The sequence below is a fragment of the Triticum urartu genome, chromosome 3A, assembly GCF_056163025.1.
Source record: "Triticum urartu cultivar PI428250 chromosome 3A, HENAU_Tu73, whole genome shotgun sequence".
NCBI classification, from domain to species: domain Eukaryota; kingdom Viridiplantae; phylum Streptophyta; class Magnoliopsida; order Poales; family Poaceae; genus Triticum; species Triticum urartu.
This window is the reverse complement of record NC_141875.1, coordinates 464,289,096-464,361,184: the sequence shown is the minus strand read 5'-3', so window position 1 is coordinate 464,361,184 and position 72,089 is coordinate 464,289,096. Positions and strand designations below refer to the sequence as shown.

Genomic DNA, 72,089 nt, shown 5'->3' with positions numbered 1-72,089 from the left:
CTCCATAAAGGACTGGAAGTCGTGCCTTTTGGTGTTGGCAACCTTGATCGCCGCCAGCTTGTCTTCACGAGCTTCCTTGTAGTGGACCCTTACCAAGGACAACGCCACGTCAGCACCACACCGGGCAGATGACTTCTTCCAATCTTGCACTCGACCAGGAATCTCATTGAGCCAAGTCATCAGAGATTCCAGGTCATTTTGAAGCGTCGCCCTTGGCCAGAGTGATGAGTCGATCCGTGAAACTGCCACCTTCAGACGTGCGAGGTAACTTGTGACGCTAGCGACATGAGACTCCAGTCGAAGCACGTTCATGGCAGCTTCATCGCCGACCGGAGAAACGATAGGGTCTAAACCCGTCTCGATCCTTCCAGTTTCCTCGTCAAAGTTTTGGCAGAATTCTGTAGTCAAAGAGTTAGTGAGTCGACTGGACAGGATTAACTTGCAAGCAGCAAAGTAGTCGGATTAAAAGGAGTACCTTCCAGCATAAGATAGAGCTTCTTAGCAAGAGTTCTCAGATAGGCTTCCGTGTCATTTCTCTTACGGACCGCGGACTCCAGCTTCTCATTCAGGGCAATCTTATCCTTCTTCAGACGACTTACCTCTCGGTTGGACTCATTGAGACAGGACTTCAGCTTGTTCACCGCCCCTTCCAACGCTCCGACCGAAGCCAACTTCTGTCTGCAAGGGCAGTCTTATCTTGAGCGTCCTTCTGCGCAGCTGCAAGGTCCAAGTCCTTTTTCTCTAGAGCCAACCTCATTTTCTCTACAAAAGAAGCAATCGGATCAAACAAGAGATCGAAGAAGTATCTTAAAAGACGATCGACGTGAACAGTCGACAGGCAGTTACCTTCCATACCAGCAGCTTCATCTTGAGCTTTCTTCAACTTTTGTTGGGCCAGCTCCAAGTCGAGGTTGAGTTGCCTCTGCTTCTCATCAAATTTGGCAAACTTAGAAATGAGAGTACAAGATTTCTGCATAAGGTAAAAGACGTGTCAATCGACAAGATCAAAGGTTATTTACTTCCGAGTGAATGAAACTTAAAAGTTTACTCAGACCCCAGCCGACTGCCTGCAGTCGACTGCGGTCTCAGGGACTACACCTAGTGGTTGCACTCGGCGTGCCCCCACTGGTTCAGATCCCACTCGACCAAGCCGAGTGGAAGAGAGCAAATACCAAAGACAACAAAACACCTAGTGGGTGTACAGATTCGACGCAAACGATAAGAGATTGTATGAAAGAAATATTTCAGGTAGCATATCCTAATAGAACAAGGTCAGTCGAAAGTCTACTTACCTGGACATTGGCCCGGAGAGCCGCGCTGGCATCGTAAGCAACCTGGCTGTTCTCGTGCACCGTCTTCATCCACTCCATCATCACGTTAGCCTGACGGATGGCTTCCGCAGCCGCGTCCGACTGGTTTTCCGGAACATGGTATTTGGTGAAGAAGGGAGCAGACGACCCAGGTGTGGCAGATTGGAGCTCCGAAGCGTGAGGTTGGACGACCGAAGGAAACACCGGTACAATCGACGGGGCAGGGCGCTCACTCGACAATGGGACAGCAAAAGTTACAGCGGCCCCACCTGCGTCTTCAGATTGCTGGACGGTTGGTGTTGTCACCGGCCCCTGCTGAGACGTCTTGCCAGCTGCTACTTTTTTGTTCTTTCTGGGCCTAGGGGCTACATCTTCATCATCATTCGGAAGCTCGATGACGTTGGGTGGGGCTGCGAATAAATCAGTCGACCCCAAGTGAATCGCCAGAATTTAATCGACCAAATAATCAAGAACAAGATCATGAGAGTTTTACCTGGGTTGGAGGTAACCACGTCTTCCATTTCCTCGTCTCGGTATTGGAAGGAAGAATTTCCAGATGTAGCAGCACTGAAAATGTCAACATTCAGTCGGTTATGTTCTGTTGCTCGAGTCGACCAAAAGATCGGGTCAGATGATTACCCGGAGATGGTGGGGATGGTCACTTTGATTCTGGGCAAAGCCTTTGGTGGTTTGGAGGAGGTGGCCTTCAATGCTTTCGACGCAGGAGGCGGCGCAGTCTTGAGCTGTTTCGATACCTTCTCAGTATGCACCGGAGAAGACGTCGGGCGCTTCGAAGATTGCCCAGTCGGTGCGGCCGCCGGGTCAGGGGTTCTCACCGGGTCATGGGCGTGCTTGGACCTCCTCTCCCTGCGAGGAGGCGAGTCGACCTCTTCTTCACCACTTGAGTCATCGCTCTTCTCGTCCTCCTCTGCATCCGAGTGCCACTCACCACTCTCGCCCCCGCTCGCCCCCCTCCTTGACATTCTGCTCCTGCACTCCATTGGGCATCGAGTACATATCAATAAGAGCCTGAAAAGACAATGAACAAAAGAAATACAGTTGACTGTTAAACAGGATGTTACACAGTAAATCAAGAAGATACTTGACAATGCATAATCATACCTGTTCCGGCTGGCGCAAATGGTCGAATGGAATCACCCTCCTAGACCCCCGGGGATTATCTTTGTTGCTGGTGATTCCTCTCAGCTACTTCTCCATCGTGTCTTTGCTAACGTCCTCCGGGTGGATCCGAGTGGAGTCCTCGAGTCCTGAGTACATCCACATCGGATGGTCACGGGCTTGGAGTGGTTGGATGCGTCGACTGAGAAAGACCTCCAGCAGGTCCATTCCAGTCACTCCGTCGCGGACAAGTTGGACGACCCGCTCGACCAACGCCTTCACCCGCGCCTTCTCTTCTGGGATCACCCTCAAGGAGGAGGGTTTCTCCACTCGAGCCAATGAAAAGGGGGGAAGTCCAGTTGACTGACCCGGGGTTGGCTGGTCCTTGCAGTAAAACCAGGTCGACTGCCAGCCCCGGATCGAGTCAGGAAGGATCATAGCTGGGAAGGTGCTCTTGTTCCTCATTTGGATTCCAAGGCCCCCGCACATCTGTATCATGTGCGTCCTCTCGTCACTCAGGTTGGCCTTCTTGACCGACTGAGAGCGACAGGTGAATATGTGCTTGAAGAGACCCCAGTGCGGTCGGCAACCCAAGAAATTTTCACACATTGACACAAAGGCAGCAAGGTACACTATGGTGTTTGGAGTAAAGTGGTGGAGTTGAGCCCCGAAGAAGTTCAAAAAACCACGAAAGAAAGTGTGGGGAGGCAAAGAAAACCCGCGGTCGACATGAGTGGCGAGGAGAACGCACTCACCCTCCAGCGGCCGCGGCTCGGTCTCGTTCCCCGGGAGCCGTGCCGATTTGTGGGGGATCAGTCCCCCCTCAACCAGATCATCGAGGTCGTCCTGGCTGATCGTCGAGCGGATCCAGTCGCCCTGGATCCAGCCCGGCGGCAGGCCGGACCTTGACGAGGATCCACCCCGGCTGGTCCCCTTTCCTTTTGCCTTCGCCGTCGCCTTCTTTGCGCGCTCCAACGCCACCGTCTTCTTTTCCCATGGCAGCGAATCGAGTCCGAGTGGGGCTACGACGCCGAGAGCAGAAGCGGGCGCAGTGGAGAAATCTGAGGAAGAAGAAGGAGAGTGAGGGCGCACTGTTCAAAAGCCCGGTCCGGTGCCTTTTATAAGGACACTTCCGAGTGACTGACTTGTAGGCCCGGACGATCTTATCAAATCCCGCAACAGTCGCGCGCGTGATACGTGGAAAAAAAGGTGGCACGGGAATCGAGGTGACCTGCCTAATCCGTCCCGATTACCACGGCTTCGCACGTCCGGCGCGCTTCCCAAAATTCGAATCCCGCGAAATCTGCGGACAGCAGAACAACTTGTCAGACGAAAGACGCCCTCTGCATCATCACTCGGAACTCTTCTATAAAAGTTCACTCGACAAAAACTAAGAATGGAGCAAGGCGACTGAAAAATAAGTTGGTGTTGTCCCCTCAGTTCATTGATCCAGAGCAAGATATACTCATAGCACGAAAAATGAGTCGGAAGTGTTCTCAACTCCTTCGTCACTCAAACCCTGATCCATTCAGGGGCTAATGATGAAGCTATGTACCTAGGGTAGGGTCATGGATCTGTCCAAGATACCCTCCCCAAGGACATCCCTAAAGGAACCAGGAGCATTCGAAGAAAAATCATCATCCACTCGACTACGAAGTTATGTTCCACTCGACAATCCTGAAGACACTCGACCGTATAGATAATCACTCGACTACTAGAAGATCTAGAGCCACTCCACTCTGCAACGGTCGGGAATTAAGTCATAGCTTTAATGGTCATTATGTATCTTTATTGCATGCGTTACCAGTAACGTCTCCATCTTTATGTACCTTAAACTCTCTGTGACGTGGGCTGGCTGGGGTCCTGGCGCACTCTATATAAGCCACCCCTCCATCGGCACAAGGGTTCACACCTTCTGTAACACATGCGCATATAATCCAGTCGACCGCCTCCGCACTCCGAGACGTAGGGCTGTTACTTCCTCCGAGAAGGGCCTGAACTCGTAAAACTCGCGTGTACAACTCCTCCATAGCTAGGATCTTGCCTCTACATTCCTACCCCCCATTCTACTGTCAGACTTAGAACCATGACATCCACTACTCACCAGGTGCATGATACGGTGCACAAAGCCCCCATCAAAGCCCTTTTTGATGAGGACCTCACACACGAACTCCCAGTTCACTCGGTCGTAGGCCTTCTCAAAATATAACTTGAGAAGAATGCCTCTCGACTTGGTTCGTTTAAGCTCATGAATGATTTCAAGAAGCGCTAGAGGGCCTTCTAGAATGTTACGATGCTTCAAAAACCCGGTCTGACTAGGGCTAATCACCCGTTGTGCGACAGGCACCAAGCGGGATGCGTAGGCTTTCGCGCAAATCTTGAAAGGGACATAAGAGTTTTATGTCGTCAGCCCCTTTCACTTTGGGGATCAAGCTGATCGCCCCATAGTTTAATCTAGCGAGGTTGACGGTGCCTAACGCAAAACCATTCACAATGGCATAGAAAAGGTGCTTAAGGTTAGGCCAAAATTTCTTGAAAAACTCGACCGGCCATCCATCCGGCCCTGGCGCCGTGTCTGATTTCATATCGAGCATAGCTCTATCGATCTCCTCCGACAGGAAAGAGAGAGTGAGCCCTTCGTTCTCCTCTGGTGAGACCCTTTCGGTTGGGTCCCAAATGTCATCGTGGAGGCAAAGAATTTTGTCCTCGGCCGTCCCCAAGAGGCCGATGAAAAATTCATAAATATGGGCCATAATTAAGTAGGAGACCATGGTCAGATTGTAACCGCAGAATAGTACTTTTACGTTTCCTACCATTGGCGTACGCATGAAAATATCCGGTGTTAGCGTCGCCTTTGGTGACCCACTTGATACTACCCCTACGACGCCAATATTCCTCTTCAGCTCGGAGGATGTCAAGGAATTTGCGTTCGAGATTGTACTGAATGGCCCATTCTCCCTCCGAGAAAGGACGATGATCGGCTTCCAAGACAAGCGCGGCTATTGTCTCTACAATTCTAGCCCGCTTCCTCTTGGATTCACTGCCGTGGTTAGCCCCCCACCCACGCAGGAATGCCCTAAGTTTGCTAGCCGCCGCGGTTCAGCACTCTGCCGGTCCGTGTTGCTGCCCTAGTTGAGCGCAAATCGAAACCCACCGATCCGCAACCATCTGAACAAACCCCTCAGACTCGAACCATGCCGTTTCGGAGTAGAAATGAGAGTTACGTCTAATATATTCCTCCCCAGAGGAAAATATCAATGACAGATGGTCCGAGCCAATTCTAGTCTCGGCAACAAGTGTACATAAGGGGAAAAGAACCTCCCATTCCAGAGTAAAAAACACTCTATCTAACACGCTCCACACCGGTTGTAATTGCTTGTTAGTCCAAGTAAATCTAGCTCCGGTCCGAGCCGCCTCACGCAAAGCCGTTGCCGCAATGGCCCCATTGAACATGGACACCCGAGTCCAATCAATGTTGGCGTTGTTTTTGTCCGTCCCCGAACGGATTAAGTTGAAATCACCACCCACCACTAGTGGCAAGTTGATAGCACATTTGGCCCCTACCAAATTGCTTAACTCAAGTAAGAAATCCGCATAACGCGAGTGATCTGCAGGCCCGTACATGCACGCAACTACCCACGTGAGACCAGAGACACGGTGTCGAATGGTAGCCGCAAGAAAAAATACACCATCATCTCATTGCAATACATCACAGATATCATCGTTACAACCCAATAAAATGCCACCCGAGTGGCCCACCGAGGGCACCCAACGCCAAGAGAATCGTTGCAAAGGGTCAAAAGCAAGTAGATCGCGATACAAGAAGTCAGATTTGATCGTTTCCTGAAGCCCTACCACGTCAATCCTTTCCTTGGCTATATACTCCTTAAGTTGAGTATGCCACCCATCGTGGCCACAACCATGAATGTTCCAAAATAGGTATCGCATCTAAATGATTCGATTTCTAAGGCGCACCCCCTTGGATGTCACCGCTTTCGCCACACGCTTCCATACCGTAATCCGGCTGGAAGAAGGTAGATCAGAGGCATCCCTCGCCTCTGTCTCCTCGTCGGGCCCTGCCTCGCTACCAGTCTCTACTAGAACGATGGCCATTTGGTTCAATTCGGCACAGCGCGCGGCCGCAGCCGCCAGCATGGCCTGCGCATCCTCCCTCACACGAACCAGCGAAATGATCTCGCCAAAAGGAGCACTAATCGCCACACCACTATCGTCTAAGATGCTAGCCAGATGATCGTTCGAAAATGCGTTCAAAATGCAATAAGCAGGCAAGGCATTACCTGACGCTTCCAGGTTTTTGTCGGTGAGCCGGAGCTTGGCGCTCTCCAGCGAAGTCAGCTCCCCAAGCTTGGCCTTGGCACGGACGCTGGGAGCCCGCTGCACCACCGGAGTTGCCTTGGAGCGCCTGGTCTTGCTGCCCACTTCTGCCGTACCCAGCACCGGCCCCAACTCGCCACCAAGCGTCGCTGCCACCCCCGCCTCCGATGACACCTACTTGTTGGCCGACTTTCTGCCAGCGGTCTTCTTCGCCTGACGACCTGCGTTGTTGGAACCACGCTTGGTAGCAGGGGTCATGTCGCAGTCCACAACGCACCCTGCATCCGTCCCCATTGCCACCGCAAGAGTTGGCATCAGGATCATAGCGGTAGTGGCCCCAACCCCCTCATGAGAAGGCTACGCCAGAGGCGGGGCCGAGATGTTGGATCCATACTCATCAAATGTCACTGCCAGGGAGCGCACAAGCGGTGGAAGGCTCATCGCCGTGTCCTGGGTCGCCACCCCCATGGCACCCGCATCATTGGAGAGAGCACCCAGCTTGTCCCAAGTCTTAGAGTCGATTTCTGTGTCAATTGAGGTGTCTTGTTGACTATCTTCAACTTCCTCACCCTTGTCCTGCATCTTGGTGTCGCCGTCAGCCGCCTTGGAAGGAGCCCTCACCTCTCCTGAGGTGCTGGTCCATGTCCCGCCCCGTTGGGCCGAGCACTACCCGAAGGACGGGCAGCACCATTGGCATCAGGGTCCTCGGGCGGGGGGGTTTGAAGGACCAGAGACGGTTGCCACGCGATCTCCTCCACGCTTGGGTAACACTTCTCGTTCCACCTTAATCTGATAACCTTCATGATTGAACCACACTTCCACAAAACCATTAAGCTTCTCTGAAGCTTAACACGCTAGCTTCATCCTCACCGGCCCCAACCTGATGAGGGACAGTTCGTCCACCACGATCGGGTGCCCGAGCATCTGGAACCCTTCCTTGATGTGGTCCTCACGCCTGTGTTTCTTCGGGATGCCATGGAGCTGCACCCAAGTCTCGGGCATGGCCATCAGCTGAACCTCCTCGTGCAGCATATCCCAGACCGAGGCCGTGATGTCATTGATGGACAGAAACAGTTTCCCACTTGTCTTCGCCATGTGAAGAAGATCTGCCGACGGGAATACCACCAAGAAATCATTGTCACCTACCTGAGTCACTTGCCAGTCCCAAGATCCAGTCACCATGTGTTGAAGTTCTTGTTTGAGGATGCGCAAGTTGAGACGCCCTGACTCAGCAGAAAGAATGGCCGCGTTCTCGATCCGTGCATCCACTAGCAGCTCGGCCTTGGCGTCCTCGTCAAATTCTAGGCAGAAAAAGCCCTCGCCGAAGATGGCGCTTCCCATGATCTGCAGATGAAGTTGACGCCCCCGCGTCGGGCAGTGAGCAGATGCGTGGCCCTGCTCCTTGCAAAGAACGCACAAAGGTTGGAACTTGCACTTGGATTGGTAATGGCCGAGGCGGCCGCACTTGAAGAACTCCACATCTGGCACTTCTTCCACCGGGATGGGCTCCTCAGCCGTGCCCTTGGAGAGAGAGGGAAGCGCCACCGCAAGTGGATCTGCCGACGCCCGAGGTTTCTTGGCCATCGGATCACCATGGACCACACCACAGTTCAGGTGCGCCCCTGGCTTCCTCTCGAGCTCGCGCCGCCTCTGATTCACCTTCTTCTTCTTCTTCTTCTTCTTCTTCTTCTTCTTCTTCTTCTTCTTCTTCTTTCTCTCTTGTTGTTGGATCCACCACGGGGGAGCAGGACCCCAATCCCCCTCGCGCCCGCCCTGGTCACGAGAACCGCCACGCTCGGCTCTGCCCTCGCGACCATCGGAGCGCTCCCGCATTGAGCGCTTCGCCTTGTCACGCAGCTCTCGCTCCCGGCGCCGTTCCGCCTCCGGATCTGAAACCTCCATGGGGCGCTTGTCAGGTCGCCGGTCTCCTATCACCACCGCTACGAAGGATTTGAGAAGGGGAGGAGGAGGAGGCAAGATCTTGAGAGTGCAGGCGGAGAAAGCAAGGCGCCGCACCTCGCTAGAAGTGGCTGGAACCCCTAAATGAGGGTCCAGGCATCCATGCCTCATCCAGTGACCGGCCGTGCTGCAGGCCGAGCCTCTACGGGCCGTGTAGACCCATGTGGCCTCTCTCCCAGATCAGACCCCAGCCTCGGCCCAACAGTTGGGCGCGGCCCGCGACTAGAGATGCCAACTGGCCCCGGCCCAACAGCTACGTTCGGCCCACTTGGTCCAACCCTAGCCACCGAGGGGGACTGTCGGTGTCAAAACCGGCGGATCTCGGGTAGGGGGTCCCGAACTGTGCGTCTAGGCCGGATGGTAACAGGAGGCAGGGGACACGAAGTTTTACCCAGGTTCGGGCCCTCTCAATGGAGGTAAAACCCTACGTCTTGCTTGATTAATATTGATGATATGGGTAGTACAAGAGTTGATCTACCACGAGATCAGAGAGGCTAAACCCTAGAAGCTAGCCTATGGTATGATTGTCGATGTGTATCTTGTCCTACGGACTAGAACCCTCCGGTTTATATAGACACCGGAGAGGGTTAGGGTTACATAGAGTCGGTTACAATGGTAGGAGATCTGAACATCCGTATCGCCAAGCTTGCCTTCCACGCCAAGGAAAGTCCCTTCCGGACACAGGACGGAGTCTTCAATCTTGTATCTTCATAGTCCAGGAGTCTGGCTGAAGGTACAGTCCGGCTACCCGAACACCCCCTAATCCAGGACTCCGTCAGTAGCCCTCTTGATCACGTGTAACACGTTTACTGTTTTAACTTCGGGTGGAAATTTATTTTATTCCCCCTTGTCTTGCTTGGGAGGTTCGTCCTCGTCTTCACTTGGTGTATCGTCCCCCTTGTGTATGGCGTTAAGCCTGCCGGACTGCTTGAAGACCCAACATTCTCTGTGGGTATGATTAGCAGGTTTGCTAGGGGTACTATGGATCTGACATACTTGGTCCAGAATTTTGTTGAGGCTGGACAGTTCATCCCTGGTGCCTTTGGAGGGCGGCTTTTGGTTTGGCCGAGGGATTTGAATCCGGCATTTACTGTCGTGCCCTTCCTGCTATCTTCTTTATTCCGGCGTTTGTTATTGCTGTTGCGCCGTGATTTCCCATTTCCATCTCTAGCTTCAGATGTACTGGGGTCGCTGGTGCTGCATCTGGCTAGCCAGCTATCCTCACCCACGCAAAAGCGGGTCATGAGGTTTGTTAATGCGGCCATCGTTCTCGGCTTGTTTTGGCCGAGGTGTCTGGCGAGCCATTCGTCGCGGACGCTGTGTGAGGGAGTCCTGGATTAGGGGGTGTTCGGGTAGCCGGACTATACCTTCAGCTGGACTCCTGGACTATGAAGATACAAGATTGAAGACTTCGTCCCGTATCTGGATGGGACTTTCCTTGGCGTGGAAGGCAAGCTTGGCGATGCGATATTCAAGATCTCCTACCATTGTAACCGACTCTGTGTAACCCTAACCCTATCCGGTGTCTATATAAACCGGAGGGTTGTAGTCCGTAGGCAATCAACTCCATACACAACAATCATACCATAGGCTAGCTTCTAGGGTTTAGCCTCCTTGATCTCGTGGTAGATCTACTCTTGTACTACCCATATCATCAATATTAATCAAGCAGGAGTAGGGTATTACTTCCATCGAGAGGGCCCGAACCTGGGTAAAACAAAGTCTTCCCTGTCTCCTGTTACCATCCAGCCTAGACGCACAGTTCGGGACCCCCTACCCGAGATCCGCCGGTTTTGACACCGACATTGGTGCTTTCATTGAGAGTTCCTCTGTGTCGTCGCCTTTAGGACCGATGGCTCCTTCGATCATCAACAACGATACGGTCCAGGGGGAGACTTTTCTCCCCGGACAGATCTTCGTCTTCAGCGGCTTCGCTCTGCGGGCCAATTCGGTCGGCCACCGGGAGCAGATCGAAAGCCACACCCCTGGCCATCAAGTCAGGTTTGGAAGCCTAAACTATACGGCTGACGTCCCCGGAGACTTGATCTTCGACAGATCCGAGCCACAGCCAAGCGCGCCGCACTGTCTCGATGGGCATGATATAGCTCTGCCGCCAAACAGCGCCTTGGAGGTCGCACACACATCGACTTCGACCATTGATTCGGAGCCTACTACGCCGACCGAGGATCAGCGGTTGGACGCTGCCTTAGGGGCTGCGATCTCAGAGGCGATCGAGCCGAGCTCCAGCCCCGCACTCCACATGGCCCGTGACTCCGAGGAGCCGGATTCCTCTCCGAACTCCGAGCCCCCCGCGCCCCTGCCGATCGAATCCGATTGGGCGCCGATCATGGAGTTCACCGCCGCGGACATCTTTCAGCACTCGCCCTTTGGCGATATCCTGAACTCTCTCAAGTCTCTCTCCTTGTCAGGAGAGCCCTGGCCGAACTACGGCCAGCAAGGATGGGATACGGACGATGAAGAAATTCAAGGCCCACCCACCACCCACTTGATAGCCACTATCGACAATTTAAACGACGTGCTCAACTTCGACTCCGGAGACATCGATAGCATGGATGACGATGCAGGAGATACCGACGAACCAACGCCCATAAGGCATTGGACAGCCACCTCACCTCACGATGTGTACATGGTGGACACCCCTAAAGGAAGCGACAACGAGGAAAAAGGGGATGGGACGAGAGATCGACCCCCCGAAAAGCAATCAAAGCATCGGCGTAAACGCCGACCCAAGCCCCGCCTCGACAAAAACCCAGCCATAGAGCAGGACGAGCCGGTAGACGACGAGCAGGCCTTAGAGCAACCGTCCGAGCAGGGCAACACGGATAGAGAAACCAAACATCCCTCCCCTGGCGAAAACGGCATTCCGGACGACCTCACGCCGAATAAACCTACGAAGCAGAAGAATCTCCACGAAAGGCTCGTTGCAACTGCACGCAGCCTAAAGAAGCAGAAGCGGAAGCTAAAAACAGCGGAAGACGCACTCCGGATTAGATGGAGCAAAGTAATCAATACCACAGATAAGTACGGCGATAGTCGCCGCACTAAAAGCTATCCGAAAAGAAAGCTACTGCCCGAATTCGACGAAGAGGCCCTAGAGCCCTCGCATTCAAAAAATGAAAAAGCCACACGGTCGGATAGACGACCCCATAAAGCGGCAAGCGACGCCGCACCTAAATCGGCATGCGACCCACTTAAGGATTCACATCATGGCCCAGTCAGGTCCATTTATGGGCCAAGAAAGCAGGCTCTCGTAAGCCATGCTATGAAGCCATCATCGGAATCTGGCACACCCAAATACAGGGGTGCCGCACACCCCCTGTGTTTCACCGATGAGGTCCTGGACTATGAATTCCCAGAGGGATTCAAACCCGTAAACATAGAGGCATATGATGGAACAACAGACCCTAGAGTCTGGATCGAGGATTATATCCTCCACATACACATGGCTAGAGGAGATGATCTCCACACCATAAAATATCTACCCCTTAAGCTTAAAGGGCCAGCCGGCATTGGCTTAAAAGCCTTCCAGAAAACACAATTGGAAGCTGGGAAGAGGTCGAGGATGCTTTCCGAGCAAACTTTCAAGGGACCTATGTTCGTCCCCCGGATGCAGATGATCTTAGTCACATAAATCAACAACCCGAAGAATCAGCTCGGCAGTTCTGGAATAGATTCCTCACTAAAAAGAATCAAATAGTCGACTGTCCGGACGCCGAAGCCTTAGCAGCTTTCAGGCATAATGTCCGAGACGAATGGCTCGCCACACACCTCGGCCAAGAAAAGCCAAGAACAATGGCCGCACTAACAAGCCTCATGACCCGCTTTTGTGCAGGGGAGGACAGCTGGTTGGCAAGGTGCAGCCCCAGCAACCCAAGTACATCCAAAACCAGGGATGGAAACGAAAAACCACGACGCGACAAGGACCGTCGCTGGACTAAGGACAAAAGTCCGAAGAGCACGACAGTCAATGCCGGATTCAAAGGCTCACGACAAAATCAGGCAAAATCGCCCCCCAGGATAACAGGGACGATCCATCCAACCTGAATAAAATCCTGGACAGGATATGTCAGATACACAGTACTCCCGGGAAGCCTGCTAACCATACCCACAGAGACTGTTGGGTTTTCAAACAATCCGGCAGACTCAATGCCGAACACAAGGGGCTCGACACACCAAGCGAAGATGAGGACGAACCCCAAAAGCAGAGCACCAGGAAACAAAAGAACTTCCCACAAGAAGTAAAAACAGTGAACTCACTTCACATTACAAAACGTGCGGCGCCCGTAAAGGTACGCACCACACGGCCCAAAGGGTCCTGCCACTGGTTGTCAAAACCGACCATCTTCGATCAGGTAGATTATTCTAGGAATATCAAGAATGTAGGCTGGACTGCCTTGATACTCGATCCAATAATTGGCGGACTCCAGTTTTCAAAAGTCCTTATGGACGGCGGCAGTGGACTAAACCTGATATATCAGGATACAATCCAGCACATGGGGATAAACCCAGCAAGAATCCACCACAGCAAAACCTCCTTTCAAGGGGTAACACCTGGTCCGGACACCCATTGTACGGGTTTTCTCTGGCTCACAGTCACATTCGGCTCTGCCGATAACCTCCGCCGCGAAAAGCTGACCTTCTATATCGTCCGGTTTTCAAGTCGCTATCAAGCACTACTGGACGCGAAGCTTTCGCCCACTTTAACGCAATACTGCATTATGCATCTCTTACGCTTAAGATGCCCGGTCCACGAGGCATCATCTCTTTGAAGGGGAAGCACTAAAGTGCGCCTCCCCAAGCGGAGGGCTGTGCGGCCGCTTTGACAGCCCCACAGCAAAATGGCCTCACCGGCCAAAAAAAACTTCGAAATAAGTCATTCAAGACCATGAACGCGGATTGACGAGTTCGGTGCAAAATCATCATTGATGCAGGCCTAGAAGCCATATACCCCCGCACTAGGGGCTCCACGCATATACAATAAGAGACAATAAAGCTCAAACTTATATATCTTACTTTATACTTTGCTTATTTTAAACTTTTTCGGCACGACCCATTTTAAACTCAGTTCCTCTCTTTTACAGATGAACATCGTGCGACGCCCGTCCAGGATACGGCACAACGGAGACACAGGCGCAGACGTGCAGTGGGGACCCGTCCTAAAGGATTCTTTTTAGATTAAGACCCTGCGTAAACCTTTTTTACTGTCTCTTGTTGCTACACATCCCCTGGTTTTTTCTTTCTAGTATAACCAAGGAGGAGGCTGGCGTCTTGGCATGTGGCCACGTCAGAATTTTTGCACGTACGTGGACACTAGGGGATTTTTTTAATAAAGAGTGTTGTTTTGCCCGCACTCATAAAGACCGAACACCTTAGGGAGTGTTCGGCGTCGCGAGTTTTGGAATTATATGCATCAGCTCCGAATCATGTCTTTGGTCAAATGTTGGGTTGCCCGGCTCCTGAATTCAGCTACCTTACGTTCCGCTCTATCGGCTAAGGTAGCACCAGGAGAACTACTGCGATTGTGCCCCCGGTTCGGCCAGGGCGAGCACCTCAGTAGAGAAAGCCGAAAACTGACTGTCATGATGTAGCCCGAGACTGGTCAGCCACTCGATGACCTATCGGAATCTATCGGATTCCTCCGCTTTAACGAAGGGCCGCTTCCCGATCAGGCACATACGCGCCCCGAATTCGGACAAGCGCAGTTGCCACCAAGGAGCTACCTAAAGAGTCTCATTGTCAAACACCTATGGCTAAGTGAAAGTGTTAAAGCATTATAGTCCGGTTGCCTGGCCCGCTGCGCTATCACCTCCTTTGTAGGACCAAGACGTTGGGTTAAGTGTGAAAATGCGTCTTCTGCGAGCACCCCCGCACTACGTGCATGGGGGCTGAAGCCAACGACTGCCATCTTTCAGATTCTATATATATATATATATATATCTTAAAACGGCCGCATAGAAGGTGTTCCCAATACTTGGAGGCACAAGTATAAAAAAGGCCACTACAGGTAATCAAAATATTACTTATAATTACATATGCTATCATAACATAGCATCTTTCGAGCACTGCGTCTCTATTACACGAGCGCCTTCAAGAACTTCCTGAAAATAGTGCTCGGAGGGTACTCGGCTTTTGTCCGAATCTCGGGACGCAACAACGGTGGTATCCATCTCTGCCTAGTATGTCTTAACACGGGCAAGAGCCATCCTAGCACCCTCTATGCATGCCGACCTCTTCATTGCAGTTATACGCGGCACCGCGTCAAGGAATTGCTGCACCAAGCTGAAATAACTCTTCGGCTCCGGTCTCCCAGGCCACAGATGACCCATGACGTACTTCATGGCGAGTCTGGACAATCTATTCAGCTCGGCCCATTGCGCTAGGCGATCGTCCACTGCCAGTGGACGCTCTGGATTATGAAACTGTGACCAGAAAAGCTTTTCCACTTCGCGATCTTCCAGATCTCGAAAGTGTTCGGTCGCATCAGCAGCACTTGCTGCCAAATCCAGATAGGTGTCCTCCACACTCCACATCCGGTCCAACAGCAAACTTCGGATCACAAACCTTCCTCCGCAGCATAAAGGGCTTTCTAGCCGCAATCTGTTCGGCCTGACGTAGCTCCTCTTTCGCAGCTCTCATCACAGAGCGAGCGTCCTTGGCATCGGCAACGGCCTTCTCTAAGTCCGTCTATCTCGCCCGGTCTTCTTTCTCAAGAAGTTTGCAACGGTCTGCAGTGCTCTTTAACTTCTCGGCCATCTCGGCCATCTCTTCTTTGCTTCGGCAGTGAGCAGCCCGTTCGGCTCTCAGCTCTTCAAGGGCCTTCTTGGCAGCCGCATCGCTTTTTCTGGCTTGCTCCTTATCTCGGGCAAGTTCTGCCCTAAGATTCTCCACGGCAGCCGTACCATCTGCGTCAAGCACACACATTGTAAGACACTGGCATGAAGCTCCTTTTACCCAATGCCGCCCGAAGAATTACATACCTTGAGCCTCATCAAGCCGCTTGTTGACAAGCGCAATGTCAGCATCTGCCACGTCCAGTTGCCGCTTTAGTTCGGCCACATCATTAGTTCGGCTTGATTCCGGACACCTCGCCACCTACATTCAAAGGTGATATCTTAGACCTGGGATTATGATCCTCTGCGTGCCGTCATTTCTTGACAACGCGCAGAGTCTCAGGGGCTACTATCTACACAGGGCGCATCTTATTTACGCGCAACTGGCAAAAGTGTACATTATCTAACGTACCTCAAAACCCGCCAGTAAAAGTTTGAGGGCCTCATGCAATCCGCTTTCGGCGGATGAAATCCTTTCAATCACCGTGCCCATCAATGCACAGTGCTCTTCTGAGATAGAAGCTCGCCCCAGCAGAATCTTTAGTTCCTCCGGCCGAGCACCAGACGGTGCCGGACTTGCTCTATGACCTCTTTCGAAGGCCGGACATGGAGACCCTCGGGGGGGGGGGGGCACATAGCTATCTTCCGCCCCTGCCGGATTCGGAGAAATCCTCCGCGACGACACCTCAGGGTCACCCACCTCGTTGGGCGGCACGGCAGGGAGAGGCGTCCCGCTCTCCATCATCTCCGGAAGAAGATCCCCCGAAGACGAGCTCTGCTGTGAAGGGCTGAGGTCCGAGCTACAAGGTAAAATTTCGGTTAATCTTCTCAGAAATAAAACCAAGGATTTCTCTCATCCCTCAAAAGGAGAATCTTTTCTCCACTTACGGCTCGCTATAGGGCTGATCCCCTTGAGGGCGTAGTCCGGCCGAGGAACTCCCCGGCGTCGGACCCTCTGACGAGGATTTTCTCCCCCGTTTTGAGGCCATGGTTTCCGGGTCGTCAGAGGCGGCTCTCTTCTTCCCCTTAGGAGAGGAATTGTCGGTTCCTCCCTTCGGAGCAGCCTCCTTCGAGGAGGCCATAGTTTCCCTGTCCTCCCCCTCCAAAGGCATTATCTCCAGCATCCTGACTAGCACAGGATCCGGCCTAGTTTCAGGAACGGGAGCCGGACACCTGATCAGCTTCGCCTTCGCTATCCACTCCTGTTTAAAAGGACGGCTCTTTTAGGGGCAAGTTTATGATTATACGGATAGAAGGTCCGGGCACAGGGTTGCTTACTTGAGTATCCGGGCGATTGCAGCTTAGGCCTGCGTCCTCGGTCAAATCCGGACACATCCCTTGTGATCCGAAGAACATTCTATACATCTCCGCGGGCGTTGCGCCCATAAAATTCTAGAGAGCTCGCGGTCCCTCTGGATTAAACTCCCACAGGCGAAGGGGGTGACGTTTGCCGGGCAATATTCGGCGAATCAGCATGACCTGCGTCACCTTGACCAAACTGAGGTCTCCTTCCAAGAGATCCTTAATTTGGCCCTGTAACAGGGGCACGTCTTTGGGAAAACCCCAATCCAATCCTTTGTTGACCCATGACGCTAGTCGTGATGGGGGACCCGAGCGAAAGGTAGGAGGCGCCGCCCACTTGGCGCTCCTGGGAGCGGTGATATAGAACCATTCTCGTTGCCACAAGCCGAGCTCCTCTTGAAAGAAGCCCTCGGGCCATGGAGCATCAGCATTCTTACTTATGACGGCACCTCCGCACTCTGCGTGCCGTCCCTCGATCATCTTCGGCTCCACTCCAAAAGTCTTGAGCCATAATCCGAAGTGAGGAGTAACGCGGAGGAATGCTTCGCACACAATGATGAATGAGGAAATGTGGAGGATGGACTCCGAAGCTAAGTCATGAAATTCCAGCCCGTAATAAAACAGCAGCCCCCTCACGAAGGGATCCATCGGGAAGCCTAACCCACGAAGGAAGTGGGACATGAACACTACGCTCTCACCGGGCTGGGGATTGGGAATAGCCTGCCCTTGAGCAGGCAACCTATGCGGAATTTCGGCGGTCAAGAACTTAGCCTCTCTCAACTTTAGCACATCCTCCTCCGTGACGGAAGAGGGCATCCATCGACCTTGAAAGTCGGAACCAGACATTGTCGAAGGTCCGAAGCGCCTGGAATCTGAAGCCTAGGGTGTTGGAACTCGAGGCGATGGGCGAACTCGTTTGAGATTGAAAAAAGGAGTAAGGCCTTGGTCTCTTTATAAGAGGTTGAATACCAGGAGCCCTCCCCGTAACCGTTTGGGACTCGCCTTTAATCGAGAAAACATGCTAACGGGCACGATTGGGTTACCCACGTCCGTATTGATGAGAATCCCGTAAAAGGGGGGTACACGATCTCTGCTTTGACAAGACGTGCCAAGAAAACCACCTCGCAAAACATGCTGAGGTGGATAAGTAAAAATGATTCGAGTAAAGGACTTGGCCGTAGTGTGATAGCGCACTACGGAATGCGTCAGCAGATTTGATTTGTGTTAATATTATTCTCTCTATGGCAATATGTGGAAGCTTATTTTGCAGAACCGGACACTACTCTTGGTGTTTACAAATCTTCTATGAAGGACATGGAGGAGGAACCCGCCTTGCAATGCCGAAGACAATTTGTGCGCCGGACTCGTCGTCATTGAAGCCTGGTTCAGGGGCTACTGAGGGAGTCCTGGATTAGGGGGTGTTCGGGTAGCCGGACTATACCTTCAGCCGGACTCCTGGACTATGAAGATACAAGATTGAAGACTTCGTCCCGTATCCGGATGGGACTTTCCTTGGCGTGGAAGGCAAGCTTGGAGATGCGATATTCAAGATCTCCTACCATTGTAACCGACTCTGTGTAACCCTAACCCTATCCGGTGTCTATATAAACCGGAGGGTTGTAGTCCGTAGGCAATCAACTCCATACACAACAATCATACCATAGGCTAGCTTCTAGGGTTTAGCCTCCTTGATCTCGTGGTAGATCTACTCTTGTACTACCCATATAATCAATATTAATCAAGCAGGAGTAGGGTATTACCTCCATCGAGAGGGCCCGAACCTGGGTAAAACAAAGTGTCCCCTGTCTCCTGTTACCATCCGGCCTAGACGCACAGTTCGGGACCCCCTACCCGAGATCCGCCGGTTTTGACACCGACACTGTGCTTGAAAGCCGCTAAGGCTTCGGTGTCCGGACAGTCGACAATCTGGTTCTTTTTAGTAAGAAACCTATTCCAAAGCTTTCGGGCTCACTCTCCGGGCTGTTGAGTTATGTGACTCAGGTCGTCCGCATCCGGAGGTCGGACATAAGTCCCTTAAAAGTTTGCCCAAAAGGCGTCGTCGAGCTCTTCCCAACTTCCAGTGGAGCTTTCAGGGAGGCATTTGAGCCAGTGACGAGCTGGCCCTTTGAGTTTGAGAGGTAAGTACATGGTCCAGCACCTCATCGGTGAAACATAGGGGGTGTGCGGCACCCCTGTAGCTGGGTGTGTCGCGTTGTTCGGATGTTTGTTGTGTTGCATTGTATGCTGAGGCGCCCTTGCGTGGTCCATAGATGGATCTTGTTGCACCGTCCTTTGGGTGCGAGCCCTCGCATGGGTCACGTGTTGCATTGTGAGCGGCATTGAATGCCATTCTGTGGTGGTAGAGGGGTCGTCTATCCGACCAGGTGGCTGCTTTGATATTTGGTTGTGGGGGGTCTGAGGCCTCCTCATCGAATTCGGGTAGCAGCTTCCGCTTTGGGTAGCTCTTGGAGGGGCGATTGTCGCCGTACCTTGCTACAGTGTTGAGTATTTTGCTCCATCTGAATTGGAGCGTGATTTGCGCGGCCTTGAGCCTCCGCTTCTGCTTTTTGAGGCTCCTTGCGGTGGCAACGAGCCTTTTACGGGCATTCTCCTGCTCCGAGTGCCTGTCCGGCGTTATGTCGTCCGGACCATTATCATTGATAGGATTTGTTTGTTCGGTTTGATTATCCGGATTGCCATTATCTGGCAGCGGTTCGCCCTGCTCCAGCGCTGGATCAGTGTGATCGCTATTTCTGTCGAGGCGGGATTTGGGGCGGCGCTTGCGTCGCTGCTTTGACTGCTTTTCGAGCGAACAATCCTTCGGTGCGTCCTTCCGCTCCTCGCCGTCATCTTTGGGTGCGTCCACCATGTATTCATCATATGACGAGGTGGCGTTCCAGGGCTTGATAGGCGCTGATTCTTCATCGTCTCCTTCATCGGCGTCCATACCGTCAATGTCGTCGGAGTTGAAGTCGAGCATGTCGGTTAAATCGTCGACAGTGGCTACCAAGTGGGTGGTGGGTGGGCTTTGAATTTCTTCATCGTCCGAATCCCAACCTTTCTGACCGTAGTCCGGCCAGGGTTCTCCTGATAAAGAGAGAGACTTCACTGACTTCAGGATATCACCGAAAGGTGAGTGCTGAAAGACGTCCGCGGCCGTGAACTCCATGATCGGCGCCCAACCGGATTCGCTTGGCAGGGGCGCAGAGAGTTCGGAGTCCGGAGAAGAATCTGGCTCCATGGAGTCACGAGTCTTGCAGAGTACGGGGCTGGTGTTCGGCTCAATCGCCATTGGGATCGCAGCCCCTGAGGTGGCGTCCAACCGCCCATCCTCGATCGACGCGGTCGGCTCCGAACTAAGGGTCGGAGCCAATGCGGGTGCGGCCTCCAGGGCACTGGTCGGCGGCGGAGCTAGATCATGCTCGTCGTGACAGTGCGGCGCGCTCGACAGTGGTTCGAATTCGTCGAAGATCAAGTCCCCGCGGATGTCGGCCGTGTAGTTTAAACTTACGAATCTGACCTGACGGCCAGGGGCGTAGCTTTCGATCTGCTCTAGATGGCCAAGTGAATCGGCCCGCAGTGCGAAGCCGCCAAAGAAGAAGATCTGTCCGGGGAGGAAGGTCTCACCCTGGACTGCATCGCCATTGATGATCATAGGAGCCATCGGGCCTGACGGCGACGACACAGAGGAACTCTCAATGAAAGCACCAATGTCGGTGTCAAAACCGGCGGATCTCGGGTAGGGGGTCCCGAACTGTGCGTCTAGGCCGGATGGTAACAGGAGGCAGGGGACACGAAGTTTTACCCAGGTTCGGGCCCTCTCGATGGAGGTAAAACCCTACGTCCTGCTTGATTAATATTGATGATATGGGTAGTACAAGAGTTGATCTACCACGAGATCAGAGAGGCTAAACCCTAGAAGCTAGCCTATGGTATGATTGTCGATGTGTATCTTGTCCTACGGACTAGAACCCTCCAGTTTATATAGACACCGGAGAGGGTTAGGGTTACATAGAGTCGGTTACAATGGTCGGAGATCTGAACATCTGTATCGCCAAGCTTGCCTTCCACGCCAAGGAAAGTCCCTTCTGGACACGGGACGGAGTCTTCAATCTTGTATCTTCATAGTCCAGGAGTCCGGCTGAAGGTACGGTCCGGCTATCCGAACACCCCCTAATCTAGGACTCCCTCAGTAGCCCCTGAACCAGGCTTCAATGACGACGAGTCCGGCGCGCAAATTGTCTTCGGCATTGCAAGGCGGGTTCCTCCTCCAAGTACTTCATAGAAGATTTTGAACACAAAGATAGTGTCTGGCTCTGCAAAATAAGTTTCCACATACTACCATAGAGAGAATAACATTTACACAAATCTAATCTGCTGACGTATTCTGTGGTGCGACACACCACGGCCAAGCCTTTATCCGAGTCGTTTAATTACCCACCTCAGCATGTTATGCGAGTTGGTTTCCCTGGCACGTCTTGTTAAAGCAGAGATCGTGTCCCCTTATTACGGGATTCTCATCAATACGGGGGTGGGTAACCCAACCGCTTCTAGGACTCCTAGATCATAGGCAAGTCCAAACGGACACGGGGAGGACGCTTGATATCCACCCTCTTTATAAAGGGACAAAGCTCTTACTTTTCCCTCCCGTGCTCAATCGAATCCTTCCCCCGCCTCAAGCTCAAACGCCCAAAGCTCAGGTCAGGTGCTCCGAACCTTCAGTCATGTCCGGATCCAGCCTTCAAGGACGATGGATGCCCTCCTCCGTCACGGAAGAAGACATCAAAAAGTTGAGGGAGGCCAGGTATCTGACCGCCGAAATGTCGCATCGGCTGCCTCCCCGGGGGCAAGCTGTCCCCTCTCCCAAACCCAACGAGAGCGTCGTGTTTGTCTCCCACTTCCTCCGAGGTCTAGGTTTTGCTCTGGATCCTTTCGTCAGGGGCTTGATGTTTTATTACGGGCTAGATTTCCATGATCTAGCTCCAGACTCCTTCCTGCATATCACGACTTTTTTTGTCGTATGCGAGGCCTTCCTCCGGGTTACCCCCCACTTTGGCTTATGGCTCAAGACCTTTCAAGTAAAGCCGACGGTGATCGAAGGGCAACATGCAGTGTGTGGAGGCGCCTCGATACGCAAGATGACGGGAGCTCCGTGGCCCAAAGGTTCCATCCCAGAGGTGTCTGCATTGTGGCAACATGAGTGGTTCTACATCACGACTCCTAGAAGCGCCAAGTGGGCGGCCGCCCCCGTTTTTCGCTCGGGCCCTCCACCACGACTGATGTCATGGACTAGCAGAGGACTGAGCTGGGGTCCAGCCAAGGACGTGCCTTTACTGCAGAGCCGCATTCGAGATCTCTTCAACGATGATCTCATTTTGGTTGCGGTAATACAAGTTATGCTGGTTCGTCAAGTCCAGCCTTGCAAACGTCGGTCCCTTCGCTTGTGGGAGTTCAATCCCGAGGGTCCGCGTGCCATTCAAAATTGTCTCGGCCTGACGCACGAGGATATGTATAAGTCATTCTTCGGACCTCAAGTAGTGTGTCCGGAAATCACCGAGGACGTGGGCCTGAACAGTAACCGCGCCGCCGAACAGGTAAGGAATCTTCCGGTCGAACATATTATCTTTCCTTCGTTACGAAGTTATTTCTGAGAGTTTGCTTTTTCGACCAGGACTGGCTAACAAAGGCAAAGTTGATTCGGTGTTTGGCCCCCCTCCTTGAGGGTTTGGTGAATCCGGTATTGGAAAAGATGCTCCAGACCACACCTTGCCCGGATCCCTTGAAGGAAGATACTGTGGAGGGTAATGCGGACGGACACGGGCCCCCAACGCTGCCTATTCTAACCGAGGGAGCGAGCGTCTCCGTGAAGGAAGATGACCGGAAGAGGAAAAGGACTGCGCCCGGGAATTCGAAAGCCGAAGCTTCCAAACGGAAGAAGAAATCTTCCACCGGGGGCCCTACCTTGGGGGGCGCTGCTGCCGCACAAAGTCCACTGGGGGATCTATTCTCTCGGGAGTCGTAAGTGACCCGAAAACTTTAATAGTACAAATATGCCATCCTTTTCTTCTGAGAAAATAACCACCGCATATATTTGTGCAGTTTGGGCCTTAGCCCCTCTCAAATGAGCTCGTCTTCGGGGGATCTTCTTCCAGAGATGATGGAGAGCGAGACGCCTCCTCCGGACTCCTCCGCTCCGGAAGCGGGCGACCCTGAAGTGTCGTCGCGGAGGGCCTCTCCGAGTGCGGAGAGGCCAGAAGGTGATCCAATTGATCCCCAAGGCTCCCAGTGTCCGGCTCCCGAAGAGATTAGACAAAAGAGTCCGGCGCCGTCTAATGTGCGATCGGACGTTCTGAGGGAGTTGGTGGGGCGAGCGGCCATCTCAGATGATCACCGTGTGCTGATGAATATGGTGATGGAGAGGATATCGTCCGCCGAAAGCGGATTTCATGAAGCTTTTATGAGTCTACTGATAGGCTTTGAGGTACATAAAAAGGAATGTGTAATAGTCCTGCACATGTTAGGTGTGCCCTGTGTAGATAGTAGCCCCTGAGACTCTGGTTGTCGTCGGAAACGATGACGAATGGAGGATCATACTCCCAGGTAATAACCATACTGCCTTTATGTGCAGGAGATGGAAGCTCCGGTGGCCAGCCGGACTAGCCAGTTTGCCCGTTTAGAACGGCAGTTGGATGCGGCAGATGCCGACATCGAGCTTGTTAACAGAAGGCTTGACGAGGCGCAGGGTAAGTATCCTTGTCTGGTAAACGCCACATAGGAAGAGTATGATGCCGGTGTTTTTAACATGTTATGACTGCAGATGGAGCTGCCACTGTTGAAGCCTTGCGGGCGGAACTTGCCCGAGCCAAGGAACAAGCAAGATTGGGTAATGCGACTGCTTTGAAGGCAGCCGAAGAGTTGCGAGCCGAGAAGGCCGCACATGGCGAGAGCCGGAAGAAGATGACCAATACGGCCGTAGAATTAAAAGCCGCCGTAAACCGTTGCCAGGCTCTTGAAAAGGAAAACCATGCGAAGGCATCAGACCTTGAGAAGGCTGCTGTAACAGGAAAAGACCTCCGCTCTGCTATGAGGGCGAAGAAGGAAGAGCTGCGGGAAGCCAGGGATATTGTAGCCGGGAAGTCCTTTATGCTGCAGAGGAAGTACGGAGATCCATGGTATGCCCCTCTGGATCGGCTGTGGAGTTCGGAGGATGCGTATATGGATTTGGCGGCGAGCGCTGCCGATGTGGCCAAGTACTTCCAGAGTCAGACGGACCGTGAAGTAGACCAGCTGTTTTGGAAGCAATTCCTTTATCCCGAGCGTCCGCTTTCGTTGACGGACCAATTAGCCGAATGGGCCGAACTAAATAGGTTGTCCGGACTCTCCATGAGGTCTGTTGTGGATCAACTATGGCCGGGAAGGTCAAAATCGAGCAGCTATTTCAGCTTGGTGCAGCAGGTCCTCGATGTGGTGTCGCGCATAAATGCGATGAAGAGGTCGGCGTGCGTAGAAGGCGCACGGATGGCCTTTGCCCGTGACAAAGCATACTGGGCAGAGATGGATGCTACCACTGTTGCAGCGCAGGATTCGGCCATAGGTCGAAGGGCTGCTGAGCACTACTTTGAGGAAGTTCTTGAGGGTGCTCGTTTGATAGAGACCCAGTGCTCAAAAAATATTATGTTTGAATGACATGTAATCTCATTGTAAGCGAAATGCTTTTTAAATTTTTATGAGGCTACTTTTATACTTTTGCCTGAAAGTAATGTGATGCCTCCTGGGCGGCCTTTTATGTACACATGTGTATAACCTGAAAGATTGCAGTCGTCGGCTTCAACCCCCACGCATATAATGCAGAGGTGTTCACAGAAACATGCGTTCACACTTAACCCAACGTCTTGGTCCTATTAAGGAGGTGATAGCGGAGCGAGCGAGGCAACCGGACTATAATGCTTTAACACTTTCACTTAGCCATAGGAGTTTGACAGTGGGTCTACTAGATAGCCCCTGGTGGCTCCGCACTCTCCCGATCCCGGGGTGCGTATATGCCTGGCCGGAAAGCGGCCCTTCGTTAAAGCGGAGGAATTCTAACATTCCCATGGGTCATCGAGTGGTTGACCAGTCTCACGCTAGATCATGACAGTCAGTTTTCGGCTTTCTCTACCGAGGTGCTCGTTCGGATGAACCAGGGCACAATCGCAGTAGTTCTCCTGGTGCTACCTTAGCCGGTAAAGCGGAACGTAAGGCACCAAAACACAGGAGCCGGGAAAACCCAACATTTGACCAAAGACAATGATTCGGAGCTGATGCATATAGGGCCAAACTCGCGACGCCAAACACTCCCTAAGGTATTCGGTCTTTGTGGTATAAACCGGGCCTGAAGAATGGCCTTTGTAAGAAGCCCCTTGTGTCCAGGTACGTGCATTGTTATGGCGTGGCCACATGCCAAGACGTCAGCATCCTTCTCAACAGTGGATATGTATCAACAAGAGACAGTAAAAAAGGTTTACGCAGGGTCTTAATCTAAAAAGAATCCTTGGGTCGGGTCCCTGCTGCACGTCTGTGCCTGTGTCTCCATTGTGTCGTATCCTGGACGGGTGTAGCACGATAATCATCTGTAAAAGAGAGGAATTTAGGTAAAAAGGTTGTCGTGCAAAAGGATAGTTTTCTAAAGAAACCATGTATAATTCAAGATAAGAAGAAATCGCCACTCGTCTGCGTGCGTTGAGCCCCTTGTACTTTTGAAAGATAGGGGTGTGACCATTTATTCGATATGAGTAGCGGCGTCGGACTTGATTAGTTGTGTCTGAAGTCTTGACGACCTATTGGATGCTTTTGCTGGTCCAGGCGCCTTTAGTGTGCGGCTGCCAAGGCAGCCTCACTCTCTTCGGCGTGCAGAGATCGCTTGATACTTCCGTGCACTGAAATGATGCCACGTGGACCGGGCATCTTGAGTGTTAGGGAGGCGTAGTGTGGTATTTCATTAAAGCGAGCGAAAGCTTCGCGTCCGAGTAGTGCTTGATAGCCACTTTTAAATGGAGCGATGTGGAAAGTTAAATGGTCGCGACGAAAGTTATCGAGGGAGCCGAATATAACTTGTAGTAGGAGGGAGCCCGTACAACGAGCCCCTGGGCCTGGCGTTACTCCTTTAAAGGTAGTATTGCTATGGCAAATTTGTGTTGGGTCTAACCCCATCCCGCGGATTGTATCCTGATATATTAGGTTTAGGCTACTGCCGCCATCCATCAAGACTCGTGTGAAGTGGTATCCGCCAATTACTAGGTCTAATAGCAGTGCAGCCCATCCTGCGTGCCGGATACTTGATGCATAATCACGATGGTCGAAGGTGATCGGTTGAGACGACCAGTGGCGGGACTTCGCGGTGACAGGCACTTGGGTATATTTTTCAGGGAGTGCCGCATTGTTTTTTCTCTTGATCACGTGTAACACGTTTACTGTTTTGACTTCGGGTGGAAATTTCTTTTGTTCCCCCTTGTCTTGCTTGGGAGGTTCGTCCTCGTCTTCACTTGGTGTATCCTCCCCCTTGTGTATGGCGTTAAGCTTGCCGGACTGCTGGAAGACCCAACATTCTCTGTGGGTATGATTAGCAGGTTTGCTAGGGGTACTATGGATCTGACATACTTGGTCCAGAATTTTGTTGAGGCTGGACAGTTCATCCCTGGTGCCTTTGGAGGGCGGCTTTTGGTTTGGCCAAGGGACTTTGAATCCGGCATTTACTGCCGTGCCCTTCGTGTTGTCTTCTTTATTCTGGCGTTTGTTATTGTTGTTGCGCCGTGATTTCCCGTTTCCATCTCTAGCTTCAAATGTACTGGGGTTGCTGGTGCTGCATCTGGCTAGCCAGCTATCCTCACCCGCGCAAAAGCGGGTCATGAGGTTTGTTAATGCGGCCATCGTTCTCGGCTTGTTTTGGCCGAGGTGTCTGGCGAGCCATTCGTCGCGGACGCTGTGCTTGAAAGCCATTAAGGCTTCGGCGTCCGGACAGTCGACAATCTGGTTCTTTTTTAGTAAGAAACCTATTCCAAAGCTTTCGGGCTGACTCTCCGGGCTGTTGAGTTATGTGACTCAGGTCGTCCGCATCCGGAGGTCGGACATAAGTCCCGTGAAAGTTTTCCTGAAAGGCGTCTTCGAGCTCTTCCCAACTTCCAATGGAGCTTTCGGGGAGGCCTTTGAGCCAGTGACGAGCTGGCCCTTTGAGTTTGAGAGGTAAGTACTTCATGGCATGGAGATCATCCCCTCGAGCCATATGTATATGAAGGATATAGTCCTCAATCCAGACCCCAGGGTCTGTTATTCCGTCGTATGCCTCTATGTTTACGGGCTTGAATCCCTCTGGAAATTCATGGTCCAGCACCTCATCAGTGAAACATAGGGGGTGTGCGGCACCCCTGTAGCTGGGTGTGCCGCGTTTTCGGATATTTGTTGTGTTGCATTGTATGCTGGGGCGCGCTTGCGTGGTCCATAGATGGATCTTGTTGCACCGTCCTTTGGGTGCGAGCCCTCGCATGGGTCACGTGTTGCATTGTGAGCGGCATTGAATGCCATTCTGTGGTGGTAGAGGGGTCGTCTATCCGACCAGGTGGCTGCTTTGATATTTGGTTGTGGGGGGTCTGAGGCCTCCTCATCGAATTCGGGTAGCAGCTTCCGCTTTGGATAGCTCTTGGAGGGGCGATTGTCGCCGTACCTTGCTATAGTGTTGAGTATTTTGCTCCATCTGAATTGGAGCGTGTTTTGTGCGGCCTTGAGCCTCCGCTTCTGCTTTTTGAGGCTCCTTGCAGTGGCAACGAGCCTTTTACGGGCATTCTGCTGCTCCGAGTGCCTGTCTGGCGTTATGTCGTCCGGACCATTATCATTGATAGTATTTGTTTGTTCGTTTTGATTATCCGGATTGCCGTTGTCTGGCAGCGGTTCGCCCTGCTCCAGTGCTGGATCAGTGTGATCGCTATTTCTGTCGAGGCGGGATTTGGGGCGGTGCTTGCGTCGCCGCTTTGACTGCTTTTCGAGGGAACAATCCTTCGGTGCGTCCTTCCGCTCCTCGCCGTCATCTTTGGGTGCATCCACCATGTATACGTCATATGACGAGGTGGCGTTCCAGGGCTCGATAGGCGCTGATTCTTCATCGTCTCCTTCATCGGCGTCCATACCGTCAATGTCGTCGGAGTTGAAGTCGAGCATGTCGGTTAAATCGTCGACAGTGGCTACCAAGTGGGTGGTGGGTGGGCTTTGAATTTCTTCATTGTCCGAATCCTAACCTTGCTGACCGTAGTCCGGCCAGCGTTCTCCTGATAAAGAGAGAGACTTCAGTGACTTTAGGATAGCGCCGAAAGGCGAGTGCTGAAAGACGTCTGCGGCCGTGAACTCCATGATCGGCGCCCAATCGGATTCGCTCGGCAGGGACGCGGAGAGTTCGGAGTCCGGAGAAGAATCCGGCTCCATGGAGTCGCGAGTCTTGCAGAGTACGGGGCTGGTGTTCGGCTCAACCGCCGTTGGGATCGCAGCCCCCGAGGTGGCGTCCAACCGTCCATTCTCGATCGGTGCGGTCGGCTCCGAACTAAGGGTCGGAGCCGATGCGGGTGCGGCCTCCAGGGCACTGTTCGGCGGCAGAGCTAGATCATGCTCGTCGTGACAGTGCGACGCGCTCGGCAGTGGTTCGAATCCGTCGAAGATCAAGTCCCCGCGGATGTCGGCCGTGTAGTTTAAACTTTCGAATCTGACCTGACGGCCAGGGGCGTAGCTTTCGATCTGCTCTAGATGGCCAAGTGAATCGGCCCGCAGGGCGAAGCCGCCAAAGACGAAGATCTGTCCGGGGAGGAAGGTCTCACCCTAGACTGCATCGCCATTGATGATCGTATGAGCCATCAGGCCTGACGGCGACGGCACAGAGGAACTCTCAATGACAGCACCAATGTCGGTGTCAAAACCGGCGGATCTCGGGTCGGGGGTCCCGAACTATGCGTCTAGGCCGGATGGTAACAGGAGGCAGGGGACACGAAATTTTACCCAGGTTCGGGCCCTCTCGATGGAGGTAAAACCCTACGTCCTGCTTGATTAATATTGATGATATGGGTAGTACAAGAGTTGATCTACCACGAGATCAGAGAGGCTAAACCCTAGAAGCTAGCCTATGGTATGATTGTCGATGTGTATCTTGTCCTACGGACTAGAACCCTCCAGTTTATATAGACACCGGAGAGGGTTAGGGTTACATAGAGTCGGTTACAATGGTAGGAGATCTGAACATCCGTATCGCCAAGCTTGCCTTCCACGCCAAGGAAAGTCCCTTCCGGACACGGGACGGAGTCTTTAATCTTGTATCTTCATAGTCCAGGAGTCCGGCTGAAGGTACAGTCCGGCTATCCGAACACCCCCTAATCCAGGACTCCCTCAGGGACCGAGCCCTCGCCCGATCGTCCGCCGCTGCCGCCACCGGCGCGGGAGACGATGGTGTAGGCAAACAAGGCCACTCCTCCCTGGACGGCCCCGACCTGTCCGCCAGCAGGCACGCCGCCGTCAAGGATCTGATGTGACGAGCCGCTCCCGACGCCTCCACCGAGCTCGCCCCCGCGATCCCTTCCGGCGTCGGATGCCAGATGCGCCAGGCCGTAGACCTAGATCCGCGACCCCCTGGCGCAAAGCGACGCCCGCGCACGGCGCCCAGGCCGCGCGCCTCCGCCGCGCGCCTCCGCCGCGAAGGCCACGAAGTCGCCGACCGCCGGCCCCGCACACAGCTGCTGCTTCGACTTCTCCCCGCCGTCTTCGTCTTCAGAGTCTGCCGCCGACAGCGCCCAGAAGCGATTGCGACAGGCCCCAACCCTCGCCGTTGGCGAGCCAACATGCTCCACCGCCGAGCGCACCTGGGTGGAGCCCGCACCCCGGCTGACCAAGGTCCACGCCACAGGAGCCACCCCACCCGCCGCACGGTCGCAATCGCCCGTCCCGTCGCCTGTCCGTACACCTAACGGCTCGCACATTTCCTTTCACGTCAGTCAATCTTCAGTTCAATCACGACAAGTCTAGTTGTGGTAGAAGGGAATGACTAGACATAATGGGTGTATGAGTAACCTCTGCATGACTCTCGCATATAGTTGAAACAAACACATTGCTAAAAAACATCATTGCATACAATTAAAAAAACATCATTACATTCATTTTTCTCGAAAACGGAGTCCGGCATCTGCATCACATGGTGCACACAGTCAATTTATTAAACATGAATCAAGTTTAAGTCATCGAGTTACTATAGACAATATACAAATAAAAGGACAACACAAACGATGGAACCCCGCATTACATATGATCCACATGATCTACAAATCACCAACCAAACTGATTGAATAAATCATGCACAACCGTTTCGAGCTGACCACACCCAGATGCCATAAGCGTCTGCATCCAATACGGGCCGATATCCGAGGCCCAGTTCTTCTGAGCGAACACGGTGCATGGAACCCCGTCCGGCGGCTTCGGCCCACCCGTCGTCACCTTGCACCGCATCCACGTCGGTCTGGCCGAGCCGTCGTCGCCCCGGAACAGCCGCACATCGACCTCGAGCTCCACCGAGCCGGCACGCCGCTCCGCCGCCATCTTGTCTCTGAGCAACGTAGGCAGCTCGACGCCGTCGTCGGCCCACGCCACGACGGTCACGTCCCGCGCATCCATCGCGCCCACGCAGAAGCGCGGCGTGCGGCCCCACGCGACGGTGAGGCCGGAGTAGAGCACAGCCGCCTCGCCGTGGCGGTAGCACCTGTCCCCGGGGCGCCGGTTGACGGCATGCAGGGTGACGTTGAAGGCGGTGCTGCTGGAGACGGGGTCGGCTGGAACCGCCGTCTGGGGAGCTTCGGGACTCGTGGCGTCGGTGACCTGAAGGGAGAACTTGGGAGGCAGGCCGTTCAAGCGGAAGAACGCGCAGCCGATGGGTATCCAGAAGAAGAGGGGCATCCAGATTACAGCAACCGCTGCCTTGTTTAGATCCTCGCGCAGGGAGTAGAGATTTCGAGACTTCATGGCGCAGTTTATGCCCAAGGCCAGCTTCTCGGTGATGCATGACCTATTTTGCCCCTGTTTTGCGAATATGTAGGCTGACCTAGCTAGATAGTCCCGCTGGAACCGTCTCCTGACCTGGTACGTCTCTCTAGTTTTTCTGTTCAAAAAACATTGTGTCTTGTGCTATTTGTGCCACGGTTGTTACCCGATCGATACGTAGACGCTAATATAATCCATGTATGCGGTTTACAAGCGAACTGCTAGTTGCACAGACATATCTGCAACTCAAATAACGGCTGGGAAAATCCAAGCCGATCGGATGCCATGGACCATCATCGCCTGACAGCTCCGCCGCCGTGTTGTCCAATGGCAACGACACCACTGTCCGGTCTCTCATGTTATAGTATTAGTACAAGATTCAGTCGAGAAACTCGTCTCCAGGTTTCCTCTTCCTTTCCTATGGAGGGACGTCCTACGCTCGGTCATAAAGAAGATGCAGTCTTCTTGAGCTCCAACGCTGCCACCGCAGACAAGGAGTGACTCAGACTCAGAGCAGCCTAGGATGACAAACAGAGCATGCCCCATCAGCGTATCCACCACCCACTGTTCAGGTCCGCTGCTTCAAAGACTTCGATCCGGGGCACAAAATGGATGGTATCCAGATCGACCTGCCGTTCCACCAGCAGCAACCGACCTCCGGACCCGACCAGGTAGAAGAAGAAGCAGATTTGTAGCTGGCAGTCGAGCAAGGGTCTCGTCTGGTGGCGTGCTTCGTATGCACTGGACGGATCGTACACCGCTCTGCTCGTCGCTGATGTCCAGAACATCGAGCTCCGGTGATCGACGGCTTTCATCATCCAGGCCGAGCATCATTACAAGAGTTGCCATCGCGCGCCTTCATCTACGGGTCTCAAATTGACACAAAAGACAGGGAGATGTGAAGTTCGGTCTGTTCAGAGGTCAATCGATTGGGATCCTTCTCAATCTCTCGTCAGTCGTGACTATATAAGCTTGTCGGCTCCAATTCCAACTCCATTTCCAACACCGTCGCGTGTTTCGTAAGCAGACAAGCAGCTTAACTGAGAAGCGGAACAAATAAACGAGTAAAATGACACACGTGACCACCGTAAAAAAGTCATCTTTGGTTGCATACCATAAGAATCCATGCCCCGCTTGTGTTTCAGCATCACAAATCTCAACAAAAGTTTCCACTCCCCAAATACAGCACAAAATGATTGTTCACGAACTTGACAAGTCACTATTGAGAATGGTATCCTGCCTGATTTACATGAACATTAAGACACCTGTTTAAGACAATTAACACTAACAGTGGCACCACAGTTGAGCATGCACAGAGTTTGTAAGAAAAATTGTAACAAAAAATTTAATGGTTTCAGAATAGCAAGGAGAGTGCAATTTTAAGAGACAACATGAGCTCCTCTAGTAAGTAGTGACTGTTCTAAACCTCTCCTTGCCAACTTCATCCAATAAAAGCGAGTTGGTCAAACACTTGTATTGTAGGAACACCATTAGATACGCTTTACTATAGAAAAGCATGATAAAGCTTAGAAGAATTGTGCGAAAAATCATTAATCATTAGAAAGGGATGTAATGTTTTCTGTAATTAATTTTCTTTGTCCACTTAAAATAATGTGATTGTTCCTAGGACAAAACAGCCCAAGCAATAACCTGTGATTGGGCCACAAAATGGTTTCAGAAAAATGACAAGTAGGCTCGTAATTTTGCTAACTCGTTATACTAAGTTGATTTGTATTACAAAGTTTGTACTACAGCTGCTTGTGCTTTCATATACAAAAGTCGATGTATGTAAACAGAGCATGCAGAGGAAGAATGTGGAACCAGACGCACTAAACAAAGTGTGCGCGGAAGAATGCTCTGCGAGAGTCATCCCGGTTGATCGACAGGGTTTTGTCGAGAATCCCGGCGGGGGAGATAATAACCGTATGGAGCCATATCCTAAATAAGGTGGCTAAAAAGAATTAAAAATAAGACGGGACTTTAATTTCAGAAAAGTAATAACACCAGACTAAACTGTTAACCGCATTTCTTGTAAAAGATCATACTCACCAATGTAAGTTATCTTATGGCATCGAAAGTAAACCCCTGGGAACATAAATCAATGCTTTCCAAATAACTCCTCTGTCCAATATGGTGTGTATGGAAAGGAATCTCCTACACATTGTACGTGTAACATGCCCAAGTCTTGAACTTTCAAGCTACTCAAATGATAGGCAACTACTCTTGCTCTTGATACCCACAAGAAGGCAATCTCATAATACGGATGAAATCCAAGGAAATAAATACTACCAGACACAAAGTCACATTCATCCCCATCTCTTGTCTCAAGGATACTACCATTGTTGAAGTCCCATTCACATTGCTCTTCCACGATCACTTTTTTACCATCTCCATCATAATTACCACCATGTAAGATCCACGGAACGGAATTTTCTTCATGAGACAACCAAAAAAACATTGCCACCACTAGCACAAGGCTGGTGTCAATCTTCAACCCCCACTCCATTTTACCCCTCAATTCACTAAGTAACCAAACCTGAAGTCGGTATGATCTATCTTTATAAATTAAAGCACAGTACAGCCCCCTCTTCGATTTCCATATATAAAAATCGGTAAACTCATCCATGCTTGTAGGCGGTTTAATAACTTCATACTCGCCATTCGACAAGGTTATGCTGCAAATGTGAAGTCAATTGAGAGAAAACGCATGTTAATTGATAGGGCGATGAGTTTCAGTTCAAAATGGGGAAAATCAAAACCCAATAATAAATGTCATTGTTTGCTTAAGGGGTGAATGAGTACCGCATAATGGAGTCGTTTTGGCAGTGCACATAAAGCGCTCCTTTCCAATAGACGGCATAGCGATGCTCTGGTTCCCTAGCCCTAGGTGAGTGCATGTCAGCAATGGCCCCTGCGGCCTCCCCTTTCCGGACCAGCACCTCTCCTCCCATGTCCATGTCCTTGAAATGAAGACTCGTATTGTATACCAAGAAGGCGGCCATTCTGATTCCTCCCTGAATATTGTCTCAGGACCCAGCATGTGAGGAACTTTGGGAAGAAGAAGTACCTTGTAATGGGGCGACACAGTGGGTTCGAAAGCAAGGCGCATGTCGTCGGCGAAGTCATCCAACCTGGCACAGGGGGGCTGAGGCAGACGCTGTAAAATAGGGTCTAGCATATTGTATATGTACACGTATTTGTATACGTATATAATTGTATTATGATCATCTATATAAAGAGACGTGAGGCTGGATGTTAGCCACCCACGCAAAACTCTGAACCTACCTCTTCAACTTGGTATCAAACAGGTCGGGCCGCCGCCGCCCGATCCTATCTTCCGCGTCGCCGCCGCTGCTTGCTAGCTAGCTTCCGCGTCGCCGCCGCCGCTTGCAAGCTAGCTACGCGCATACGCATGATCCATCCAGCTGCTTGCTAGTTAGCCACAGGGCCGCCGCGCGAACACTACGCGCCGCCCGATCCATCCGCCGCGCGCCGCCCTTCCGCATCGCCGCCGCCGCGCACTGTCCTCCTCCGTGCCGCCGCGATGTCGTCTGCCGCCGTTTCGCTCTCCAACAGCGTTGGCACCATCACCTCGCCTGCGGCTGCCACCGTTCCCGCCGCCCTCACCGTTCCGGCGATCTCCGTTCGCCTTGGCCGCCACAACTTCATGCTGTGGGGAGGCATCGCCAGCACCGTCTTAGCCGGCGCCAACCTCCATGGCTACCTGGACGGCACCACGGCGGCACCCGACAAGACCATCGCCGTTGGGACTGGTGACGCCGCGACAACCGCCGCTAATCCGGCGTACCATCATTGGTGGACTCAGGATCAGAAGGTCAAGGGCCTCCTCCTTACCTCCATGGAGGAGGACATCGCCCGTCAGCTCATCAGCTGCGAGACGACGCAGACGGTATGGACGGCTGTCGATGCCATGTACGGCGCGCAGAGTCGCGCCAACGTCCGTCACATCCGGCGTCAACTCCAGACGCTGCGGAAGAAGGAGATGTCCGCGGCTGAGTACATGCACAAGATGAAGGCCCTCGCCAACACCATGGCTGCCGCCGGCTCTCCGATTCATGATGATGAGCTCATTGATCACATCCTCACCGGACTCGGCTCTGCCTACAACTCCATCGCCGCCTCCCTGGGTGTGAGTAATGCACCTATGCCCTATTCTGGCTTCTACTCGCTCGTCTTATCGTTCGAAGCGTTGCAGGCTCAGCAGAGTGCGTCGGAGGGGTGGACTCCCACCGCCAATGCCATGACTCGCTCGGGCTCCTACGGCCAGGGCGGACGTGCTCCCTACTCAGAGCCCTGCCCCTCCCAGGGTGGGGGTCGCTCGGCCGATGGCAACGGCCAGCCCGGGCACGGCCGCCAAGGTGGCAACGGTGGCCCTAGCGGTGGCCGGGACCGCAACCCGTCCTACGCCGGCAATGGTCGGCAAAGTGGCGGGGGTGACGGCGACAACAACGGCGGTGGTGGCCGTCGCAACAATCGCTAGCACCCCCGGTGTCAAATTTGCAAAAACTAGGGGCATGCAGCCGATGATTGTCGCAAGCGCTATGACCAGGACCACAACACTCGCTCCGCCAACTCGGCCTCCACGAACATCGTCGACTATCCTTGGGTACTAGACACCGGGGCTACGGATCACCTGACGAGTGATCTGGAACGCCTCCAGGTTCACGAGCGCTATGATGGAAAGGACCAGGTTCAGGTGGCCAATGGTGCAGGTTTTTCTATTTCACACATTGGTCATTCCGTTTACCCGGTTCATCTCTTAAACTACGCAACATCCTTCATGTTCCACATATCCGAGAGCATCACCTTTCTGTCTACCGTCTTGTTTGTGATAATGGCGTGTTTGTTGAGTTTCACCATTGTCTTTTCTTTGTTAAGGACAAAGCAACCAGGCGCGTCATTCTGAAGGAAATATGCCCTAGAGGCAATAATAAAGTTATTATTTATTTCCTTATTTCATGATAAATTTTTATTATTCATGCTAGAATTGTATTAACCGGAAACATACTACATGTGTGAATACATAGACAAACAGAGTGTCACTAGTATGCCTCTACTTGACTAGCTCGTTGATCAAAGATGATTATGTTTCCTATCCATAGACAAAGAGTTGTTATTTGATTAACGGGATCACATCATTAGGAGAATGATGTGATTGACTTGAACCATTCCGTTAGCTTAGCACTCGATTGTTTAGTATGTTGCTATTGCTTTCTTCATGACTTATACATGTTCCTATGACTATGAGATTATGCAACTCCCGTTTACCGGAGGAACACTTTGTGTGCTACCAAACGTCACAACGTAACTGGGTGATTATAAAGGAGCTCTACAGGTGTCTCCAAAGGTACATGTTGGGTTGGCGTATTTCGAGATTAGGATTTATCACTCCGATTGTCGGAGAGGTATCTCTGGGCCCTCTCGGTAACGCACATCACATAAGCCTTGCAAGCATTGCAACTAATGAGTTAGTTGCGAGATGATGTATTACAGAACGAGTAAAGAGACTTTCCGGTAACGAGATTGAACTAGGTATTGAGTGTTGGGGAACGTAGTAATTTCAAAAAAATTCCTACGCACACGCAAGATCATGGTGATGCATAGCAACGAGAGGGGAGAGTGTTGTCTACGTACCCTAGTAGACCAAAAGCGGAAGCGTTATGACAACGCGGTTGATGTAGTCGTACGTCTTCGCGACCCGACCGATCAAGCACCGAAACTACGGCACCTCCGAGTTCTAGCACACGTTCAGCTCGATGACGATCCCCGGACTCCGATCCAGCAAAGTGTCGGGGAAGAGTTCCGTCAGCACGACGGCGTGGTGACGATCTTGATGTTCTACCGTCGCAGGGCTTCGCCTAAGCACCGCTACAATATTATCGAGGAGTATGGTGGAGGGGGGCACCGCACACGGCTAAGAGAACGATCACGTGGATCAACTTGTGTGTCTATGGGTGCCCCCTGCCCTCGTATATAAAGGAGCAAGGGGAGGAGGCCGGCCGGCCTTATAGGCGCGCCAAGGAGGAGTCCTCCTCCTAGTAGGAGTAGGACTCCTACTAGGAGGGGGAAGGAAGTGGAGAGGGAGAAGGAAAGGGGGGCGCCGCCCCCCTCTCCTAGTCCAATTCGGACCAGGGAGAGGAGGCGCGCGGCCCACCCTGGCTGCCCTTCTCTTTCTCCACTAAGGCCCATATGGCCCATTACTTCTCCCGAGGGGGTTCCGGTAACCCTCCGGTACTCCGGTTTTCTCCGAAATCACCCGGAACACTTCCGGTGTCCGAATATAGCCGTCCAATATATCAATCTTTATGTCTCGACCATTTTGAGACTCCTCATTATGTCCGTGATCACATCCGGGACTCCGAACTAACTTCGGTACATCAAAACACATAAACTCATAATATAATTGTCATCGAAACCTTAAGCGTGCGGACCCTACGGGTTCGAGAACAATTTAGACATGACCGAGACATGTCTCCGGTCAATAACCAATAGCGGAACCTGGATGCTCATATTGGCTCCTACATATTCTACGAAGATCTTTATCGGTCAGACCGCATAACAACATACGTTGTTCCCTTTGTCATTGGTATGTTACTTGCCCGAGATTCGATCGTCAGTATCTCAATACCTAGTTCAATCTCGTTACCGGAAAGTCTCTTTATTCGTTTCGTAATACATCATCTCGCAACTAACTCATTAGTTGCAATGCTTGCAAGGCTTACGTGATGTGCATTACCGAGAGGGCCCAGAGATACCTCTCTGACAATCGGAGTGACAAATCCTAATCTCGAAATACGCCGACCCAACATTTACCTTTGGAGACACCTGTAGAGCTCCTTTATAATCACACAGTTACGTTGTGACGTTTGGTAGCACACAAAGTGTTCCTCTGGCAAACGGGAGTTGCATAATCTCATAGTCATAGGAACATGTATAAGTCATGAAGAAAGCAATAGCAACATACTAAACGATCGAGTGCTAAGCTAACGGAATGGGTCAAGTCAATCACATCATTCTCCTAATGATGTGACCCCGTTAATCAAATAACAACTCTTTGTCTATGGTTAGGAAACATAACCATCTTTGATCAACGGGCTAGTCAAGTAGAGGCATACTAGTGACAATCTGTTTGTCTATGTATTCACACATGTATTATGTTTCCGGTTAATACAATTCTAGCATGAATAATAAACATTTATCATGAAATAAGAAAATAAATAATAACTTTATTATTGCCTCTAGGGCATATTTCCTTCATTGAGATACCGACGATCGAATCTCGGGCAAGTAACATACCGATGACAAAGGGAAAAACATATGTTGTTATGCAGTCTGACTGATAAAGATCTTCGTAGAATATGTAGGAGCCAATATGAGCATCCAGGTTCCGCTATTGGTTATTGACCGGAGACGTGTCTCGGTCATGTCTACATTGTTCTCGAACCCGTAGGGTCCGCACGCTTAAGGTTTCGATGACAGTTATATTATGAGTTTATGAGTTTTTATGTACCGAAGGAGTTCGGAGTCCCGGATGAGATCACGGACATAACGAGGAGTCTCGAAATGGTTGAGACATAAAGATTGATATATTGGACGGCTATATTCGGACACCGGAAGTGTTCCGGGTAATTTCGGAGAAAACTGGAGTACCGGAGGGTTACCGGAACCCCCCCGGGAGAAGTAATGGGCCATATGGGCCTTAGTAGAGAGAGAGAAAGGGCAGCCAGGGTGGGCCGCGCGCCTCCTCCCCCTTGGTCCGAATTGGACTAGGAGAGGGGGGGCGGCACCCCCCTTTCCTTTTCCCTCCCCACTTCCTTTCCCCCTACTAGGAGGAGGACTCCTCCTTGGCGCGCCAATAGGGCCGGCCGGCCTCCTCCCCTTGCTCCTTTATATACGGGGGCAGGGGCACCCATAGAAACACAAGTTGATCCTCGTGATCGTTTTCTTAGCCATGTGCGGTGCCCCCTTCCACCATACTCCTCGATAATATTGTAGCGGTGCTTAGGCGAAGCCCTGCGACGGTAGAACATCAAGATCGTCACCACGCCGTCGTGCTGACGGAACTCTTCCCCGACACTTTGCTGGATCAGAGTCTGGGGATCGTCATCGAGCTGAACGTGTGCTAAAACTCGGAGGTGCCGTAGTTTCGGTGCTTGATCGGTTGGGCCGTAAAGACGTACGACTACATCAACCGCGTTGTCATAATGCTTCCGCTATTTGTCTACGAGGGTACGTAGACAACACTCTCCCCTCTCGTTTCTATGCATCACCATGATCTTGCGTGTGCGTAGGAAATTTTTGAAATTACTACGTTCCCCAACACATTCTTCAAGGTAGCAGTCGTCGGGGGGGGGGGGGTCTACCCGATTCCCTTTGCTCGTGCATCGTCCTCGTCATCTCGCCATGCTTCATCCATTGTTCGCGTTTCGTCATCGCAATGGCATCAACGTCTAGGTCACCCTACCAATAATCTGGTCACCTCCATTGTTCGGAGCCATGACCTTCCTTGTTCTAGTTCAAATAATTCACCATTAGTGTGTGATGCATATCAGCTTGCTAAGAGTCATCAACTACCGTATTCTACGTCTTATCATGTCACTACTATACCTCTTGAATTAATTCATTCAGATGTTTGGGGTCCCACTATTGCGTCTTCGGGGGGGTACAAGTATTATGTTAGTTTTGTTGATGACTACACGCGCTTCACTTGGATTTATTTGCTTGAACATAAGTCTTATGTTGAGCAAGTCTTTTATAACTTCCAGGCTCATGTCGAATGCCTTTTGGATTGCAAAATCAAGGCCGTTCAGTCCGACTAGGGTGGTGAATACCACAAGCTTCATCGCCACTTTCAATGCACGGGCATCTGATAACCCGTAAGTATAGGGGATCGCAACAGTTTTCGAGGGTAGAGTATGTTGGGGAACCTAGTAATTTCAAAAAAATTCCTAGCACACGCAAGATCATGGTGATGCATAGCAATGAGAGGGGAGAGTGTTGTCTATGTACCCTCGTAGACCGAAAGTAGAAGCGTTAGCACAACGCGGTTGATGTAGTCGTATGTCTTCACGATTCGAACGATCAAGTACCGAACGTACGACACCTCCGAGTTCAGCACACCTTCAGCCCGATGATGTCCCTCGAACTCCGATCCAGCTGAGTGTTGAGGGACAGTTTCGTCAGCATGACGGTGTGGTGACGATGTTGATGTTCTACCGACGCAGGGCTTCTCCTAAGCACCGCTACAGTAATATCGAGGTGGACTATGGTGGAGGGGGGCACCGCACACGGCTAAAGGATCAAACGATCAATTGTTGTGTCTATGGGGTGCCCCCCTGCCCCCGTATATAAAGGAGCAAGGGGGGTGCGGCTGTCCAGGGAGAGGGCATGCCAGGAGGAGTCCTACTCCCATCGGGAGTAGGACTCCCCCCCTTTCCTAGTTGGAATAGGATTCGGGAGAAGGAAAGAGAGAGGGGAAGAAGGAAAGAGGGGGCCGGCCCCCTTGCCCTAAACCAATTTGGTTTGGGCCTTGGGGGGCGCGCCCCACACTCCCCTTGCTTTCCTCTATTTCCACTAAGGCTCATATAGGCCCATTAAGCTCCCGAGGGGTTCCGGTAACCTCCCGGTACTCCGGTAAAATCCTGATTTCACCCGGGACACTTCCGACACCCAAACATAGGCTTCCAATATATCAATCTTCATGTATCGACCATTTCGAGACTCCTCGTCATGTCCTTGATCACATCCGGGACTCTGAACAACCTTTGGTACATCAAAACATATAAACTTATAATATAACTGTCATCGTAACGTTAAGCGTGCGGACGCTATGGGTTCGAGAACTATGTGGACATGACCGAGACACGTCTCCGGTCAATAACCAATAGCAGAACCTGGATGCTCATATTGGCTCCCACATATTCTACGAAGATCATTATCGGTCAAACCGCACAACAACATACGTTGTTCCCTTTGTCATCGGTATGTTACTTCCCCGAGATTCGATCGTCGGTATCTCTATACCTAGTTCAATCTCGTTACCGGCAAGTCTCATTACTCGTTCCGTAATACACTATCCCGCAACTAACTCATTAGTTGCAATGCTTGCAAGGCTTAAGTGATGTTCATTACCGAGAGGGCCCAGAGATACCTCTCCGACAATCGGAGTGACAAATCTTAATCTCGAAATCCGCCAACCCAACAAGTACCTTCGGGGACACCTGTAGAGCACCTTTATAATCACCCAGTTACGTTGTGACGTTTGGTAGCACACAAAGTGTTCCTCCGGTAAACGGGAGTTGCATAATCTCATAGTCATAGGAACATGTATAAGTCATGAAGAAAGCAATAGCAACATACTAAACGATCGGGTGCTAAGCTAACGGAATGGGTCATGTCAATCACACCATTCTCCTAATGATGTGACCCCGTTAATCAAATGACAACTCATGTCTATGGTCAGGAAACATAACCATCTTTGATCAACGGGCTAGTCAAGTAGAGGCATACTAGTGACAATCTGTTTGTCTATGTATTCACACATGTATTATGTTTCCGGTTAATACAATTTTACCATGAATAATAAACATTTATCATGATATAAGGAAATAAATAATAACTTTATTATTGCCTCTAGGGCATATTTCCTTCATTCTCCCACTTGCACTAGAGTCAATAATCTAGATTACATAGTAATGATTCTAACACCCATGGAGCCTTGGTGTTGATCATGTTTTGCTCGTGGAAGAGGCTTAGTCAATGGGTGTGCAACATTTAGATCGTATGTATCTTGCAAATTTCTATGTCTCCTACCTGGACTAGATCCCGAATGGAATTGAAGCGTCTCTTGATGTGCTTGGTTCTCTTGTGAAATCTGGATTCCTTCGCCAAGGCAATTGCACCAGTATTGTCATAAAAGATTTTCATTGGACCCGATGCACTAGGTATGACACCTAGATCGGATATGAACTCCTTCATCCAGACTCCTTCATTTGCTGCTTCCGAAGCAGCTATGTACTCCGCTTCACATGTAGAACCCGACACAATGCTTTGTTTAGAACTGCACCAAGTGATAGCTCCACTGTTTAATGTAAACACGTATCCGGTTTGCGATTTAGAATCGTCCAGATCAGTGTCAAATCTTGCATCAACGTAACCGTTTACGTTGAGCTCTTTGTCACCTCCATAAACGAGAAACATATCCTTAGTCCTTTTCAGGTATTTCAGGATGTTCTTGACCGCTGTCCAGTGATCCACTCCTGGATTACTTTGGTACCTCCCTGCTAGACTTATAGCAAGGCACACATCAGGTCTGGTACACAGCATTGCATACATGATAGAGCCTATGGCTGAAGCATAGGGAACATCTTTCATTTTCTCTCTATCTTCTGCAGTGATCGGGCATTGAGTCTTACTCAACTTCACACCTTGTAACACAGGCAAGAACCCTTTATTTGCTTGATCCATTTTGAACTTCTTCAAAACTTTGTCAAGGTATGTGCTTTGTGAAAGTCCAATTAAGCGTCTTGATCAATCTCTATAGATCTTGATGCCCAATATGTAAGCAGCTTCACTGATGTATTTCATTGAAAAACTCTTATTCAAGTATCCCTTTATGCTATCCAGAAATTCTATATCATTTCCAATCAGCAATATGTCATCCACATATAATATCAGAAATGCTACAGAGCTCCCACTCAAATTCTTGTAAATACAGGCTTCTCCAAAAGTCTGTATAAAACCAAATGCTTTGATCACACTATCAAAGCGTTTATTCCAACTCCGGGAGGCTTGCACCAGTCCATAAATGGATCGCTGGAGCTTGCACACTTTGTTAGCTCCCTTTGGACCGACAAAACCTTCTGGTTGCATCATATACAACTCTTCTTCCAGAAATCCATTCAGGAATGCAGTTTTGACATCCATTTGCCAAATTTCATAATCATAAAATGCGGCAATTGCTAACATGATTCGGACAGACTTAAGCATCGCTACAGGTGAGAAGGTCTCATCGTAGTCAATCCCTTGAACTTGTCGAAAACCTTTTGCAACAAGTCGAGCTTTATAGACAGTAACATTACCGTCAGCGTCAGTCTTCTTGAAGATCCATTTATTCTCAATTGCTTGCCGATCATTAGGCAAGTCAACCAAAGTCCATACTTTGTTCTCATACATGGATCCCATCTCAGATTTCATGGCCTCAAGCCATTTTGTGGAATCTGGGCTCACCATCGCTTCTTCATAGTTCGTAGGTTCATCATGATCTAGTAGCATGACTTCCAGAACAGGATTACCGTACCACTCTGGTGCGGATCTTACTCTGGTTGATCTACGAGGTTCAGTAGTAACTTGATCTGAAGTTCCATGATCATCATCATTAACTTCCTCACTAATTGGTGTAGGCATCACAGAAACCGGTTTCTGTGACGAACTACTTTCCAATAGAGGAGCAGTTATAGTTACCTCATCAAGTTCCACTTTCCTCCCACTCACTTCTTTTGAGAGAAACTCCTTCTCTAGAAAGGATCCATCCTTAGAAACAAATGTCTTGCCTTCGGATATGTGATAGAAGGTATACCCAACAATCTCCTTTGGGTATCCTATGAAGACACATTTCTCTGATTTGGGTTCAAGCTTATCAGGTTGAAGCTTTTTCACATAAGCATCGCAGCCCCAAACTTTCAGAAACGACAACTTTGGTTTCTTGCCAAACCATAGTTCATAAGGTGTCGTCTCAACGGATTTTGATGGTGCCCTATTTAACGTGAATGCGGCCGTCTCTAAAGCATAACCAGAAAATGATAGCGATAAATATGTAAGAGACATCATAGATTGCACCATATGTAGTAAAGTACGATTACGACGTTCGGACACACCATTATGCTGTGGTGTTCCGGGTGGCGTGAGTTGCGAAACTATTCTACATTGTTTCAAATGTAGACCAAACTCGTAACTCAAATATTCTCCTCCACGATCAGATCGTAGAAACTTTATTTTCTTGTTACGATGATTTTCAACTTCACTCTGAAATTCTTTGAACTTTTTAAATGCTTCAGACTTATGCTTCATTAAGTAGAGATACCCATATCTGCTTAAATCATCTGTGAAGGTGAGAAAATAACGATATCCGCCACGAGCTTCAACATTCATCGGACCACATACATCTGTATGTATGATTTCCAACAAATCTGTTGCTTTCTTCATAGTTCCGGAGAATGGCGTTTTAGTCATCTTGCCCATGAGGCACGGTTCGCAAGTACCAAGTGATTCATAATCAAGTGGTTCCAAAAGTCCATCAGTATGGAGTTTCTTCATGCGCTTTACACCGATATGACCTAAATGGCAGTGCCACAAATAAGTTGCACTATCATTATCAACTCTGCATCTTTTGGCTTCAACATTATAAATATGTGTATCACTACTATCGAGATTCATCAAAAATAGACCACTCTTCAAGGGTGGATGACCATAAAAGATATTACTCATATAAATAGAACAACCATTATTCTCTGATTTAAATGAATAACCGTCTCGCATCAAACAAGATCCAGATATAATGTTCATGCTCAACGCTGGCACCAAATAACAATTATTTAGGTCTAATACTAATCCCGAAGGTAGATGTAGAGGTAGCATACCGACCGCGATCACATCGACTTTGGAACCATTTCCCACGCGCATCGTCACATCGTCCTTTGCCAGTGTTCGCTTAATCCGTAGTCCCTGTTTCGAGTTGCAAATATTAGCAACAGAACCAGTATCAAATACCCAGGTGCTACTGCGAGCTCTAGTAAGGTACACATCAATAACATGTATATCACATATACCTTTGTTCACCTTGCCATCCTTCTTATCCGCCAAATACTTGGGGCAGTTCCGCTTCCAGTGACTAGTCTGCTTGCAGTAGAAGCACTCAGTCTCAGGCTTGGGTCCAGACTTGGGTTTCTTCTCCTGAGCAGCAACTTGCTTGCTATTCTTCTTGAAGTTCCCCTTCTTCTTCCCTTTGCCCTTCTTGAAACTGGTGGTCTTACTGACCATCAACACTTGATGCTCCTTCTTGATTTCTACCTCTGCAGCTTTTAGCATTGCGAAGAGCTCGGGAATTATCTTATCCATCCCTTGCATATTATAGTTCATTACGGAGCTCTTGTAGCTTGGTGGCAGTGATTGAAGAACTCTGTCAATGACACTATCAACCGGAAGATTAACCCCCAGCTGAATCAAGTGATTATGGTACCCAGACATTGTGAGTATATGTTCACTGACAGAACTATTCTCCTCCATCTTGCAGCTATAGAACTTAGGGACAATTCCATTTCTCCCCCTAACTTGAGCCACCATCTGGCATTTGTCCCTAATTTTCAGGTATGCTCAAAAATACCCCTCTTCCGTCAAGTCACCTTATAGAAATGCCCTTGCCGTCCGGTCAAAGGGCTTTGACCGTCTAGTGAATAGTAACATGGTGAACATTAAATTTGAAAAACTAGCAAAAAAAATAAAAAAACTGAAATTTTGTCGGCTCGAAGATACTCAAGGGCGCAAGGTGCGTACAAATTTTCAAGCTATTTGGACATTCCAGGAACTGGTGGGAAAGGGAAAAATGTAAATCTATATGCTATGAACAGTAAATTACAAAAAAAATAGCAAGAAAAATTAAAAAAGTATGAATTTTTCTGGCATCAAAGAGGCTTGGGTGCGCAAGGCGCTTGCAATTTTTTTTGATCAAATGACATGCGAGGTGCTCTAGCAAAAAAAAAACAAAATAATGCATTTTTTAGAGTTTTTTTCTGCGCCAAATATAGTTTTTTTCTCCACGAGCTCCTACAGTGTCGAAACACAACAAAAATTTGCACGCACCTTGCGCACCCCAGCCTCTTTGATGCCAAAAATTTTCATATTTTTTTGAATTTTCTTACTATTTTTTTTGAATTTACTTTTTACAGCGTACATTTTAAAGTTTTTCCTTTGACACGAGCTCCTGGAATGTCCAAACTATGCCAAAATTTGTACGCACCTTGCTCCCTTGAGTATCTTCGATCCCACAAAATTTCAGATTTTTTTGATTTTTTTTGCTATTTTTTTCGAATTTACTGTTCACCATGTTACTGTTCATCGGACGGTCAAACCCCTTTGACCGGACGGTAACGGCAGAAAAGGGCATTTCTGTAAGGTGACTTAACAGAAGAGGGGTATTTTTGAGCATACCTGAAAATTAGGGGCAAATGCCAGGTGGTGGCTCAAGTTAGGGGGATAAATGGAATTGTCCCTAGAACTTATTGGAGACTTCATATCTCTCAATCCGGGAATTTGCTTGAAATATTAATTTCAACTCCTGGAACATCTCATATGCTCCATGACGTTCAAAACGTCGTTGAGGTCCCGGTTCAAAGCCGTAAAACATGGCACATTGAACTATCGAGTAGTCATCAGCTTTGCTCTGCCAGACGTTCTTAACGTCGTCAGTTGCATCAGCAGCAGGCCTGGCACTCAGCGGTGCTTCCAGGACGTAATTCTTTTGTGCAGCAATGAGGATAATCCTCAAGTTACGGACCCAGTCCGTGTAATTGCTACCATCATCTTTCAACTTTGCTTTCTCAAGGAACGCATTAAAATTCAACGGAACAACAGCACGGGCCATCTATCTACAATCAAACATAGACAAGCAAGATACTATCAGGTACTGAGTTCAAGATAAATTTAAGTTCAATTAATCATATTACTTAAGAACTCCCGCTTAGAAAGACATCCCTCTAATCTTCTAAGTGATCATGTGATCCAAATCAACTAAACCATAACCGATCATCACGTGAAATGGAGTAGTTTTCAATGGTGAACATCACTATGTTGATCATATCTACTATATGATTCACGCTCGACCTTTCGGTCTCAGTGTTCCGAGGCCATATCTGCATATGCTAGGGTCGTCAAGTTTAACCTGAGTATTCTGCGTGTGCAAGACTGGCTTGCACCCGTTGTAGATGGACATAGAGCTTATCACATCCGATCATCACGTGGTGTCTGGGCACGACGAACTTTGGCAACGGTGCATACTCAGGGAGAACACTTTTTATCTTGAAATTTAGTGAGAGAACATCTTATAATTCTACCGTCAATCAAAGCAAGATAAGATGCATAAAAGATAAACATCACATGCAATCAATATAAGTGATATGATATGGCCATCATCATCTTGTGCTTGTGATCTCCATCTCCGAAGCACCGTCATGATCACCATCATCACCGGCGCGACACCTTGATCTCCATCGTAGCATCGTTGTCGTCTCGCCAATCTTATGCTTCCACGACTATCGCTACCGCTTAGTGATAAAGTAAAGCATTACAGGGCGATTGCATTGCATACAATAAAGCGACAACCATATGGCTCCTGCCAGTTGCCTATAACTCGGCTACAAAACATGATCATCTCATACAATAAAATTTAGCATCATGTCTTGACCATATCACATCACAACATGCCCTGCAAAAACAAGTTAGACGTCCTTTACTTTGTTGTTGCAAGTTTTACGTGGCTGCTACGGCTTAGCAAGAACCGTTCTTAACTACGCATCAAAACCACAATGATAGTTTGTCAAGTTGGTGTTGTTTTAACCTTCGCAAGGACCGGGCGTAGCCACACTCGGTTCAACTAAGTTGGAGAAACTGACACCCGCCAGCCACCTGTGTGCAAAGCACGTCGGTAGAACCAGTCTCGCTTAAGCGTACGCATAATGTCGGTCCGGGCCGCTTCATCCAACAATACCGCTGAACCAAAGTATGACATGCTGGTAATCAGTATGACTTATATCGCCCACAACTCACTTGTGTTCTACTCGTGCATATGACATCTACGCATAAAACCAGGCTCTGATGCCACTGTTGGGGAACGTAGTAATTTCAAAAAAATCCTACGCACACGCAAGATCATGGTGATGCATAGCAATGAGAGGGGAGAGTGTTGTTTACGTACCCTCGTAGACTGAAAGCGGAAGCGTTAGCACAACGCGGTAGATGTAGTCGTACATCTTCACGATCCGACCGATCAAGTATCAAACGTACGACACCTCTGAGTTCAGCACACGTTCAGCCTGATACGTCCCTCGAACTCCGATCCAGCCGAGTGTTGAGGGAGAGTTTTGTCAGCACGATGGTGTGGTGACGATGTTGATGTTCTACCGACGCAGGGCTTCGCCTAAGCACCGCTACAGTAATATCGAGGTGGACTATGGTGGAGGGGGGGCACCGCACACGGCTAAAGGATCAAACGATCAATTGTTGTGTCTATAGGGTGCCCCCTGCCCCCGTATATAAAGGAGCAAGGGGGGTGCGGCTGGCCAGGGAGAGGGCGCGCCAGGAGGAGTCCTACTCCCACTGGGAGTAGGACCCCCCCCCCCTTTCCTAGTTGGAATAGGATTCGGGAGAAGGAAAGAGAGAGGGGAAGAAGGAAAGAGGGGGTCGGCCCCCTTGCCCTAAACCAATTCATTTTGGGCCTTGGGGGGCGCGCCCCACACTCCCCTTGCTTTCCTCTATTTCCACTAAGGCCCATATAGGCCCATTAAGCTCCCGGGGGGTTCCGGTAACCTCCCGGTACTCCGGTAAAATCCCGATTTCACCCGAAACACTTCCGACATCCAAACATAGGCTTCCAATATATCAATCTTCATGTCTCGACCATTTCGAGACTCCTCTTCATGTCCTTGATCACATCCAGGACTCCGAACAACCTTCGGTACATCAAAACATATAAACTCATAATATAACCGTCATCGTAACGTTAAGCGTGCGGACCCTATGGGTTTGAGAACTATGTAGACATGACCGAGACACGTCTCCGGTCAATAACCAATGGTGGAACCTGGATGCTCATATTGGCTCCCACATATTCTATGAAGATCTTTATCGGTCAAACCGCACAACAACATACGTTGTTCCCTTTGTCATCGGTATGTTACTTGCCCAAGATTCGATCGTCGGTATCTCAATACCTAGTTCAATCTCGTTACCGGCAAGTCTCTTTACTCGTTCCATAATACACTATCCCGCAACTAACTCATTAGTTGCAATGCTTGGAAGGCTTAAGTGATGTGCATTATCGAGAGGGCCCAAAGATACCTCTTCGACAATCGGAGTGACAAATCCTAATCTCGAAATACGCCAACCCAACAAGTACCTTCGGAGACACCTGTAGAGCACCTTTATAATCACCCAGTTACATTGTGATGTTTGGTAGCACACAAAGTGTTCCTCTGGTAAACGGGAGTTGCATAATCTCATAGTTATAGGAACATGTATAAGTCATGAAGAAAGCAATAGCAACATACTAAACGATCGAGTGCTAAGCTAACGGAATGGGTCATGTCAATCACATCATTCTCCTAATGATGTGACCCCATTAATCAAATGACAACTCATGTCTATGGTCAGGAAACATAACCATCTTTGATCAACGGGCTAGTCAAGTAGAGGCATACTAGTGACAATCTGTTTGTCTATGTATTCACACATGTATTATGTTTCCAGTTAATACAATTCTAGCATGAATAATAAACATTTATCATGATATAAGGAAATAAATAATAACTTTATTATTGCTTCTAGGGCATATTTCCTTCAGAGTATTCAACCCAAATTTATTGATTCGACACAAGCGGAGCCAAAGAGTATTGTCAAGTATTAGCAGCTGAGTTGTCAATTCAACCACACCTGGAAACTTAATATCTGCAACAAAGTGTTTAGTAGAAAAGTAATATGATAGTAGTGATAACGGTAACAAAAGGTAACAGTAGTAAAAGTAATGTTTTTGGTATTTTGTAGTGATAATAGCAATAGCAACGGAAAAGTAAATAAGCGAAGAACAATATATGAAAAGCTCGTAGGCAATGGATCAGTGATGGAGAATTATGCCGGATGCGGTTCATCATGTAACACTCATAACCTAGGGTGACACAGAGCTAGCTCCAGTTCATTGATATAATGTAGGCATGTATTTCGAATATGGTCATACGTGCTTATGGAAACGAACTTGCATGACATCTTTTGTCCTACCCTCCCATGGCAGCGGGGTCCTTACGGAAACTAAGGGATATTAAGGCCTCCTTTTAATAGAGAACCGGAACAAAGCATTAACACATAGTGAATACATGAACTCCTCAAACTACGGTCATCACCGGTAAGTATCCGATTATTGTCACTTCGGGGTTAACGGACCATAACACATAATAGGTGACTATAGACTTGCAAGATAGGATCAAGAACACTCATATATTGATGAAAACATAATAGGTTCAGATCTGAAATCATGGCACTCGGGCCCTAGTGAAAAGCATTAAGCATAGCAAAGTCATAGCAACATCAATCTCAGAACATAGTGGATACTAGGGATATTAAGGCCTCCTTTTAATAGAGAACCGGAACAAAGCATTAACAGATAGTGAATACATGAACTCCTCAAACTACGGTCATCACCAGTAAGTATCCCGATTATTGTCACTTCGGGGTTAACGGATCATAACACATAATAGGTGACTATAGACTTGCAAGATAGGATCAAGAACACTTATATATTGATGAAAACATAATAGGTTCAGATCTGAAATCATGGCACTCGGACCCTAGTGACAAGCATTAAGCATAACAAAGTCATAACAACATCAATCTCAGAACATAGTGGACACTAGGGATCAAACCCTAACAAAACTAACTCGATTACATGATAGATCCCATCCAACCCATCACCATCCAGCAAGCCTACAATGGAATTACTCACGCACGGCGGTGAGCATCATGAAATTGGTGATGGAGGATGGTTGATGATGACGATGGCGATGGATTCCCCTCTCCGGAGCCCCGAACGGACTCCAGGTGAGCCCTCCTGAGAGGTTTTAGGGCTTGGCGGCGGCTCCGTATCGTAAAATGGGATGATTTCTTCTCTCTGATTTTTTTCTCCCCGAAACTCAATATATGGAGGTGGAGTTGGAGTCGGAGAGGCAACAGGGGGCTCATGAGGTAGGGGGCGCGCCCCCACCCTCGTGGAGAGACGGTGGGCCCCCTGGCCTTCATCTTTGGCAGGTATTTTTCTTATTTTCTGAAAAGTGGCTTCATGAAGTTTCAGGTCATTCCGAGAACGTTTGCTCCTGCACATAAATAACACCATGGTAATTCTGCTGAAAACAGCGTCTGTCCAGGTTAGTTCCATTCAAATCATGCAAGTTAGAGTCCAAAACAAGGGCAAAAGTGTTTGGAAAAGTAGATACGTTGGAGACGTATCAACTCCCCCAAGTTTAAACCTTTGCTTGTCCTCAAGCAATTCAGTTGATAAACTGAAAGTGATAAAGAAAAACTTTTACAAACTCTGTTTGCTCTTGTTGTTGTAAATATGTAAAGCCAGCATTCAAGTTTTCAGCAAAGATTATAACTAACCACATTCTCAATAACGCATAGGTCTCAAGTTTACTCATATCAATAGCATAATCAACTATCAAGCCATAATAATAAATCTCGGATGACAACACTTTCTCAAAACAATCATAATATGATATAACAAGGTGGTATCTCGCTAGCCTTTATGAGACCGCAAAACATAAATGCAGAGCACCTTTAGAGACCAAGGACTGACTAGACATTATAATTCATGGTAAAAGAGATCTAGTCAAGTCATACTCAATGTAAACTAACAGTAATGAATGCAAATGGCAGCGGTGCTCTCCGACTGGTGCTTTTTAATAAGAGGATGATGACTCAACATAAAAGTAAATAGATAGGCCCTTCGCAGAGGGAAGCAGGGATTTGTAGAGGTGCCAGAGCTCGGTTTTGAAATAGAGGTGAATAATATTTTAAGCGGTATACTTTCATTGTCAACATAACAACCAAGAGATGGCGATATCTTCCATGCTACACAGATTATAGGCGGTTCCCAAACAGAATGGTAAAGTTTATACTCCCACTTCCACCAACAAGCATCAATCCATGGCTTGCTCGAAACAACGAGTGCCTCCAACCAACAAGAGTCCCAGGGGGGTTTTGTTTGCAATTATTTTGATTTAGTTTGCATAAAGCATGGGACTGGAAATCCCGGTGACCAGCCATTTATCTCGTGAGTGAGGAGCGGAGTCCACTCCTCTTGAGAATAACCTGCCTAACATGGAAGATACAGATAGCCCTAGTTGATAAATGAGCTATTCGAGTATACAAAATAGGATATTTATTTGAAGGTTTAGAGTTTGGCACATACAAATTTACTTGGAACGGCAGGTAGATACCGTATATAGGTAGGTATAGTGGACTCATGTGGAATAACTTTGGGGTTTAAGGAGTTTGGATGCACAAGTAGTATTCCCGCTTAGTACAGGTGAAGGCTAGCAGAAGACTGGGAAGCGACCAGCTAGAGAGCGACAACAGTCATGACCATGCATTAAAATTAATCAACACCGAATGCAAGCATGAGTAGGATATAATCCACCATGAACATAAATATCGTGAAGGCTATGTTGATTTTGTTTCAACTACATGCGTGAACATGTGCCAAGTCAAGTCAGTTAAATCATTCAGAGGAGGATACCACCCTATCATACCACATCATAACCATTTTAATACCATGTTGGCACACAAGGTAAACCATTATAACTCATAGCTAATCAAGCATGGCACAAGAAACTATGATCTCTAATTGTCATTGCAAACATGTTTATTCATAATAGGCTGAATCAGGAACGATGAACTAATCATATTTACAAAAACAAAAGAGGTCGAGTTCATACCAGCTTTTCTCATCTCAGCCAGTCCATCATATAACATCATAATTGCCTTTCACTTGCATGACCGAACGATGTGAATAATAATAATACTGCATGTGCATTGGACTAAGCTGGAATCTGCAGGCATTCAATAAACAGGAGAAGACAAGGCAATATGGGCTTTTTTTGTCAGATCAACAATAATGCATATAAGAGCCACTTCAACAATTTAATTATGGTCTTCTCCTATCGACCCCCAAAGAAAATAAAAGAAATAAAACTATATGCACGGGAAAGCTCCCAACAAGCAAAAGAAGAACAGGAAATTTTTTTGGGTTTTCTTTTTAATTACTACTACAAGCATGGAAAGTAAACTAATTAAAAGCTACAACTAATTTTTTGGTTTTTTTCTTAAGGTTTATTAAACACACAAGAAGAAAGCATAAAAAGGAAAATAAACTAGCATGGATGATACAATGAAAAAGCATGAGCACCGACATCTAGCAATGAGTGTGTGAGCATAAATGTAATGTCGGTGGGAAATACGTACTCCCCCAAGCTTAGGCTTTTGGCCTAAGTTGGTCTATGGCCACGGCTGGCCTGGCGGATATCCATAATAATAGTTGGGGTCGTATTGCAATGCAAAAGAGGAAGACTCCAATTGCCACTGGCTGACAATCATCTCCGGACCCCCCTGGTAATTAGACTGTCATGAAGGATCAACTTGTGGTTCCGGCTCTGGCTCCGCAGCTGGTGCAAGGTTCCGGTAGGCGTGAATAGCCTTCAACGGAACAAGGTACGTGCCTACAGACAAATCAAACAAAGAAGGAGCAGGCAGGGTAATAGTCTCAGGATGGTGTTTATTAAAGAACAATTGATATTTAAGTTCTCCTTCCCTATTCTTAACAATAAAATCATGTGCCACCATACTAAAAATCTAGATAAACACGAGGCAGCACTTTTTCTTCCTTCTCAAAATGCCTAATAGGTATGTTAAAATGTGCAGCTAGGCATGAGGCATAGATGCCTCCAAAGATGGGGCCCTTGGTACGGTTCAGACTTAACCGTTTGGCAATAATGCCGCCCATACTAAAAGTGTTATCACCGTATAAACCTTGGAGCAAAATAATAATATCAGGGATACAAAGGTTTCCACAGTTTCCGCGACCAATTAAGCAACGACTAGCAAATAATGCAAAGTAACGTAAAATAGGAAAATGTATGCTAGTGATTCGTGCATCAGAAACCTTCCTTGTTTCCCCTACAGTGATAGTATCAATAAAACCCTCCACATCATCGCGATGTGGTTCTTCTGTCTTGCCCTCAAAAGGGACTAGACAAATCCGACAAAAATCATAAAGTGGCATCTCCTTATGCTCATCATATAAATGAAACTCCACCGTAGGTGGTGAATTCCTAGAATGAAAATGAAAGTTTTGCACAAAGGTATTTGTGAGTAAGAGATACTGATCGCATTGGTCGTGGAGGAAAGCGGTGAGGCCTGCATTATGAGCCAATTCATGAAAATCTTCATAAATCCCGGCGGCTCTCAAGAAATCCTCGGAAGGCCATTCACACGCCCGAACCTCCGTGGTGCGAGGCAAATTATACTTAGGCTTTGGTGCCTTTTCCTTCGAGCTTTGGCTCGATGAGCCCCTCAAAAGTCTCCTCATCATTTTCTGAAAAATTCTGAAATTTTTAGTAACTTCAAAATAAAAGTAAACCAAACTCAATAATATTGATAGCAACTACTCCTACAAGTGCCTAGGGCCTATATCATGCATCAAAACTACTTTTGACCATATAAATTTGACATGCAAGCTCAAGAACAGGGTCACCTAAGCAACACAAATTTGCAATGAATAAAGCACTAGAACAAAAACTAATTGGACCAATGGAGGAGTCACATACCAAGGAACAATATCCCCAAGCAGTTTTGTGAGAGGTGCTTTGAGCAAGGAGATCGAAAATGGCAGCAAAACGAGCTTGGACTCGGGTTTGAGCTGGTTATTCGTGTTTGGGGGAGGAAGATGAAGTGTATGGGTGAACGAAAAAGTGGAGGAGGGCCACCGTGGGCCCACGAGGTAGGGGGCACGCCCAGGGGGTAGGGCGCGCCCTCAACCCTCGTGGGCAGGTGGTTGACCCCCCCTGATGTGTTCTCAGTGCCAAATATTCTCAAATATTCTGGAAAAAATCATATTTAAATTTCAGGGCATTTGGAGAACTTCTATTTTCGAGGTTTTTTATATTGCATGGATAATCAGATAACAGATAGAAAAATATTTATTTTTATTTTATTTAATATAAGTAACAAAAAGTAAAAGTGGGCTACAGAAGGTTGTGCCTTCTAGTTTCATCCATCTCATGATCATCAAAAGGAATCCACTAACAAGGTTGATCAAGTCTTGTTAACGAACTCATTCCGAATAACATGGAACTGGAGAAATTTCGAATAACCCTATGTTACCTCAACGGGGATATGCACATCCCCAATAATAATAATATCATATTTCTTCTTGACAGTAGGAAGAGGGAATTCAAAACCTCCAAATATAATCGATGGAACTTTTCCAATAGAGTTGATACTATGAACTTGAGGTTGTTTCCTCGGAAAGTGTACTGTATGCTCATTACCATTAACATGAAAAGTGACATTGCCTTTAGTGCAATCAATAACAGCCCCTGCAGTATTCAAAAAGGGTCTTCCAAGAATAATAGACATACTATCGTCCTCGGGAATATCAAGAATAACAAACTCTGTTAAAATAGTAATGTTTGCAACTACAACAGGCACATCCTCACAAATACCGACAGGTATAACAGTTGATTTATCAGCCATTTGCAAAGATATTTCAGTAGGTGTCAACTTATTAAAATCAAGTCTACGACATAAAGAGAGAGGCATATCACTAACACCAGCTCCAAGATCACATAAAGCAGTTTTAACATAGTTTCTTTTAATGGAGCATGGTATAGTGGGTACTCCTGGATCTCCAAGTTTCTTTGGTATTCCACCCTTAAAAGTATAATTAGCAAGCATGGTGGAAATTTCAGCTTCCGGTATCTTTCTTTTATTTGTAATAATATCTTTCATGTACTTAGCATAAGGATTAGTTTTGAGCATATCAGTTAATGCGCATACGCAAAAAGATAGGTCTAATCATTTCAGCAAAGCGCTCAAAATCCTCATCATCCTTTTTCTTGGATGGTTTGGGTGGAAATGGCATGGGTTTCTGAACCCATGGTTCTCTTTCTTTACCATGTTTCCTAGCAACAAAGTATTTCTTATCATAATGTTGATTCTTTGATTGTGGGTTATCAAGATCAACAGCAGGTTCAATTTCTATGTCATTATCATTACTAGGTTGAGCATCATCATGAACATTATTATTAACATTACCACTAGTTTCAGGTTCATTACCAGATTGAGTTTCAGCATCAGAAATAGAAATATCATTTGGATTCTCAGGTGTTTCAACAATAGGATCACTAGAAGCATGCAAAGTCCTATCATTTTTCCTTTTCTTCTTTTTAGAAGAACTAGGTACATCTATATTATTTCTCTGAGAATCTTGCTCAATTCTCTTAGGGTGGCCTTCAAGATACAAAGGTTCCTGAGTCATTCTACCAGTTCTAGTAGCCACTCTAACAGCATTATCATTATATTTACTATTCAATTCATTGAGCAAATCATTTTGAGCTTTAAGTACTTGTTCTACTTGAGTGGTAACCATAGAAGCATGTTTACTAATAAGTTTAAGTTCACCTTTAACATTAGCCATATAATCACCCAAGTGTTCAAGCATATTTGAATTGTATTTCAATAGTCTACCAAAATAAGCATTAAAATCTTCTTGCTTAGCCATAAATTTATCAAACTCATCTAAGCATGGGCTAGCAAATTTAGTAATTGGGATTACAGCTTTATCATATCTATAGAGAGAATTTACCTTTACTACCTGTGTCGGGTTATCAAGACCATGATTTTCTTCAATAGGTACAGGATTAAGATTATATGTTTCTTCAACAGGCGGTAAATTAAGACCATGTATTTCTTCAATAGGAGGTAAATTCTTAAAATCTTCAGCTTTAATACCCTTTTCTTTCATAGATTTCTTTGCCTCTTGCATATCTTCAGGACTGAGAAATAGAATACCCCTCTTCTTTGGAGTTGGTTTAGGAATAGGCTCACGAATTGGCTCTGGAGGTGTCCAATTATTTTCATTCGTCAACATATTATTCAATAGAATTTCAGCTTCATCCGGTGTTCTTTCCCTGAAAACAGAACCAGCACAACTATCCAGGTAATCTCTGGAGGCATCGGTTAGTCCATTATAAAAGATATCAAGTATTTCATTTTTCTTAAGAGGATGATCAGGCAAAGCATTAAGTAATTGGAGAAGCCTCCCCCAAGCTTGTGGGAGACTCTCTTCTTCAATTTGCACAAAATTATATATATCCCTTAAAGCAGCTTGTTTCTTATGAGCAGGGAAATATTTAGCAGAGAAGTAATAAATCATATCCTGGGGACTACGCACACAACAGGATCAAGAGAATTAAACTATATCTTAGCATCACCCTTTAATGAGAACGAAAAAAATTTAAGGATGTAAAAGTAGCGAGTTCTCTCATCTTTAGTGAACAGGGTGGCTATATCATTTAATTTAGTAAGATGTGCCACAACAGTTTCAGATTCATAACCATGAAAAGGATCAGACTCAACCAAAGTAATTATATCAGGATCAAGAGAGAATTCATAAAATCCTTATCAGTAACAAAGATAGGTGAAGTAGCAAAAGCAGGGTCAGGTTTCATTCTAGCATTTAAAGATTGCTTAGTCCATTTAGCTAATAATCTTTTGAGTTCAGTTCTATTTTGGCATGCTAAAATAGCTAAAGAAGCTTCTTCATCAAAGACATAACCCTTAGGAATAACAAGTGATTCTTCATCATCACTTTCATCAGTATCATCAGATTCAATATTTTCAATCTCTCTAGCCCTAGCAAGTTGTTCATCAAGAAAGTCACTAAGTGTCATAGTAGTATCAGGCATAGAGGTAGTTTCATCATAAGTATCATGCATAGCAGAAGTGACATCATCAATAACATGCGACATATCAGAACGAATAGCAGAAGTAGGTCTAGGTGTCGCAAACTTACTCATAACGGAAGGTGAATCAAGTGCAGAGCTAGATGGCAGTTCCTTACCTCCCCTCGTAGTTGAGGGTTAGATCTTGGTTTTGGATCTCTCAAGTTCTTCATAATGATAAGCAAATATATATCCCAAGTGACTCAAAGAATAGAGCTATGCTCCCCGGCAACGGCGCCAGAAAATAGTCTTGATAACCCGCAAGTATAGGGGATCGCAACAGTTTTTGAGGGTAGAGTATTCAACCCAAATTTATTGATTCAACACAAGGGGAGCCAAAGAATATTCTCAAGTATTAGCAGCTGAGTTGTCAATTCAACCACACCTGGAAACTTAATATCTGCAGCAAAGTGTTTAGTAGCAAAGTAATATGATAGTAGTGATAACGTTAACAAAAGGTAACAGTAGTAAAAGTAATGTTTTTGGTATTTTGTAGTGATGATAGCAATAGCAACGGAAAAGTAAATAAGCGAAGAACAATATATGAAAAGCTCATAGGCAATGGATCAGTGATGGAGAATTATGCCGGATGCGGTTCATCATGTAACAGTCATAACCTAGGGTGACACAGAACTAGCTCCAGTTCATTGATATAATGTAGGCATGTACTCCGAATATAGTCATACGTGCTTATGGAAAAGAACTTGCATGACATCTTTTGCCCTACCCTCCCGTGGCAGCGGGGTCCTTATGAAAACTAAGGGATATTAAGGCCTCCTTTTAATAGAGAACCGGAACAAAGCATTAACAGATAGTGAATACATGAACTCCTCAAACTACGGTCATCACCAGTAAGTATCCCGATTATTGTCACTTCGGGGTTAACGGATCATAACACATAATAGGTGAATATAGACTTGCAAGATAGGATCAAGAACACTTATATATTGATGAAAACATAATAGGTTCAGATCTGAAATCATGGCACTCGGACCCTAGTGACAATCATTAAGCATAACAAAGTCATAACAACATCAATCTCAGAACATAGTGGACACTAGGGATCAAACCCTAACAAAACTAACTCGATTACATGATAGATCCCATCCAACCCATCACCGTCCAGCAAGCCTACGATGGAATTCCTCACGCACGGCGGTGAGCATCTTGAAATTGGTGATGGAGGATGGTTGATGATGACGATGGCGACGGATTCCCCTCTCCGGAGCCCCGAACGGACTCCAGATCAGCCCTCTCGAGAGGTTTTAGGGCTTGGCGGCGGCTCCGTATCGTAAAACGCGATGATTTCTTCTCTCTGATTTTTTTTCTCCCTGAAACTCAATATATGGAGGTGGAGTTGGAGTCAGAGAGGCAACAGGGGGCCCATGAGGTAGGGGCGTGCCCCCACCCTCGTGGAGAGATGGTGGGCCCTTGGCCTTCATCTTTGACAGGTATTTTTCTTATTTTCTGAGAAGTGGCTCCGTGAAGTTTCAGGTCATTCCGAGAACGTTTGCTCCTACACATAAATAACACCATGCCAATTCTGCTGAAAACATCGTCTGTCCGGGTTAGTTCCATTCAAATCATGCAAGTTAGAGTCCAAAACAAGGGCAAAAGTGTTTGGAAAAGTAGATACGTTGGAGACGTATCAGCATCTCCCACCGTGTGTCGTGTCCACATACGTCTCAGCAGAATGGTATTGCCTAGCACAAACACCGTCACTTGGTCGAGAACAGCCTCACCTTACTGGCGCATTCGTCTCTCCCACTCCAGTTTTGGGATGAGGCCTTTCTTACGGCATGTTATCTCGTCAACTGTATGCCCACTCCGGTTCTAAACAAGGACACGCCCCTGTTCCGTCTATTTCATGTTCAGCCCGATTATTCCTCTCTTAGGATTTTTGGGTGTGCTTGTTGGTCAAGTCTCCGCAAGTATAATGCTCACAAGCTGGAGTTCCGCTCCAAGATGTGTGTTTTCCTTGGTTACAGTCCTCTGCATAAGCGCTATAAGTGTATTGATCGCACCTCGGGTAGGATCTATATTTCTCGTGATGTTGTTTTTGACGAGTCAGTTTTCTCTTACTCCAGCCCGGGTGTCTCGGTTGATATTGCTTCTATTGAGCATGCCCTCACTTTTCCATCCAATGAACCGGTTTCGGATGTCCATGTGCGGAAATACGACCTGTCATATTTGTCACCTGACTTGTTTTCTGCAGATGCTTGATACGTCTCCAATGTATATATAATTTATGAAGTATCCATGCTATTATATTATCTGTTTTGGATGTTTATAGGCTTTATTAAACACTTTTATATTATTTTTGGGACTAACCTATTAACCCAGAGCCCAGTGCTAGTTTCTGTTTTTTCCTTGTTTTAGAGTATCGCAGAAAAGGAAAATCAAACATAGTCCAATAGACCTGAAACTTCACGGAACTTATTTTTGGACCAGAAGAAGCCCACGGAGTATCGGAGATGGACCAGGAGAGTCCCGGGCTGCCCACGAGGGTGGGGGCGTGCCCACCCCCTGTGCGCGCCCCCCTGCCTCGTGGACAGCCCGGAGGTCCACCGACGTACTTCTTCCTCCCATATATACCCATATACCCTAAAAACTTCGGGGAGCAGAATAGACCGGGAGTTCCGCCGCCAGAAGCCTCCGTAGCCACCGAAAGCCAATCTAGACCCGTTCCGGCACCATGCCGGAGGGAGAATCCCTCTCCGGAGGCCATCTTCATCATCCCGATGCTCTCCATGACGAGGAGGGAGTATTTCTCCCTCGGGGATGAGGGTATGTACCAGTAGCTATGTGTTTGATCTCTCTCTCTCTCTCTCTCTCTCGTGTTCTTGAGGTGGTACGATCTTGATGTATTGCGAGCTTTGCTATTATAGTTGGATCTTATGATGTTTTCCCCTCTACTCTCTTGTAATGAATTGAGTTTTCCCTTTGAAGTTATCCTATCGGATTGAGTCTTTAAGGATTTGAGAACACTTGATGTATGTCTTGCGTGGGATACCTGTGGTGACAATGGGGTATTCTATTGATCCACTTGATGTATGTTTTGGTGATCAACTTGCGGGTTCCGCCCATGAACCTATGCATAGGGGTTGGCACACCTTTTCGTCTTGACTCTCCGGTAAAAACTTTGGGGCACTCTTTGAGGTTCTATGTGTTGGTTGAATAGATGAATCTGAGATTGTGTGATGCATATCGTATAATCATACCCACGGATACTTGAGGTGGCATTGGAGTATCTAGGTGACATTAGGGTTTTGGTTGATTTGTATCTTAAGGTGTTATTCTAGTGCAAACTCTAGGGCTGTTTGTGACACTTATAGGAATAGCCCAACGGATTGATTGGAAAGAATAACTTTGAGGTGGTTTCGTACCCTACCATAATCTCTTCGTTTGTTCTCCGCTATTAGTGACTTTGGAGTGACTCTTTGTTGCATGTTGAGGGATAGTTATGTGATCCAATTATGTTATTATTGTTGAGAGAACTTGCACTAGTGAAAGTATGAACCTAGGCCTTGTTTCCTATCATTGCAATACCGTTTACGCTCACTTTTATCATTAGTTACCTTGCTGTTTTTATATTTTCAGATTACAAAAACCTTTATCCATCATCCATATTGCACTTGTATCACCATCTCTTCGCCGAACTAGTGCACCTATAGAATTTACCATTGTATTGGGTGTGTTGGGGACACAAGAGACTCTTTGTTATTTGGTTGTAGAGTTGTTTGAGAGAGACCATATTCATCCTACACCTCCCACGGAGTGATAAACCTTAGGTCATCCACTTGAGGGAAATTTGCTACTGTCCTACAAACCTCTGCACTTGGAGGCCCAACAACGTCTACAAGAAGAAGGTTGTGTAGTAGACATCAATGCTGCTCTAATTTCTTTCCAGGAAACCGTCGCCGCACCTGCAACCGCCGGCGTGATCGACGTGCATGGCCCTGACGTGCATGCCCCATCTCCCGATGCTGCCACATCGGCCTCGCCTGCTGGCGCGTCTGCGGCCCCATCGGCCTCGCCCGCTGACACGACCACGGGCCCGACTGGGTCGCCCGCTACGTCCCCCGTCTCGCCTAGGTCGGCCCAGCCCGCCTCGCCTGAGTCGGGCATCGTCGAGTCGCCATCCCCGCCTGGCTCCCCCTTGTCGCCTGTTCCGGCCCAACCCGCCGCGTCTCCCCGACCCGTGTCGCATGTTGCTGAAAATGGTTCAGCCGCGACACGATTGGTCGGGTCTCCATCGTCGCCGCCACCATCTACCGATGATGCAGCTCCTGGGCACACTATGGTCACTCGTCACTGCGATCATACACATAAGGCCAAGACATACACGGATGGCACGGTGCGGTAGGACACTCGCCGGCGTGCATTCTTTGCCGCACCCACTTCTCATCGTGATGCTCTTGGTGAACCGGCTTGGCGTGCCACCATGTCTGCTGAATTTGCTGCCCTTTGTCACACGAACACATGGGTGTTGGTGCCTAGGCCTCCTGGTGTTAATGTTGTGAGCTGCAAGTGGATCTTTAAGACCAAGCATCGTCCGGATGGTTCTGTTGACAAGCACAAAGCTCGCCTTGTTGCTCGTGGTTTTACTCAACAACAAGGGATCGACTATGGAGATACTTTCAGCCCCGTGGTGAAGCCTGCCACGGTTTGTCTGGTCCTCTCTCTCGCTGTCTCTTGCGGGTGGAGTCTTCGACAGATTGATGTGAGTAATGCTTTTCTCCACGGTTTTCTGGCCGAAGATGTCTACATGCAGCAGCCCCCTGGTTTTGAGGATGCTCATTATCCCTCTCATGTATGCAAACTCCAGAGGTCCATCTACGGGCTCAAACAGTCGCCGCGTGCCTGGTATGCTTGGTTGAGTCAGCGGCTCTCATAGTTTGGTTTTGTTCCCTCCAAGGCAGATGCGTCCCTATTCATATTTTCCCACGGTGTTATTCAGATATATATGCTGGTGTATGTTGATGATATTGTGATTGCTGGTTCTACACCTACTGTGGTGGATCGCCTTGTGCAGTCCTTGTCTGCGAGTTTTCCCATCAAAGACTTCGGCAGGTTGGAGTACTTCCTTGGTTTGGAAGCGTCCTTTCATTCAGGGGGCATGACATTGACGCAGAAGAAGTATGCACTTGATCTCCTTCATTGCGTCAACATGGAGAACTGCAAGTCCACTTTCACTCCACTTGCTACATCCGAGAGTCTTCCGCGTCACAGTGGTGCATTCCTGAGTACTGACGACTCTTTCAGGTATCGCAGTGTAGTTGGAGCACTTCAGTATCCGACGCTCACTTGTCCAGATATCTCCTTTGCCGTGAACAATGTGTGCCAGTTCCTGTCTCAGCCTACGGAGGTTCATTGGGAAGCAGTTAAGCGTATTATGAGGTATGTCAAAGTTACGCTAGACACGGGACTACGGATTCGTAAGTCCAGATTTACTGGAGTCGGTATATTCACCGATGCAGACTGGGCAGGCTATGTTGATGACAGGCGTTCTACTGGTGGCTTTGCTATATTTGTTGGACCCAATCTTATATCTTGGAGTTCCAAGAAGCAGCCTACGGTCTCGAGGTCTAGCACCGAGGTAGAGTATAAGGCATTGGCCAATGGCGCGGCTGAAGCCATTTGGATAGACACAGTTCTCACAGAACTTGGAGTCGCACGGCAGCGCACACCCATATTGTGGTGTGATAACTTAGGGGCAACTTACCTGATGGCGAATCCAGTGTTTCATGCTCGGACCAAACACATTGAGATTGATTTCCATTTTGTGAGGGAACGAGTAGCTGTTGGTAAACTGGAAGTCAGGTTTATCTCAACTGATGATCAGCTAGCGGATGTATTTACTAAACCCGCTACTCGACAGATGCTAGACCATTTTAGAACCAATCTGAATCTTGTATGTAGTTCAGATTGAGGGGGCATGTAAAATAGGGTCTAGCATATTGTACATGTACACGTATTTATATACGTATGTAATTGTATTATGATCATCTATATAAAGAGACGTGAGGCTGGATGTTAGCCACCCACGCAAAACCCTAAACCTACCTCTTCAACTGATGCACCCATTTTCGAGTTGCTGGATTGACCACCAGTTGATCCCAAAGCAGGAGGAGTCCATTGCAATGATCCATAATAATGCAGATAACCCTCAAATTTGGTGTCCAGGTAGTGGAGCCTGGCTGCGATCTTGCCATCTATCGATGGGCTCGCGAAGAATTTCGGGAGGGCCGGAAAGATCTCCTCCATGAAGAAGATCCCGGAGAGGGATAGCGGGAGGAGATCCGTCCACAGCAGGCGCCAGTCGTCGACGACGGCACACTAGCTTTTGCAGACACAGCGAGATGCGGCGAGGCTACGCGGCGCCAAGTGCCGGAGGACGCTAGCGAGGACGCCATCAGGTAGCAGCTGTGCCGCCACCAGGGCCATGGTCCATGGATGCCGATGAACTATTTTGTTTCGAAAACAGAGAGGGCGCTAGCTGATGGTGACGGATCGATCGAGGGGCTGGCTCTTGGTGGGATGTGTGTAGCCGAGGCGGGATTCGATTAGGATTTGCAATCGACTCTAGTTCCACGGTGTGCGACTGACTGACTGTGCCTGGCGTTAATCGTTAGAATATCCGCATGCATCTGGACCTTTAGTTTTTTAAGTAAAATGCACTTTGCGTCATTAAACTTGCTCTTTTAGGATCATTTTCAAAGAAAATTTGCTCTTTTAGGATTTAAAAACCTCATTTTTTATTGCAGGTAATACGTCTAACATTTAGAGTATATCATAAGGATCATAGTATAAGTCGTGTACACATTGACCACACAACTCTAAAAAACAACAGAACGCTAGCCTTTACACAAAGGGACCTTGACCAATAATGAAAACTACAATTAAGACCGAAGAAACCTATGAACTTGACACCAACATCCTTCACCTGCCTCTGGCGCCACCATAGCTGCCAGTAAAGAAATAAATAATATATCATCTCCTCATCCGAGCTCGACACAGCTCCATCTCTGATATGCAGCTTTGCAGACCTCCAATGTGACTCATTAAAGATGAAACCATTACCGTTGACCGAATTAGAGTGGGGCAACACCCCATACATGCCGCCGACCTCCAGATCTGGCCCCCGCACGACTAATACATCAGAGTAGGAAACCATACCTGCCATCCACGAGCCATGAACCCAACACACGATCCACCATCTTTCAGATGTCGTCGATGCAAACCACAATCTGCATCCGCTCCTGAACTACTGATGACCCACAAGTATGGGGGATCAATCGTAGTTCCTTCGTTAAGTGAGAGTGTCGAATCCAACGAGGAGCAGAAGGAAATGACAAGTGGTTTCAACAAGGTAATTTCTGCAAGCACTGAATTGTTGGTAACAAGTAGTTTGATAGCAAGATAATTTATAACGAGCAAGTAACGGTAACTATAAGTAAAGTGTAGCAAGGTAGCCCAATCTTTTTGTGACAAAGTACAGGCCAAAACGGTCTCTTATGATAAGCAAAGCGTTCTTGAGGGTACACGGGAATTTCATCTAGTCACTTTCACCATGTTGGTTTGATTCATGTTCGCTACTTTGATAATTTGATATGTGGATAGACCGGTGCTTAGGTGTTGTTCTTACTTGAACAAACCTCCTACTTATGATTAACACCCTTGCAAGCATCCGCAACTACGAGAAAAATATTTAGATAAAATCTAATCATAGCATTAAACTTTTGGATCCAAATCAGGCTCTTACGAAATAGCGCATAAACTAGGGTTTAAGCTTCTGTCACTCTAGCAACCCATCATCTAATAACTACTCCACAATGCATTTCCTTAAGCCCTAATAAGGTGAAGTGCCATGTATTCGACGTTCACATGACACCACAAAGGGAATCACAACATACATATCATCAAAATACCGAACACATATCAAGTTCACATGCTCAAGAACAAAAGTAACCACTCACAAATGGTAATGATGCTCAAGATCAAAGGGGTATTAAATAGCATAATGGATCTGAACATATAATCTTCCACCAAATAAACCATATAGTAATCAACTACAAGATGTAATCAACACTACTAGTCACCCACAAGTACCAATTTAAGGTTCCGATACAAAGATTGGACACAAGAGATGAACTACGGTTTGAGAAGAGATGGTGTTGTTGAAGATGTTGATGAAGATTGTCCTCCCCAATATGGGAGAGTTGTTGGTGATGACGATGATGATGATTTCCTCATCCGGGAGGGAAGTTCCCCCGGCGGAATTGCTTCGCCAGAGGACAAAAGTGCGCCTACCCAAGTTCCGCCTTGAGACGGCGGCGCTTCGTCCCGAAAGTCCCCTCCTGATTTTTTCTAGGTTAAAATGACCTATATACCAGAAGATGGGCACCGGAGGTGGGACGAGGCAGGCACAACCCATCAGGGCGCGCCTGGGGGGTTTGGACGTCGTCGCCACTATCGAGCCATTATCAACATACTTCCCAAGCTCCGCGCCGATGCTGGAGAAAATCTCGTCGCAATGGCAGAGGCCGAGGACACAAGTCCACCATAAGGATGTCGCCGCCGTCACGCCATCCTTGCTTGAAATCTCTGGTTTCCAAACACATCCCCGACCATAGAGATAAACGGCTCATCGGGGAAGGATATGAAGATTCTTTATTTAGCGTCATCATCGCAGCCGCCAAAGTCAAAACAATGAACAGCCTAAAAACTTAAGCTACTATATGTCTCCAACGTATCTATAATTTTTGATTGTTCCATGATGTTATATTATCAATCTTGGATGTTTTATAATCATTTTATAGTCATTTTATATCATTTTTTGGTACTAACCTATTGGCATAGTGCCAAGTGCCAATTGTTGTCTTTTCCATGTTTTTTACATCGCAGAAAATCAATATTAGACGAAGTCCAAATGCCCCGAAACATTGCGGAGAATTTTTATGGGCTAGAAGGAACACAACGGGCCCTGGCTGTGCCTGGGGGTGCCCCGAGGGAGGCACAACCCACCAGGGCACGCCAGGAGGCTCGCGCGTGCGCTGGTGGGTTGTGCCCACCTCGGGTGCCCCCGGGACCGCCTATTTGCTCTATAAATACCCCAATATTCCAGAAACCCTAGGGGAGTCGACGAAATATTCATCCAGCCGCCGCAGAGTCCAGAACCACCAGATCCAATCTAGACACCATCTCGGATGGGGTTCACCACCTCCATTGGTGCCTCTCCGATGATGCGTGAGTAGTTATTTGTAGACCTTCGGGTCCGTAGTTAGTAGCTATATGGAGTCATCTCTCTCTCTTGATTCTCAATACAATGGTCTCTTGGAGATTCATATGATGTAACTTTTTTGCGGTGTGTTTGTTGGCATCGATGAACTTTGAGTTTATGATCAGATCTATCTTTTTATATCCATGAAAGTATTTGAGTTTCTTTGATCTCTTTTATGCATGATTGCTTATAACCTTGTATTTCTTCTCCGATATTTGGGTTTTGTTTGGCCAACTTGATCTATTTATCTTGCAATGGGAAGAGGTGTTTTGTAGTGGGTTCGATCTTACTATGCTTGATCCCAGTGACAGAAAGGGAAACAACACGTATGTGTTGTTGCTACTAAGGATAAAACGATGGGGTCTATCTCTACATAGATAGATCTTGTCTACATCATGTCATCGTTCTTATTGCATTACTCTGTTTCTCCATGAACTTAATACACTAGATGCATGCTGGACAGCGGTCGATGTGTGGAGTAATAGTAGTAGATGCAGGCAGGAGTTGGTCTACTGATCTTGGACGTGATGCCTATATAATGATCATTGCATGGATATCGTCATGAGTATTTGAAGTTCTATCAATTGCCCACCAGTAATTTGTTTACCCACCGTTTGTTATTTTTCTCGAGAGAAGCCACTAGTGAAACCTACGACCCTCGGGTCTTCTTTCTCATATATTTGCCATTGCGATCTACTTTTATCTTGCTTTTATTTTCACATCTACTAAACCAAAAACCCAAAATACTTTGCTGCAATTTATTCTTATTTATTTTATTTAGTGTTTGATCTATCAATCTACTACAAATTTACCTCACGTCTGTTTGCCTATCTTGAGGCGCCGTACCCCGGAAGGGATTGACAACCCCTTTAACATGTCGGGTTGCGAGAGGTTGTTATTTATGTGCAGGTGATATTTACATTGTGTTGCTTGGTTCTCCTACTGGTTTGATAACCTTGGTTTCATATCTGAGGGAAATACCTACTGCCACTGTGCTGCATCATCCCTTCCTCTTTGGGGAAATACCGACGTAGCTTCAAGCAACATCAAAAGGAATTTCTGGCGCCGTTGCCGGGGATGATCTTCAACACATACCAGGTTCCTAATCACAAATCTCATCTCCTCGCAACTTATATTATTGGCCATTTGCCTCTCATTTTCCTCTCCCCCACTTCATAAAAAATCATCATTTTCTTCGCCTTCTTTGTTCGCCGTTTTCTTGCTGGATCTGTTTTTGAGTGCAATCTTGTTGTGTGGTCATCATGACTCAAGAGAACACCAAATTATGTGACTTCTCAAATACCAACAACAATGATTTTATCGGCACTCCGCTTGCTCCTCCCGCCACTAGTGCGGAGACTTGTGATATTAATACTGCTTTGCTGAATCTTGTTATGAAAGACCAATTATCCGATACTCCTAATGAGGATGCCGCATCCCATCTTAATACCTTCATGGAATTATGCGATATGCAAAAGAAAACAAGATGTGGACAATGATGTGGTCAAGATGAAAATATTTCCGTTTTCTTTGCGTGATTCTGTAAAAATTTGGTTCTCTTCTTTGCCGCGTAATAGTATCGGTTCTTGGCATAAGTGCAAAGATGCTTTTATTACTAAGTATTTTCCGCCCGCAAAAATTATTTCCCTTAGAACCCAGATCATGAATTTCAAGCAACTTGAACATGAGCATGTTGCACAATTTTGGGAAAGGATGAAAATGATGTTAAGGAATTGCCCAACTCATGGATTAAATCTTTGGATGATGATACAAAAATTTTATGCGGGGTTGAATTTTGTTTCTCATAATCTTTTAGATTCTGCCGCGGTGGTACTTTTATGGAAATTACTTTGGGTGAAGCCACCAAATTGCTTGATAATATTATGGCAAATTATTCGCAATGGCATACCGAAAGAGGTCCTACTAGTAAAAAGTTAATTTTGTTGAAGAAATTTCTTATTTGAGTGAAAAGGTTGATGCTCTTGTGAAATGGTTGCTAGTAGAAGTGCTCCTATTGATATTAATGATATGCCTTTGTCTACTTTGATTGAGCAAAATAGTGATGCCATATATGTGAATTTTATCCCTCGGAATAATTTCAACAACAATGCTTATAGAGGTAATTTTAACCCTAGGCCTTTTCCTAGTAATTACCTAATAATTATGGTAATTACTATGGAAATCAATCTTATAATAATAATGATAATAATAGGAACACATCTGATGTTGAGAAAAATATTAAAGAACTTATCAACACGAAAAAAATTTCAACACTTCCATAGAAGAAAAGTTGAGTAAGATTCATGATTTGTCTAGAAGTGTTGATAGAATTGCTCATGATGTGGAAAATCTCAAGATGAAATTTTGTGTACCTAAAGTAGATGAATCAACTAAAGCTCTTTATGTTTCTATGGATGAAAGTAAGAAAATAACCACTATGCTTAGAGCTCAAAGAGAATTTTTAGAAAGAGCGTTTTCTAGTGATTTCTTTCACAAAAGTGATGACGATCTTAAAATGATTGGCGTTTCTTCTATTGATTCCTTGTTTAGTAAAGTTAATATTGATAAAAAAGGGACTGGAGAAGAGTCAACTTTAGGTAGAAGGCATCCCAATATCTCGGAGAGTGAAAATCTTGTTGAGAAAATTGATGAAAGTGGGTTTGGAGAGGTCAAAACTTTAACTAGTGATGTGCCCACTCTTTTGGATTACAAAGACTTTAATTATGATAATTTCTCCTTGATTGATTGTATTAATTTGTTGCAATCCATGATAAATTCACCACATGCTTATGAACAAAATAAGTCTTTTACTAAACATATTGTTGATGCTATGATGAAAGCTTTTGAAGAAAAATTGGAATTAGAAGTATCAATTCCTAGAAAATTGCATGATGAATGGGAACCTACTATCAAAGTCAAGATAAAAAATTATGAGTGTTTTGCTTTGTGTGACTTGGGTGCTAGTGTTTCTACAACTAGATGATACCCGACACGTTGTTGCGGGAATATTGGCAATACATTTCGATGATATGTGATTTCTATGTAACGTGAATAGTGATACTACGAAAACTAAAATTGCAAATCCATATGCTTTATTGTGTTTGATTAATGTATTGTAAAATATCTAATATATGTTTGCATGTTGAGGTGGACATTTTCATGTGCATGAATGCATGTTGTGATGGGCCTTTTGCCATGCATGTTGCTTGATGATGTGGCATGCTTGCATGTTGAGAGAAATATGTTAGTGGGGGCTAGCTATTTAGATATAGAAGATTCCGAAATCTTTATTTGATGTGCTTGGTCTTACCGATCTTGAATCATGCTCTTTAAATTTGATTCTACTATTAAAAATCCTATGTGAAGAATTAATGATGTTCTTATTATTGCAAATAGGAATTATGTGCCCATAGATTTTATTGTTCTTGATATTGATTGCAATCCGTCTTGTTCAATTATTTTTGGTAGACCGTTTTTACGCACTATCGGTGCCGTGATTGATATGGAAGAAGGCAATATTAAGTTCCAGTTCCCTTTGAGGAAGGGTATGGAACACTTTCCTAGACCAAAGAATTAAGACACCATATGAATCAATCATGAGGGCATCTTATAGATCTCGAACCAAAGATGACAAAACTTAGATCTTTGCTTTATGCGTAGCTAAGGGCGTAAACTATAGCGCTTGTTGGGAGGCGACCCAATGAATAAAATTTATTTTTGCTTTTTGCTTTCTGTTTTTGAGTGTTAACACAATTATTCTACTATTATGATTGTGTTTTTTTATGTTTTAAATAGTTTTTGTGCCAAGTAAAGCCTTTAGGATTTTCTTGGGTGATAGTTGTTTGATCTTGCTGAAAAAACAGAAACTTTTACGCTCACGAAAATAGTTTTCATTTTTTACCTGAGAGCGATAAAATACCCATTCCACTTGGAGTGGATCAATGTACAAATTGCTCAGGTCTTCTTAATTTTTCAGAATTTTTGGAGTTACATGAGTATTCGAAATAGTCAGATTGCTATAGACTGTTCTGTTTTGACAGATTCTATTTTCTTTGTGTTGTGTGTTTATTTTGATGGCTCTACGGTTTTCTTTGATGAGTTTTTGCCATAGAAAAGTTGTAACACAGTACATATAATACAAAACAAGATACGAATTAGTTTGATACAATACTTATAGTAGTGATTTATTATTCTTATACTAATGGATCTCACGAAGGTTTTGTTGAGTTTTGTGTGATTGAAGTTTTCAAGTTTTGGTTATCTTACGATGGATGAAGGAATAAAGGATAGAAGATCCTAAGCTTGGGGATGCCCCGGCATCCCAAACTATTATCCAAAAATGAGCAACCAGCTAAGCTTGGGGATGCCCCCGAGTGGCATCCCCTCTTTCTTCTAACGACCATCGGTATTTTACTCGAAACTATATTTTTATTCGTCACATACTATGTGTTTTGCTTGGAGCGTCTTGTATGATATGAGTCTTTTATTGTATTATTTTGTGCTTTAAGTCTTGATTCCTTACTGGACACACCTATTTGAGAGAGCCAAAATTATGTCATGACTTGTTAGAATTGCTCTCTATGCTTCACTTAAATTTTTATGAGCTATGGACTTGCTCTAGTGCTTCACTTATATCTTTTTTGAGCACAGTGTGTTTTAGTATTTTTGAAGAAATGCTCTCTTGCTTCACTTAGATTTATTTGAGAGTTAGTAAAATTTTCAAGAAATTCTCTTTTGATGCACTTAAATTAATTTGAGAGAAAGAAATATTATGCTCATGATCTTCACTTATATTTGTTTGAGCTTATGAAAAGCAACACATGAAAATTAGTCCCAAAGTGATAGATATCCAAGAAGGATATAATAAAAACTTTCATGAAGATCATTGGACAAAATAAACTTGATTCTTAGTAATAGTTTTGAGATATGATGATGTGATATGTGAGTCATCTTGATGAGTAATTATGCTTTAGTAAGAATATTGGCATTAAGGTTTGTGATTCCCTATGCAAGTACAAAAGTCAATAGTCATGCAATGAAATTATATCCTACTTGTGGT

The 72,089-nt window shown here is 47.5% G+C and overlaps 1 protein-coding gene and 1 pseudogene across 1 annotated transcript; both read right to left on the bottom strand.

The window, feature by feature from the left end:
- Window positions 1-29,496: 29,496 nt before the first annotated feature.
- LOC147980093 (uncharacterized) lies at window positions 29,497-30,892 on the bottom strand. The gene is made up of 2 exons (XM_087515469.1): window positions 30,253-30,892; window positions 29,497-29,843 (listed from the first exon to the last, which is right to left on the bottom strand). The coding sequence occupies exons 1-2, from the start codon at window positions 30,890-30,892 to the stop codon at window positions 29,497-29,499; spliced, it is 987 nt and encodes a 328-aa protein (XP_087371595.1).
- A 2,116-nt stretch (window positions 30,893-33,008) lies between these two features.
- On the bottom strand, window positions 33,009-64,194 carry LOC147980092 (uncharacterized; annotated as a pseudogene).
- Window positions 64,195-72,089: the final 7,895 nt, after the last annotated feature.

What these genes read in the sequence shown, in the direction of transcription:
- LOC147980093 (XM_087515469.1), bottom strand. Translation starts at nt 30,892, where the DNA reads ATGAAGTCTCGAAATCTCTACTCCCTGCGCGAGGATCTAAACAAGGCA. An exon ending in GCTTATGGCATCTGGGTGTG is followed by an intron (nt 29,844 to 30,252) that starts GTCAGCTCGAAA and finishes GCGAGCCGTTAG; the next exon opens with GTGTACGGACAGGCGACGGG.